General features: G+C 41.1%; 5 protein-coding genes across 7 annotated transcripts in view; 3 read left to right on the top strand and 2 right to left on the bottom strand.

Annotated features, from left to right (window-relative positions):
- The first annotated feature begins 232 nt into the window (after window positions 1-232).
- Window positions 233-35330, top strand: tmem131 (transmembrane protein 131). 2 transcript variants are annotated; one of them, XM_079574843.1, is made up of 41 exons: window positions 233-513; window positions 3483-3544; window positions 3623-3663; window positions 7844-7912; window positions 9025-9145; window positions 12791-12907; window positions 13045-13167; window positions 13244-13324; window positions 13673-13823; window positions 14723-14779; window positions 14888-14949; window positions 15038-15146; window positions 15353-15461; window positions 15664-15817; window positions 16585-16755; window positions 17211-17321; window positions 17802-17936; window positions 18591-18695; window positions 18774-18860; window positions 19752-19904; window positions 19987-20062; window positions 21246-21360; window positions 21489-21627; window positions 21732-21841; window positions 22087-22159; window positions 22328-22479; window positions 22588-22730; window positions 23871-24057; window positions 25554-25739; window positions 26049-26201; window positions 27633-27937; window positions 28604-28785; window positions 28861-28991; window positions 29067-29179; window positions 30401-30547; window positions 30622-30751; window positions 30837-30952; window positions 31505-31568; window positions 31651-31748; window positions 31872-32026; window positions 34708-35330. In XM_079574843.1, exons 1-41 carry the CDS (start codon window positions 390-392, stop codon window positions 34993-34995), a joined length of 5205 nt encoding a protein of 1734 aa, XP_079430969.1. In that variant the 5' UTR covers window positions 233-389; the 3' UTR covers window positions 34996-35330. The 2 variants fall into 2 exon arrangements, with proteins under 2 accessions (XP_079430969.1, XP_079430968.1); XM_079574842.1 differs by having other exon boundaries at window positions 234-513; window positions 27615-27937.
- Window positions 35331-37880: 2550 nt separating this feature from the next.
- LOC306976865 (inosine-uridine preferring nucleoside hydrolase) overlaps window positions 37881-60948 on the bottom strand; it is a 194459-nt gene continuing 171391 nt past the window's right edge. The window contains exons 1-6 of one of the 2 annotated variants that reach the window (XM_079574979.1): window positions 41613-41629; window positions 40521-40707; window positions 39995-40177; window positions 39804-39915; window positions 39560-39696; window positions 37881-38408 (exon numbers count right to left, since the gene is read on the bottom strand). In XM_079574979.1, coding sequence (XP_079431105.1) covers window positions 38055-38408; window positions 39560-39696; window positions 39804-39915; window positions 39995-40177; window positions 40521-40703 — 969 coding nt within the window. In that variant the 5' untranslated portion in view covers window positions 40704-40707; window positions 41613-41629 and the 3' untranslated portion in view covers window positions 37881-38054. Of the gene's footprint in view, window positions 38409-39559; window positions 39697-39803; window positions 39916-39994; window positions 40178-40520; window positions 40708-41612; window positions 41630-60948 lie in introns of those variants that run through there. The other variant, XM_079574980.1, reaches the window with a different exon arrangement.
- Window positions 43876-50096, top strand: LOC306976845 (basic immunoglobulin-like variable motif-containing protein). Its single transcript, XM_079574951.1, has 10 exons — window positions 43876-44258; window positions 45682-45820; window positions 47764-47893; window positions 47966-48061; window positions 48132-48236; window positions 48310-48404; window positions 48562-48694; window positions 48775-48858; window positions 49467-49563; window positions 49643-50096. Exons 1-10 carry the CDS (start codon window positions 43935-43937, stop codon window positions 49922-49924), a joined length of 1485 nt encoding a protein of 494 aa, XP_079431077.1. The 5' UTR covers window positions 43876-43934; the 3' UTR covers window positions 49925-50096.
- Window positions 53388-57286, bottom strand: LOC306977270 (homocysteine S-methyltransferase; the record flags this gene model as incomplete). Its single annotated transcript, XM_079575480.1, has 8 exons — window positions 57109-57286; window positions 56864-56931; window positions 56620-56789; window positions 56444-56547; window positions 55578-55739; window positions 54907-55112; window positions 53536-53615; window positions 53388-53458 (listed from the first exon to the last, which is right to left on the bottom strand). The coding sequence occupies exons 1-8, from the start codon at window positions 57211-57213 to the stop codon at window positions 53388-53390; spliced, it is 966 nt and encodes a 321-aa protein (XP_079431606.1). The 5' UTR covers window positions 57214-57286.
- nme7 (NME/NM23 family member 7) overlaps window positions 57825-60948 on the top strand; it is a 39327-nt gene continuing 36203 nt past the window's right edge. The window contains exons 1-2 of the mRNA XM_079574971.1: window positions 57825-57941; window positions 60343-60444. Coding sequence (XP_079431097.1) covers window positions 57939-57941; window positions 60343-60444 — 105 coding nt within the window. The 5' untranslated portion in view covers window positions 57825-57938. The remainder of the gene's footprint in view (window positions 57942-60342; window positions 60445-60948) is intronic.

The following is a 60948-nucleotide window of genomic DNA, read 5'->3' as shown; positions in this document are numbered from 1 at the left end:
AAGCTTTTAGATCTGGATCTGGATCTGGAGAAAATGCACTCAGTTTTCTGTTTTTTTTTTCTTCTTTCTTTAAAGTTGTTTTTATTTCTTATTCACACTACCAGCTGTATCTTCATCCTCCATTTATGAATGAATAAACTACCTGTACCTGTGCGCAGATCCCCCCCCTCTGCCAGCAGGGGGCGTTGTGTGCTGCGCGTGTGCGTGCGGCGGAAGTGGCCCTGTGTGGTTTCCTGCAGCAGTAGCTTCTCTCTCGCTGCTGTAGTCGGCGGTGGAGGAGTTTTTTCCCCTATGATTGACAGAGGCAGCAGAGGTTTACGCGGAGGTTTACACGGGCATGTCCTCAACACTCGCTCCGCGCTTATCGTAACTGAGGAGTATCTGCAGAAATGGCGAGCGAAGAGAGAGCCCGCTGCTTTCGCCATTCACAAACAACAACGAGAACATCATTTATCGCTTTGCTGCGGATATTATTTATTGCTTTTATTCACGCGACGCGGGCAAATCAGCAAGGTTTGTAAACTTAGCTTTCTACGTTAGCCCGAGAGCTAACTTCCGTAGACATTTGTGGTCGGTGAAGTGTGGCTCGGGGCTAGCCTTCCCTTTAACGGGCTACTTTTAAGCTTCTTGCTAACATCACCATCACTAGAAACGCCTTTAAATGTGTTTATTTTCACTGTTGTTAGCAATAGCTCATCAAAATAAATCAGGTAACCGTTACGCCTGGTTGTTGATTTTTAAACACATACCGTTAGTTAGCTTTATCTCATCCCAATCTATATAGCTTGTTGTCATTTTATCTACTATTTCTTTTAAAGTCCGTCTTCTGACAACTTCCCACATGTGTAATCTTACTCATTAGCTTCATGACAGCTAGTAGCATGAGTTTGCATGAGTTTACTGTATGATTTCAACACTCAGGAATGAAAAGTAGTCACAACCAGGAATCAAAAAGTGACTCGTTGCAGTCAGCTTCTTCATAAAAGTCTAAACCAAACGGCTTGATGTAAACGTGGCTGTTTTTTTTTCTTCTTCCCACCGAGTCCTGCGCCTGGTTTTGATTGGCCAAAAATGGGCAAAGTGACAGGAACGTGTTGTTTATCCACGACAGACCGGGAAATTGATCGTGCCAGGTCACCGCGATCAGCCGGCAGCCTTTAGTTTAGTTGGTTAGGAGGCAGCTGTCCTTCACTGCCATTGCCACGATGAGCTCTTGCCAACTGTGAAAACGTGTCCCCGTGTCTTGACGTTGTTTACATTCGTGCTCAGGTGGTACAGCTCGTCCCAGGCTCTTATCAACCTTAGATAGGCTTCATAGAACCAATTGGTACCTAACACTGCATCAGCACATTGAGAGATTTAGGAAAGAAAGACAGGGGAAAAAAACTAAATGCAGTGCTCTGTGTGCTTTTGTGGTTCAAAGTACATATTATATAAAGCAACTTGAATATCAGCTGCTTAAGAAAGATATTTTACTGTTTTCAAATGACCTACGTGATTGGAGTCTTTGTGATTTGGCAATTGCAGCCCTTCGATTGGGCTAAATTGTCCACCAAACTAATAACCGGTCAGCAATTTACAAGAAGTCTCTCTGAATCTGTGCGAAGTTAAAAGTTCCTCCTTCTGTATTTTTGGCAGGCAGATCGCCCACGTCTACTTAACCAACAGAGTCTTCCTTTTATTAAGATCATTCAAATGGCCAGCAGTTGCTTTCCTTAACTAGTTTGTTGATACTTTTACTCTTTCATCAGCAAAACGTCCAAGTTGTATATCAGCAGTGCAGGACTCTTAAAGGAACAGGCCAGCGTTTTCACATACAACAACATCTTTGGTCTTTTTGCGTGACTCAGGGCGCACAGTTCTTCTATGCTGTGATATGTTCTTACCTGAGCTTAGATGAGTTGATACATACCTGTCTGGTCTTTGTGTGCGCCCGTGGAAGAGCGTGGTATGCTAACAACATCTTTGGTCGTTTTGCGTGACTGAGGGCAAGACAGACCAGGCAGGTACGTGTAAACTCGTTTAAGCTCAGGCAAGAACATATCTCAGTATGGAAAAAAGGGTGGCCTGTTCCTTTTAAATAAAAATAAACAGGGAATGTTCTATACTTTGGTGCTTTTCTGTCCTGTTTGACATTGCATTGCGAGATAATGAGGGTGTTGTCTATGTTAAGTGTGAAAACATGCTGGACATAAACTTCATCTGCAGAGCATTTATTTCCTTCTTGAACCAAGGGCCGGTGTGAGTGCAGCCCTGGAAGACATCAACCTGGGTTCAGTTCGAGTTCAGGGATGCCACATTGAAGAGGATCATGTATATCTGGGGATTACAGCCGCTCTCAGTCACACGTCTATTCTCACAGGCACTGGATAATTCACTGCAGCGTTTAATTTGTCTCTGCACGTCCAGGGTAATTGTTGGTTTAACGGTGGAGTTGTTTTACAAACTGTGGGGCTCAGAACATTAATAAGGGGCTTTCTGTGGCTGGTGTAAAGTGAAGGCGTCCGTCTTTAGTGAAAGCAAAAGTAATTATATATTTAGTTCTGTTTAGAAGGAAGTTAATGTTGCAGAGCATGACGTTTGTCCACACACAGTAGAGCAACGTCAGTCATTTTCTATATAGAGGATTGAATGCAGTCTGCTGTGTCTAATATACAGCATCTCTAAGCATTCTGATTACGGTGTCCACTTGTCGTGTTGTACTTGTCTGCAGAGGAAGTACTTAAGATTAAAGTTCAACGTGCCCTTATCTTTGCTGATGTCATAGAGAACACTGAATACTAGCAATACTGTTCAATCAGTAATTTATAATCTAATACAGCGTTTCTCATTTCTGTTCTAGTGTTTTTTCTGGTTTAGACATTATTTTTACTCCAATGTACTTATATATTAGGCACTTTTTAGACCTGGTTTAGTCCTGATTTGATCTTGTTCAAAGCCTGTGTAGAACTTGGTCTGAAAATGTTTAAAACCTCTGATCTCATCTATTGTGATGATTTACAGGCATTTTAATTTGTGGTAGATGAGTGTATTATCTCACCTGATTTGACCACATTTGATTTAATATTTGAAAGGATATTTTTGAAAGTCTCAACTCTCTATATAGGTCTTACTACTTTTCCGTATCCTGAAGAAGTTACTGTAATATTAGAGGTTGCTTTATTCATACTGTTTGAAGCCACAATGTTACATCACAAAATCACTGAGGTCCAGCGTCTGACAGTTGGTGACGACTTTGCTTTAGTTAAATAATAACAAAACGTTTCTGAAGTTCAGTTTGAGGCATGTTTTGCTTAACCAGGACCAAAACGAGGCTATGATGTAAATACGTTTAGTATTATTTAGCAATTAAAATATTGCAATTATCGCAATATGGGGGAAATGGTCGTCTGCAAAGGGACAAACTGTTTTGTGGATTTTTTGTGCTGTAGCAGATGCAATCGCGACAATGGCACTGAAACCTCTTTTTTTTGTCTCCACAGCTTTCATACAATCAGATACAATCTTAGAAGTTCTACATTTTGGTGAAGGGAGTCTATTACAGGTAATTACTTTGACTGTTAACACGCCATGACTTACTTTACCCACAGCATTTTCTAACTGGCCTCCTGTTTCTTCACAGGCGGACTCCGACATTGATTTTAGTTTATTTCATCAACAAAGGTGGGTTTTGCATCACACATCAACTTCTACTCCAAACAAAGCAGCTTTTTATTTTGGCTTTTGGTACACCATCATTATGGTGAAGGAATGTTGTTATTCTGTAGGGAAATTGTATACATTTAGATGGCACTGCTTCTCTTCTCTCCTTTGTTCTACTGCCTAGTTACGGTTTTAAAGCCACATGCTTGAAAGTTCTTCTGTTGTGGCTCTTTGGCTAATACCATAAGGTAATATGACGTCCTGCTTTTAGTCCTGGTTGGGACATTCTTTGGTCTTGGTCAAATCTGGAATTATTGTTTTGACAGAATTTATTTCCTGGTTCAGTCTCCAAATTCACTGTAAATATGAAACTTTAGTTGCAGCTCTTTCCGGGAATCCCCGTATTTCAGACTGAGGCAGGTTGACAGGTCTGGAAAAAGTAGGCAAAAAATAAAAAGCTAGACGACAAGTACAAAAATCAAGTATTTCCCCAAAGCTCCAACTTTTCTCTGATGCCGATGACAGAACATTGTGAAAACGGCAGCAGTTCATCAGATAAAAAACACACTACCAGCATTTCTTCCCCGGCATTCCTAACCTTCTGAGCCTAGAACGCTGTTTCACGTCAAACGCTCCTTTCACCTCTTCAGCGACAGAGAGTTGTCAAGAAACCTGTTGACGTCTTGGCACACTCCTGTCTGAGGAGCTGTAAAAAGTCTGTAGCGGTCGCCACGTCAAAATTACTCACAATATAGTGTCTGAACTGTTCTTTATAATAGGCTTCACCTGCAGCTTTTAGTACAGCACTGAGCTAGGTGTACTCAGCTGGAGATTACATCATCTTGGTTTTTCTAGCAATAACGTTACTCCACGTGAGGCTGCAAGTTGGAGAAGTTACCTTGAATTGCTTTAGCGCTTCAGGCTTTTGTTCTCAATTATTCTGTCTGTAATATCGTTGGTCTGCGTCACAGAAAACACGCAAGAATGCAAGTAATAACGCTTTGTGCTGTGCTTCTCAATGTTTACCCACAAGTAACAACTCAGAAAGTGCTTGGCTTTAAAAGTAACATCTTCAAATCGAATCAGGACTAGTTGCCTGCCCCTATTGAACACCGAGCTGGACCTTGTTTCTGGCATTTCTGTTTCTTCTCACTTGTTTTTGTGCTCGCAGCATAGCATGTCTAATGTATGCTCTCACTTGTCCTTAAAGGGTTATCTTGCACAGACATACCAAGACCACTCCCTGCTCTTTTTGCTTTCATATTATGGGAAGGCTATATTTAAAATGTTTTTTCATGTTTTGCTTCGCACACAACTTTAAGAGAATCACAAATTACGGATAGACCGAAATATAAACTGCTAAACTGATACAAGGGTCAGCATGGCTTTGTAAACAGAAAACCCTCACATGAGAACAAGGGTTTAGTTTGCTTTGAACTAGTTTTGATTCAAACAGTGATTTTGATTTTATTACTATTAATCTTGCAGCGCACATCCTTTTCCTCAAATCTGGCTCAAGTAAAAAGTACAATTTTGTTTAGAGAGGTTTAACACGCTGGTTAAATCTAAGGGGGATTTGAACACATTTTATTGGCTGCTGGCGTGGTGTCCCATGTTATGCTCAGCCTGACACTGGACATATGCTGCGGGAGAGGCCAAGAAGCAGTATGATCTTCACCTACTCCAATTACAAGCCCAAAGCATTAGCTCCTGAGCGCTAACCGAGCTAAGACGGCACAGATTTGCAGTGTTGCTGCTCTACTAATGTGCCAAAGTCTAAACGGGTTTAGAAGACAAAGGAACAAAGGATAGTGTATCGATGTAAAAATGTAGAGAGGTGGAGACGTGTTGGTGCTTTGATAACTAGATCTGCTTTACTATTTACTACCAGAATGATAGTATTTTATACCTGCACTGCGTGAATCATTATCTAGAATCATAAAACATAATTACAATGTTCATGGATTAAACATAAAAGTATTGCTTTGAACAATATAAGATTAAAGTTGTTAACACATTTTAAAACAAAGCAGTTTTAAAGCACTGCAAAAGGAAAAGCAAACAAATAAATGCTTCATTGAAATAAAACCAGTAATACAGTATTTATATAACAATAAAACCAATTCTTCATGATAATAACATAGTTGAAACGGTTGTTTGATGTTATCTGTGCTTGGCCTAGAACTGCCAAGTGACTTTCTATAGCACTGTCTCAGAATACCAGTATTTACTATTGAAGCCCTATGGATATCATTTAATGGCACCCAGCCCGGTGTTGTAGTCGCACACTACACACTGTATACAGATGTGGCTCTCAACCTCTTTTAGTCGCGACCCCATTGCAGGTTTTCCATTCAAACTAAATTGAAAATATGGTTTGAATGGAAACCATATTTCCTTCCCACATGATGTCGCCTCCTGTGTGGTTCCCCAAACGCTTTTACAGTTTGCAGATAAACCACTAACCACTTGGTATGCCATTAAAACTATTAGTTTGTTATTTTACTCTGTGTCTCAAATGAAATCCCTCAAAGTTTATCTGAGCGACCTATTTCACCAGGACATGGTTATAACACATTTGAACTGCTGTGCATTCATACTATACTTAAGGATCATGACTTAAGTCCCAGCAGTATTTAAATATGGAGTTATTGTCACTTATCTTTTAACATAAAATTCAGCCCCCTCCTAATTCTTCTCTGTAAAATTGCCTTTTCAGTGGCCTGAAACTATAATTAATAACACAGGCATTACCAATCAAGCCAAGTAATTAGAAAAACATGAAGCATGCATTTGCTCTCAAAGTATTCTACCATTGGCCCTGTACTGACCTTCCCATTATTAAAGCACCCCCCATTTTCACATCTCACTCTGAACTTATGCTTGGCCAAGTACATCTTTAATCCCCAAAGAATGTGGCCCGTAGTTGTCATATTGAGATGCAGCGAGGTGGCAGAGGCGTGTGGCGGGGTTAGACAGTGTAGTGCCTCTCGGGGGAGAAATCTATCCCCGTCTGCTCTGCGCTCAGCCAATGGAGCGGCGGCTGTGGCCATTGTGTGCCCGGAACATGCAGACTCTGTAGTAAATAGGTGAAATAGATCTGAGCTCAACAGTTGACTCCGGGGGAAAGTTGGAATCATTATTTTCAGTGTGATAGATGAGTGTCCACGGGGCTATTGGCTGCTTTACTTCATGGCAAAGACCAAGATGACTTTGCTCTACATTTACACTGTTATTCACTTGAGTGGATTCTCCCATATTTATTCATTATTTTTTACTAAATATTTGTTTTATTATCAATGACATATCACCACTTGTGAATATAGAGTGATTTTCTTTTTATTGCTTTTTTATCATCACACTTTTAGGTTTGGCTCTGTTCAGAATTAATGTTTTCTATGACCATAACACTTTTAACAACACCACTGAGTAGAAGCTCTTTATGATTGATTGACTGGTAATTTGCATATTGAATGTTGCGCTGGCTGCTGTCCCAGTTATAATAACAGTTTTCTTTTTCATTTTTACCTTTCTCCATCATATCCTTACTAGCTTGGGGACCTTTGCATATTTTTATGGATCTTTTGAATGATCCCCTTTTTATTCAAGCTTGGGACTGGCACGGGGCTTTGGATTCCTAGTCTCTAAATTGCTGTAGTTGTTATCTTGGCGCAACATTACAAAGGAAGTTATATAGATGTGCACACAATTTAAAAGTGAAGTGAATAAATAGTCACTCTGTCCTGTGCCGCACTTTTTTGTCCTTTGATGAACTTTTTCCATAAGATTTGCATGATCTCATTACACTGCGTCTGTGCTAAGACTCACTCCTCCTCGGGACAGCCTATTGTTGCGTTCCACCTGTTGCTGAACAGGTTTGGCGGGTTGTGTCGCCGTGCGGTGAGGCGGGTGCAGCCGATGCTCACTTGTGCGCCGCTTTGCCGCGAGAGCACTTCACGCAGACAGAGTCCGCTCGCTGTTTCGTGTTCCCTTTGCCTCCGCGATGGACACCTGGGCAGATTTTACATATGGAAATGGCGTTCCATGGAAGGGAGTGGTCCATGGTTGTCATCGACACTTATAAGAGAAAGAGAAAGTTGAGGACGCCGCGTTAGTTGCTCTTTCCGATGAGCGGGTCCAACATGGGGGCGAGTTTCCCGAGCTTTCTCTTCCTCCTGACGTACCTGTTTCTGTCCCGCAGCACATCCCCGCATCGTGGGAACTGTCGACCGATACGGTTTGAACCTCCGATGCTGGACTTCCACGAACAGTAAGGGCTCTATTTATCAATTGTCTTTAAAACATGACTCTGGGCTCTGTTTACTTTTTATTTGGCCACACCTGATGAGCCAATGAGGTGATGGCATACCTAAAGCATTAACAAGATCTGTGGTATTCATCGAACCAAACCCATGTCATGCCACGTCTAATCAGGGGACTTAATGCTGTCAGCTCCACCCTGACAGCTCTGTGCACAGCGTGGATCCTGTAGTTCAACTTTTATTGCCATTTTTCCTAAAGTGATGCACAATACATTTTAGAGTTGAAAAGCCGAATTACTAAATTGAAATTCTTTGGACAAATATTGCCTTTGAAAAAAATGAATGTCAAGTTCATGAGTGCACATTTGAAAGGAGTCCTCATTTTTGCTAATTGCATTCAAATTGCCATTTTGAGGAGCACCAGTAGCATTTGAAACCCCGCTTGCACAATGAAAAGCAACTTTAACACATTTTCATCACCGCCAGCGCCTGCAAATGGCCCCCGTGTGGGTGATGTACTGTTCAGATATGAGCGTAAAAATAGGAAGTCGTAGAGATGGTGGCACGGCCCGAAGGGCAGCCATGCAAAGTGTTGTGAGTGGAGTCGGCATGAGGGTGGAGTATGCAAAGGCGCTGTTAAAACTCCACAAATGAAGAATCAAACCCGCTTAGACAAATTGGCCAACGAGTGTGGATTTGTGCCCCCTCTAGAAAACCAACGCAAATGTCTTCTGAATGTTGGGATGATATTATTGCAAGATAAGCCACTAAACACAAAAAAACAAGGCTAAAATTGAGCTTTTGCACTTCTCAGTTGCATTTTTGTAGGCTGTGCATGCAAAAAAGTAGGTCAAGCTCAGTCGGGTTGAAGACCTTGGTAAAGACTAAATATGCAGCAGCCATATGTAAAGGAGTCTGTGGCCAAGTGATGTAGTCGTTACTTTGCGTAGTGGTCTGCCTGTGGGCCTATGTTTATTTATAATGTCATAAACACTATTCTCATAATTGCTTCCGCCATTGGCCATCTGTCAATTAGAAACGCCTTTTCCTCGACAGTTCGGATCGCCGGGGTCGTCAGTCCCTTACAGCTTGTTTTAACCGATTCCCTCTCTGTTTTCAGGCCCGTGGGGATGCCCAAAATGGAGAAAGTTTATTTACATAACCCAAGCTCAGAAGAAATAAGCTTGATATCAATATCAGCAACAACAGCACATTTTCACGCGTCCTTTTTCCAAAATAGGGTAAGTCTATTCTCACTCTGAATGGAGGCTTTTGTCGGAGCGGGTCCGGGAAGATCGCCGTGAGACAAATTGCCTCTAAATCAAATCTCGTCCTCTTTTAAGAACATCCAGTTTGTTTTCTTGTTGCTCGCAAAGTCATGTGTTCTTTCATAATCACACATGATCATCTCACACTGCATTTGCATTTGTTTTGCTTATTTCTGCACAACTTTGAACAGCAGCCCCTCCCCCCCGTCCTGTGCACTACTTCTGTCTTTGTTATTTATGTTCAGTAAAAGGCTCGAGGATGGGGAAAGTCCACTATTATCTATAGATGCTAATTATTGTTGTGTATTCTTGAATTTGGTTTGTCAGCACTAACCAAGATAAGAGTAGAGAGAAGCAAAGACTTGTTACAGCAGAGCAGATGGATGGATGATAAATACTTTATTAATCCCCCGCAGGAGAACTTCAAGTATCCAGTACCAACACATCCATACATAGCCATACAAAAGCACAGAGTTATTACCGATAGCAATAAAGAAAGTGCACATGTTCAGACTGAGCTGCTAAACAGCTGAGTATGGTGCTAGCAGCTAAAACTACTAGTAATATTTAAAACAAAAATCAGATCTTACAAAAGTTTGAAAGAAAAATGCAATCTAAATTCAATCATTTAGGTATTCAGTTGAACACAATATGCATTTTCCCATAAACTATTCCCATAAATAGATTTTCATTAGCCAAACAATAATGATGTTTATATTCATTTGTTGTATACTATTAAAAATAGTGAGCATCCATTCTGCATCTGCGCAGCTGTAACTAATTTACTGATCCATCATTTTCACCAAAAGTAGGGATTAAAACTTTGCATTATATTTTTGCATTATTTTTTTGGCCACAAGCCCCACTGCAGGTGTCGTAGCATGTTGCGTTTTTTCTCATTAATTGTCCGTGAGAGTGAATACTACACTGACAGAAAAGACAAAGGCAGAGAGGGATATTGTTCATCTAATTACACAATGAAGATAATTTTTTTCACTCAAACTTGGCTGTAAATAATGTTAGCCCGCGGTTTGCTTTGCCCGTTAGCCTGTTAGCTTCTTCTTCGTGATTCTATTAGTGTGCTTTAGGCCTCCGACCCCTAGGCAGCGAAGTTGCAATTCTGGTTTTCTGGCCAGAGACACCGGGGGAGATGAAAGACCCTCCCAATCACCCCATTAACACTTGTATTACCCCCAGAGGGACTACGAAAAGTATTTATTAAGGTAAACAAGTTACTTAGTACTGTTTAAAGTCCAAAGCCTTTTCTATAAAGTAGAATTAGTTATTTCTCTGTAATGAATGTCTGCATTCAGAGTCACATACTGTTTTACAATGTAATTCCAAAAAACAAAAATAGGAGGATGAATTATAATAATATCTTGTCATTCCGGATTTACAAAATAGCAAATGAATCATTACAAGATTGAGGTGCAGCTTAGTGCTGTGTGCTTTCATTTTCAGGAACTATAGTGATATATTTGGATACTAATAAGAAAACTATTGGCTAAGAAAATATTTGATTTCGGATGCGGTGCCCATAGGGAATTGTTGCATATAAACAGAGACAGGCTAAAAGGCTTTTTCATTTATTTATTTTTTTCCGTGCAAGTTACATTGTGGGCAAGACTGCATTGTTTTCCTCAAAGTGCCAAAGTGTTGCAGAAATCTAGCTACAATCTCTTACCACTGGATCATTCTGTGCAAAAAAAGAGTGCTGGTGCATAACACTGCCTCTCTCTCAACTTTTATCTGGTGCCTCTTTTTGATTGTAGCAAATAAGATTTTCCAAGCGCATACAGCAGTACACTCCTCTCTCAGGAAATACCTGTCCTTTGGCTCCAGGCGCTGCTGCTGCTGCAAACACGATGCACAAACATGAAGAAATGTGAAGAAGTCACACAGTACAGCTCCAAGGCTTATATCCTGTTAACTTAAACTACCTCAGGGCACTGTCAACATCAAGCGGATTGGTGTGGTTTGTTAAGGTCATATATCAGTAGATGGATACTGTATCAAAACACATGTTCAAATGCAAGAAGAAATTTCAATTATGTCATAGCTTAGTGATTCGCTTGCATCATTTCACAAAATATCTGCTTAACTAGGAATGAAGTAAAAAAACAAAAGCTAAAACATGTCAAACTGGCTGAAAACCTCCTAATACCTCCTTCCTGACCTTGAACTTGACTCTGGAGATCCTCCTGACAGATTGCTCCTGCGGCTCTGAGTGACAGTGACGGATGGGTCAGTTTTCCCGACGACAAAGTCCACTTTAAACCTTTCCAGAGAGTGATCAGTTTGTTTCCTTTGATTCAATGCCAGCTCCTCATTAACTAACAGCTACATTAATTTAGTTTGATAGATTTACTCATTGACTCCTGAAGAATAAAGATGGAAATGGCCTGGTAGAGTTTAATAACATTTTAATGATGGTAGTTACATAGAAACGGGACACACACATCATTTATTTCACGGTAGTGTGGCCAGTCCTGACCCAGTATAAAGACTCTCCGTTACCAGGAAACGTTTCTGTTTTTGTGGTGATATGGAAATATAGCTTCAAAATGCCTTATCCTTCATTATCCGTATTGCCCTGTGATTTACATCCTATTAGCATTCGCAGTTACTACGGTGCGACCATGAACTTCAGCCTGTAGCTCTAAAAGTGAGATGTTTCTTCACACCCAGAAAACGAACGCCCTCCAGGTTAGAGCTTTGTTTTGAGGTCTGAAACATCATGAATCCCTTTTGAACCTCGATGCATTGTACTACATCGTTCAATGCCATACTGAAAATCATGGTGACTCATCATCGCCTTTTTACTTCCTCTTTGTTTGAATTTGGTTTGGACGGTTTCTGCTCGTTTGCCGACAGAATTAGGAAGGATGTGACGTGGCGAGGAGCTGAGTAATCCAATCTGAAAAAAAAAAGAGAAAGAGTTGTTTGTTTGTCAATGTTATTTTAGTTGAATGCGGTGGGAAAAAAATATGCATCTGCCTTCTATTTGTGAATTTGTTTTTGCAATAATTAGATTTTGGTTACATCAACCACTGGTAAATGCGTGACAGTGCAAGACATAGTTCTGAACTGGTGGGCCGTGGGGAAAGTAAATAACGTGCTGTTTGTGGCCTTTTATACAGTTGATACAGTAAAGTACTTGCACTATAATTTACTGCAGTAGTTTCTGCAGGGCTTTAAAAGTCATGAATTATGGCGATACCAAGGTCGTATTGTTATTAAGAAGTAAAAATAATGACGTTACTGAACTATTTTTAGTGCATAAGTACAGTTTGAGTTTGGATATCAAAGTTGACTGAAATTGTTCATAAAGAAATGGTAAAATCTTTCAATTTTATGTTGATGCAAAGATGGAAAATTGTTGTGCTGTAACGTGTCACAAATCCATTTTCCGTGCATTAACTGTTGGTACCACAAACCACTGATTTACTCACTACACGACGCCGCCGCAGACTCCCCCACCAAAATGCTAAAGTTAGCGCACAGCTGCGATGTGTTTCTCTGGGCACCTTTAGGGTCAGTCGCCGTCTGGGGCTGTGGCGCAGTGGTGTGGAGGTCTGTGAACGCTAACAAAAAGCCCTTTTTCTTTTCTCTCGGCAGATAATTCCCCCGGGAGGAAACACGTCATTCGATGTGGTGTTTCTCGCTCGGGTCGTTGGGAATGTAGAAAACACTTTATTTATTAATACTTCACATCATGGAGTCTTCACATACCAGGTACGGATGATTGGAAAGGGTGTGTCCGCTGTCACTGATGTAGTGGCAATAAGTGAATCACAAGAGACTAAAAAAAACTTTGAAATGTTGGTGTTTTTTAAATACAATTGCTGCATTGTTTTTTTTTGTCTGTGTAGGTTTTTGGTGTGGGGATCCCAAACCCATACAGGCTGCGCCCGTTCATAGGGGCCCGAGTCCCAGTGAACAGCAGCTTCTCGCCGCTCATCAACATCCACAACCCGTACAGTGAGCCTCTACAGGTACAGGCTCCTGCTTCATGTTGTTTATGACAGAAGTGACTCATGGTTTGACATGTTTTATTTCGCTGTCCCGCAGGTTGTGGAGATGTATTCCAGTGGGGGGGACCTGCACCTCGAGCTCCCCACGGGGCAGCAAGGAGGCACAGGGAAACTATGGGTTAGTCCCAGGTTTTTAGATGGACATTATTGCAGTGTTTTGTAAACGTTATAGTTAGTGTATGATATTAGTTATTGCAAAGACAAATACATTACCAGTTTAGAAGTTTAGAGAAGCAAACAGGAGATTAACATTTCATATTGTTACCGCTCACATTTCTCACATTAATCATGTCGTAGTAGTAGTACAAGAATATTACATCAGTACTCTCAAAAGTAAATGGGTCATTTAGTTATTTATCAAATTCTTTTCTGTTGATGAAACACATTTTTGTCATTGCTGCTTGATACTCAAAGAGTAGTTAATTTTTTATTTGTTGACTCAATGATTTCTCTGTTATTTCTGTAGGAGATCCCTCCATTTGAAACAAAGGGAGTGATGAGAGCCAGTTTCTCGTCCAGAGACGTGGACAACCACACGGCGTTCATTCGGATCAAAACCAACGCCGCCAACGAAGACCGCTTCATCATCCTCCCGGTGGAGGTGGAGGTCACCTCAGGTCTGTCCCTGTGCAGCCCTCTCACGACTTAGGAGGAAACTATCTCGTGTCATTTGGAGATGGAATGTTATAAATTCTGGTGCAAGTCAACACTGTCCATAAACATTAGCTAAAAACAGTCTGAAAAGAGGAGAAAAGAGCTGTGGAACAACTGAGTGATCTGCTGAGTCACTTCTGGAAAATACATCGAACACACTCTACTGTTTTACTATTTACAGTTTCAAGAGTAATTTAACGAAGAACGTAAAATACTTCTCGTTAGCACTACTGTCCTTTGGTGAAGTGATACTAAATTGTCAAACTGTGTGTAATATCACTCACATTCCCCCTGACAATAGATCTAGGATTTTTACTGAATAGCAATTATAATAGCTCATTTCCAATATTATGACGGCAACAGAAATGGAGCAGTTAGCAAATGTAAACCATTGAAGAAGTTTCCTGAACGTTTTTCTTTGTTGAAGCTTTTGCCAAGAATCATTTGTGTTGTGTGACTCATCAGCTCGTCCAGCGAATTTCTTAAGAACATATTATTAATTTCGCCTTGTTCCACCCATCCAAACTTTAGCTTTTATGTGTCACTGTGTGTTGTGCATTTATGCTTATTATGTTGTATGTCTCCAACTGGGTGACATCAGGTGGTTCTCTGTAGATCCGGTCTTTGTACAATGTGGGGCCCATGTTGCGCTTGCTTTTACTTCTCTTAAGTTAGTCCTTCCTCAGAACACTCAGTTATTGCCCCATTTTCAACCTGGTTTAGGCCAAGTTGACCTGAAATAATAACGTCGTGGCCCGGGTTTAGAACTTGGAGTTCTCAATTTAATCTCAGGTGGTGCTTGTTGTACTTTGCAGAGGCTAGAAGGTTAATCTTTTGTGTGTTTTTATTTTGTGTTCCACAGCACCTGGTATATACTCCTCCACAGAAATGCTTGACTTCGGCACGCTGCGGTCGCAAGGTACGACCACCCACGACAAGTGTGAAACTCGCCGTGTTAAAAAAGTGCAAAACCGCTCGCCTTAAACATTTTCTCATTCTGTGGTTTCTTTTACTTCCTCTTAAACAGATCGGCCCAAACTGCTGAATCTACACCTTTTAAATTCAGGAACCAAAGATGTTCCGATAACAGTATGTGGCACTTAGGTCAACTTTTGAATATTCATGGCCATTTTTTTTAATTTACTAAACTGATATACCTTCTTGCTTAATTCTTTAGAGTGTACGCACAACACCGTCAAATGAAGCCATCACTGTAGACTTCAAAGCAGTCACACTCAAAGCAGGAGAAAGCAGATATACCAAAGTAGCCAGTATCAGTTTTGATGGTGAGTTTGTTTTATTTTTCTGCATGATAACACACATCTCTGTTTCCATGTCTCGTAGTCATTTGTACAGCAGCCTGACACAGTACCACTTTGTGCCCCGGCTTGCATGTAAACTTGCACCACTTCCTTTTGTGCGGTGGTTTGCATAAACGTGTGCTCATCTCCTGCGTGATCTGGAATTTAATGTTTTGCTCTTGTCATTGCAGCATCTAAAGCAAGAAGACCGTATCAATTTTCTGGTAAAATAACTGTAAAAGCGAAAGAAAAGAGCTACTCCAAGCTTGAAATCCCATACCAAGCTGAAGTGTTAGAAGGGTGAGTCCCTTTTTCCGGGTAGGCATGCACAGTTATGGTTCAACAGCACGTTACTCAATCAATCACTAGTCAGGATAATACACTGCTGGGCCAAATTTAAAAAAGTCACCACCTGGATTCTTGCTGTAAACTTATTTTTATTGATACCTTCAGAAAAATGTTAATCCAGACATGAATGTAATGGTTGCCCTTCTTTTCGCAGGTACCTGGGGTTTGACCACACAGCGACACTGTTCCACATCCGGGACAGTCCAGTCGACCCGGTGGACAGGCCCATATATCTAACAAATGCCTTCCACTTCGCTATCAGGGTCCACAATGTGTCACTACCAGAGGAGGCAAAGACGATGTTTACTGTGAGTTACTTTCCCTCTGAGCGCTAGGATCAGGTGTTGCTTTTTACAGTTTAAATGCTCATCGTGTGTTCATATAAAGCTATTGTAACTAATCTAATTGCAAATCAAGTTTTTTTAATAAGAAAAAAGTTGTGGTGCGCATGCAAATGATATCATCTACAGCAGTATGAAAATATTACACCAGTGTCCAAAAGTGATGCCAGTATAACCGTGCAGAATATGATATGGCCCAGCCCTAGAGTACACTGTTACATGTTTTCGAAAAGATGTGCACCTCTAGTATTTTATAGCATTCAACCATTGTCACAAATTAAATCACAATTTCTGACTTAATCTTCTGAAAGCAATAAAAGCGTGTCACGAGAGACGAGTGAAGGAACAAGTTTAGCCAGTGGCAAAGTGACCCAAAATATCTGCTTTTGTTGGACTCAAAAACGACTTGTGCATTGCTCTTTTTACATCATGTGATTAAAATTAGCTGTTTTCTGCTTCAAGTTCAACCCTTTAAGTTTGTGTACGCTGTAGTTTATTCAAGGGGTCCCGTTATGTATCTGTTTTTCCAATAAGCAACAACAGGACACTTCTCCTACGTTGTCCTCATAGTAATGTGGTTTACGTCAGGAGCGCAGCCAATGTAATGTTTCACTGTGTCAACCTGATGGAAAGCAGCGTAAATACTTGTTTTTCCTCCTCTTTTCTACTGAGCTTCTCTTTGTGTCATCCTGTAACCACTCATTTGTTTTTTTCCATGTTTTTTTTTTTTTCAGGCGCAGAACTTCAGCGCACCCATCGTGATCCCTCCCCACGAGTCGCGGTACATCTTCTCCCTTTTATTCAGACCAATCCGACCCTCCATTCACATCGACAGCAACCTGCTCCTAATCACCAACGCGTCCAAGTTCCACCTGCCGGTCCGGGCCTACACGGGCTTCCTAGAGGTGCGTTTGGGAATCGCTACATTCAATATTTTCAGATCACAGAGCATTGTGAACTTGTAAAAACGGTTGTTGCCTCCCGTGTCTGTTTGCACTGATCTGTGAAGGTGTGCCGATGTTTGTGCACAAATGTTGAAAACAAGTCATTCCTGTTTAGGCCAAATAAACAGAAGATTATGTTGCATTGTTTGTTAAAAAATTGCATAAGTAAAGTTTATTTACAAACTGTTTGGATTGTCCCAAACTGCTGTACGAGTTCAGCTAACACTAACAACAAAAGTTATTGTAAATGTATAGCTTAAAAGTAATACAATAATGAATAAAACAAAGCAATCTAAATCTAAACAATGCGTGCAAACTAAAGGTTAAACTTAGTAGCACATGCATTTGTTCTAATTATGAAAGAAGATTTCTATATAAGTGTCTCACGCGTGTCTTTCTTTCTGTGGCCTGAGCAGTCGCTGGTCCTGCCTCCCAGTCTCAAGGAAAACCTGCTGGACTTTGGCGTTCGCAGCGCGACAGACACCAGCAGCATCACGTTTGTTGTGGTTAACAGCAACCCTATAGAGGTATGTGCATGTGTTATATAATGATCAAGCGTCTCATGCTGTAAATTTTTATAATAGCTCCACAGACTTGGTGCTTGTTCATAGGTATTGCAGAAAAAGGTGGAGCACAATAAGAAAAGTCAAATCTAAAAGAGCTTGGAGTGCGAGTGTAGATCTCTGTGCCACTCCTATCTGGCAAATCTATAAAGGAAACACGATGATCTAGTTCTGTGGTAAAAGATTTTCCATTGAGATACAAAGCCCTATTTTGCATTGGTTAAGGATCAACAAAATTGCAAAAGATCTTAAAATTGCACAGATGCTTTTTAAACACTCCAGAATAAAGATAAAGATTGGCAATGAACAAACAAAATAATGCCACAATTAATTGATATTTTGCCTTATGGGCCTTCATAAGTCTTTAGAGCAGTGCAGGCGATTCACAACTGTTTACAGAAATACTTTTTAGTACAGTTTGAAGAGCCTTTTTTTCTCGCGTAGTTGGAGATAAAGTCGTGGCTGGTGACCGGTGACAGCCTCTCGATGGAGCTGCTGAAAACAGAGAAGGGGAACACCACAGTCGCCCTGAGTCGCCTCCGAGACCTGCAGAACACCTCCGCCTCGCCGCACAGAACGGTAACGACTACAAAACCTGTCTTTGCTTGTGGCGAATTTAATGGTTTCACACGGTTTGTGTGAGAGAAGCATTCAGGGCAGATGCTCAAATGTTTTTTTTTATTGATAAATGAACAAGAAAATACAAAACATTACAGCGACAGAAAATGTATGCAGCATATGGCATTATAGTCTAGCTTTAACTTTTGAATGGAACTTCTTGGTGTTTTAGAGTACATTGTCGGTGACTTTGTACATGCCGAAGCAGCCCATAGGTTTTGCAGTCGGCACTTTCTTAATTTTGTACAGGAACTGGGAATTGTGTTTGCTGATGTGTAAAAAGTGACAAAACTGGCTCCTGTCATAATGATTGAGCTTGGCAATGAATAATTTTCACGGTGTAATTACTACTTTCACGCTTTCTTGTGTTACTTGTTGGCACACATTTTATCACTGCTGCCACTCCTAACTTTGGTCACGTTGTTTGGCGTGCTATTAAAAAATCCAGCTCATATTCAAGCCATAAACTAACATAAGCGTAACTAAGGGACCTGCAAAAGTGTGTAATGCTGACCAGGATTATGTAGAGTAGCAGTCTGTTTCTGCTTTCACCACCTCTCAAAGCAGACAGTAATAATGTAGCAAAGACTTAACAGGCACACACTTCTTTTCTAGGCGATTTTGGCATCTGGCTATTATGCTGCGTTTCGAGTGACGCTGGTGGCCAAAGCGCTGGAGGGCACGTACGATGGCGCTGTCCACATAACAACAGACTATGAGGTTGGTGGATTCTCCTAAAAGGCTTGGAAAAAATACTCTAAGCTTTTTTTGGTTAATGTTGATTTCTCTTCCTCTCAGATCCTGACCATCCCAGTGAAGGCTCTCATCGCTGTGGGCACTTTAAGCAGTTCTCCCAAACACATAGTTTTGCCGCCTTCATTTCCGGTAAGTTTGTCAAGATTTGGCTCTAATACATGCGTTTCCAATGACCTCACACATAGTTCCGGCCGCCATTTTGAATACCGAAGTAGCATTATGCGGTACTACAACGTGTAACAATATCCCTACTCAAGATGAAAATGAAAGACAACTGATTCACAGTGGCATTTTTATGTAATCGTAATCATTGCTCAAGAAGATAACAGTTAAAACACAGCCCCGGGGACGCACGTTTATGTGATAAAACCAGCAAATGTGGCACAGACGTAGCAGCTCCGTCCTTCGAGCTACAGCAGGATTTACTAAAGATCCTGCTGAACTTACGAAAGACCTCAGACTAAATTAACAAATCAAAGAGGAAACAGAAAAACTTTCTCTGTGATTTTTACAGTTTGTCATGTCAACAGTGTCTCAGTCTTAGTCAGTGATTAAGTTGACCAAGACGTTAGCTTGCTAACGGTTAGCGACTGTCAACCAACTGTCAATGGCTTCAACACAATCAACACACAATAAGCACTGAGGAAATACTACAGTCGCTCAGCTCTGACCTCTGTCACATGTTGTATCCAAGGCCAGATGTTTGGAGTGTGGTTCAGGGCTTTCTCTTGGAGAGTTCAGAGCTGAGCTGTTGAAGCTAAATGCTAACCGGTAGCATGCTAACATCTTGAGCAGCTTAAACACTGACTCACTGTTTTTTTCACATAAACGTGCGTCTCTGGGAACGTGTTTTTTAATGTTATCTTCTTGAGCAATGATTACGAGTACATAAAAATGCCACATGTCTTTCATTTATATCCTTGATTGATTAGATGTTTCATAGACATCTTTTTTTTTTTTCCTGAAGCGTTCTACCCATAATCTCAAATGGTTTTCAGTGTGTTGCTTTTATTTCCTCAGGGCAAAGTGGTCCACCAAAGCCTGAGCATCCAGAGTTCGTTCACACAGAAAGTGCGTCTGCAGCAGATCCGCTCTCTCACCGAAGACATCCGCTTCTTTTACAAACGCCTCCGAAACAACAAGGACGAGTTGGAGCCCAGGCGAAAATCAAAGGTCTGTTCCTCCCCGGCGGACCGTGAACGCCACATCTGTCCCTCTGCACAGACTTATTTGCTTTCCGCTCCATCTTTTCCAGGTGGCAAATATTTATTTTGACGCCAGCTTGCAGTGTGGTGATCACTGTTATGTGGGGCTGCCATTTGTGCTTAAATGTAAGTGTTGTTGGACCTGGTTGTATGAGGTTGTATTAGGGCTGCACTGTATTGTAAAAATGACTGTGTTGAACTTGTTTCAAAATTCTTGTGGTGAAGATTTGATTTGAAATTTATTGAGCCAAATATTACACTAAGAATGACAGCACGTTAGCTACTGCCAGGATACGCTCAAATCTTTAATCACGCTCCAGCACTGAACAGTGGTAAACTGTCTTGGTTAAAGCGAAAGCCAATTATGGTGATATTTTACTACTTTTAACACGGTACAATCCATTAACAAGCTAAATTACAAGCCTTATTTTGGCAGCAAATTGTGTCAAATCGAGACTTTAAATAATAAAAAAATACAAAATCAAGATTATGACAGTGAATTAGGACATTTATGACCAAAACTAAACTTTTCCACACTTTAAACTTCCCCTACGCTTTTTAAAAATGTGTAAATCTCGGTCAGCTGGAAGACGTCAGTGATTTTGCAATTTAATGTGGCTTCCTGTGATATTGCTTCAACGATGAGGGGGCGAATATTGTTCAGCCCTTTCATTTATCTTTACTTGACTTTGGCGAACTATTAAAGGTGCATTACGCAACTTTGAATGCGAAAAGTAAAGTTGACATTTGTGTGTAATTGACCTTGTAGTGACCCAGCGGCTGTATGAGCGGTGAGTATGGCGCCTTTACTTTCGAGCACAGTGGTCTCTTCAACGTTCCAGGATCAATTGTTTTGTAGGTTTTCTGGTGTGAGGGTCTGTCAGCAGTAAAAACCCTCCAAACAAGTGATCCTAGAGACACTCTGGAAAAACTGTGATGGAAAGTAAAGTTGCCATGCTGACAACTCGTACAGCCGCTGGGTCACTACCAGGTCAACTACGCACAAATGTCAACTTTTTTTGCAGAGAGCAGGTTGCATGACGCACCTTTAAAGACAGATAATATATTTTATATGACCAAACAAGTGCTTCAAATCTTCTCACTTGGCTGCTCTGTGGCTTATCACGGACTAAAAGTGCATTCTGTAGGAAGTCTAAATATATTGTCCTATTCATTTTATTTAGCACTCCGACTACATAGTTATTTTCAGATGCTCACCACAATCCTACTTCATCCGATTTTTTTGTAACATATTGTGCAGCCCTAACTCGTTTCTAAATATAGCGTTAAATGAACTATGTTTCCGCAGCCGAGTCCAAGCCTCACGGACTGGCTTTACAAGAGGATATCTGGGACGCGGATGTCGACCTCCATCAGAAGCTGCTGCGTCGATGGAAGGAGCTGAAAGAGCGCTTGGGCCACAAGTAAGAAACGGCGCGTTCTCGGGTTTGGCCCAGTGATTGAATTTCACTGTTAAATCGGCTACACCACGCCACACGCCTCTGGAACTTATTATTTCACTTTGTTGCTTTTTTTCTTTTCTTTTTCAAAGGATCGAAGCCGTGTTTGAAGTTAACACAGATCTGCAGAAGAACGTTCAGGCCAAAATTACAGCTCATCTGACATGGCCTTCGCTGGTCAACTCCTCACAGAAAATCACCTTCCCCCTCACCAACACAAACTCCTCCTCTGTGAGTGGGCTGTTCTGAAGCTTGATATCTTTTTTTAATTCCTTACAGACTTTATTTACCCATCGGAGCAGTTTTTTTTTAAAGATTCGGGTTCTGTTTTACAGGACGAGGAGGTGATTCTCCAAAACCCGGCTGATGTCCCGGTGTATGTCCAAGTCCTGCCTCTGGCCCTGTTGCCAAATCCTTCAGTGTTCTCTGGGAAACTGGCCGACAGGTGCGGTCTCTAGTACATTTTAATGCCATTACTTATTTTAATTTAAACTAAATGCTTTATAGTATCAGCATATGAGCCGATAAAGATTCTAGTAAAGTTCTTTGTGTATTTCAGCAACACATTTTAAGTATTTTATTATCACTGGTCAAAACATTTTTATTGTGTGTGCATATTTCTCATACCAAACCTTTACCTGACTATCTTAACCGTTACATTTCTACAAATCTTTCCATTTTCTCCTCCAGACTCCCTTTAGGAAACTTGTCAAACATCAACATTGATCTAAAAACACTGGAGTTCCAAGTTCACAGAAACCAAGTGAGTAGTTCAACGGATGAGTCAAAAGACGGTTTTGTTGCAATTGAATTTGACTTAATGCCACTTACTTTAATCGCATTAAAACGCGCAGTCCCAGTTATGTCAATTTCCGAGCCAAAGCCATGTGAGAAGTATTGACTGTTAACTGTGCCTCTCTGTGTTCGTCAGACCCCGGTGATTAAAGGCGTCACTGGGTTCATAGAAGGATCGACCAAACCGTTTGTGTTCAACCTGCTGCTTCTGCCCGGAGAAATCAAATCCTTCAACGTCAGATTCACCCCCATCAGCAACCACAGCGTCTCCTCCCTCCTCATCGTCAGGTACAACAAATGCTTAGGCAAAGAGTCTGAATAATGTACTTTAACATCAGCGTTTTGGCCAATACGATTCTCTCCATGTGACTTTCTCCCTTGCCTCTGTCTGTTCAGGAATAACTTGACAGTGATCGACACCATTGTGCTGCACGGACGCGGGACGACAGAGAGCCTGAAAGTGGCAGGAAAGGCGCCGGGACAGGGCAGTTCTCTGAGGTTTAAAATGACAGAGGGGCTGCTCAAAGACTGCACAGAGAGTGAGTGTGGGGAGGACTATAACAATTACTGACCCTGATCTGAACATAATCCAGCGTTTTGGCAGCATCACAAAAAGTAAGAAATACTGTAGCCCTCCAGGGACAGGTAGGTTTTCGTCAAAGAAAGCAATAGAAATAGGTCAGATAGTAAGATTACATTAATCATCTGTGAACAAAAATGCTTTGGATCAAAATATTCCCTAATGCAGGTTTATTCAAGGATAACAGTGAAGGTGCATCATTACATCGAGGCCAGGCACCTTCAGAAACCTCATATGTTACGTTAGAGTACAGAGAGGCTCGAATTCAATGAAAATGCCTACATAATGAAATGTAAGTATATTGTACTATAGTAATGTGATGCTGGTACTCAGATGTAATAATGTAATGTTAACTACTTGTACTCAAAGCAAATATTCTCATTGCAGAGATTCATGGTTTTGCTTGTATTTTATTCTATTTACTGGATAAATGTTCTTAAGCCCTCAGTTATTCCGGCCCGAAATCGTTCCATTCCCACATTGCATCACTAGATGCGACATCTTCGCATTTTCCTGCAGAAACAGAGACGAGCCACACACCCCTCACCTGCCCCCGCACCAAACATGTGCAGAGGTCGCAAATATTTAAAGCAGCAGACGCAGCAAGAGTTTAGCATTGTGACAAGTTTACAAAAGCTAGTGAACTGATCTGACCAGCCTGTTCTGATGCAAATGTCCATGAACGACAAAACATCTGCACTGTAAACTTAGTTCTAATTGGAAATATTATGTTCTGAATGCCTAAAACACAGACTCACATGAACGACCGTGGCAGTTCAGCAAATAAATAAGTCTCAAAATGTTTAATTCTGCTGATAAATGTGTGTTGATCATAAGATAATTGAAACAGTGAATCCATCATTAGGGCAGCGTGTGCAGGGGGAGGGAAGGGGCGAGGTTTAGGGGGAATCCTGGTGAGGGAGGGGGGCAGAGCAGGGTTCACTACCGGCGCCTACTGACAATAAAAAGGTCAAAAGAATGGCTGAGGGCAGCTTTAAACTATGAACAATCATTTGACAGTCCAGTTTGGCATGATTTGCTGCTCTCTGCTAATAAAGTAAATCCGAGCTTCATCAATTGTTTGTTTTGTTCATTTCAGAGACCAAAGTGCGGGAGCCAAACTTCACCCTGAAGCGAACGTTCAGAGTGGAGAACACAGGGCTGCTTCCCATCACGCTGCGGCCCGCCGAGATCAACGGGCAGGTGTGTGAGGGCTACGGCTTCAAAGTCCTCAACTGTCATGAGTTCACCCTCAGACCCAACACCTCCAAAGACCTCACCATTCTGTAAGTACATGTGAGGAGAGAACGCGTGACAGTAGATAGACCATGATCCTTTCAAATGCAGCCAACATGATGAGATTCAACAAAGATTGCACTAATGGCACCGTAGGACCATTTTACTATAGAAATATGTCTTGTGAGTCTGATTGTCCTTCAAATTAAAAGCTTGCTTAGTGCGACAGTTTGGCTTTGTTGTGCCACCTCTTTTCTCCATAAAGGTCTAATACAAATTTATCTTTAAGCTTCAGCAAAGGCATGACTAGGTTCTCTGTCCCTTTGTGGCCCATTTGATTAACTTCATGTTGAATTTTGAATAGTTTCAAAGCATTCATTGTAAGGAGTTAGTTTCTATACCTTTTTAGGAACAGTTTGTCTTTCTAAAACCGCACATCACACGGTGTCACTGTTGCTTCCTCATTTTATCAGAAGTGCGAGTTCGGCTAACTTCCTGTAAAAGTGAGTCGTGTCGCTTAAAAAAGTGCTTAAACCCTTATGTCATCCTTTTTACATTTCTTCATTTGGGGAAAATGTTTGCCGAGAATCAACAAATGATCAAATATATTCGTTATTGTCATTAAGCTTTGTCATCTAGGATTTTCATGAAGGAGTTTTGCAATAAGGTTTTCAGGAAGTGGACAAATCTATTGAGTTGCCTTGTTTACGAAATGTGCCTTGCATATTTGAAACCTCCATAAAGATGAGTTGAACGGAAGGTGTTTCTTTAGTTATAACAATCTAATTTGCTAACTACTTTTGTTCTTTATTCTGACTGGAAAAAAATACAATATACTCGTACTTTTCTCATATGCTCATGTTACACGTTTTGCACCAGCCTTGAGCCTTGGGACAGACTGCTCAAAGATGTTTTCCTCTCTGTCTTGTTTGATAACATTCAGCTTTTTGGGAGAAAATCCACTGGCTTGAGGAGACACCGTTGTTTTAGTGAGCGCAAACATAAGTCCTTTGGTCTTTTTACTGAGTGATGCTGTGGAGTGCATCTTCTCTTCTAGCGGGGAGTGACAGCCATTTCTTTTAAGTAGACCGCCATCTCCATTCGGTTAGATAATGGCTATTTGGGAAACTGGTACCTTTTTGGTTTTGTGTCTGAGTTTCTGTGCAGAAACTACCAAATTTGATTAAAGTGCGAGTCTAATTCTAGAGATAATATAATACACTGAATGTCCAGACTTTTCTAACAATTCAGTCTTATCTTGTTCGCTAAAGATCATGAAACTTGTTCAAAGGGTTTAGTTTCCTTCATGTCAGATGCACCTCTGTGGCTCTTCTACTGGTGCCTTTTGAAAATGATCTGTAGAAGATTGAGGATGAAGTTAGTTCAAAACACCCACAAAAATACTTTGTCCTAACGGTAAGCTTCCACCTACAGCAGTTGTCGACTCACGCCTTACACTTTATAAATGTAGAAAATAGAGCACAATGTGGTCACAGCTGCGTCTTTTGATCATTTCAAACTAACTTGTTTCTTCCTGTTGTTTTAGGTTTACACCCGACTTCACCAGTTCTCGTGTGATCCGGGAGCTGAAGCTGGTCACGTTTGGAGGCTCAGAGTTCGTTTTTGTTTTGAATGCGTCGCTGCCGTACCACATGTTGGCTACATGCGCCGAGACGCTGCCACGGCCGAGCTGGGAGCTAGAGCTGTACATCATTGTGTCTCTCATAATGAGGTGAGGGCACAGTAACACGCTGTAGAATTAAAAACATACAGGCTTGTCACAACTACTCAGTCAAGCTAAGATAAATTGTCTTTAGCCGTTAAAACAGCACTAACTGTGTGCCCTGAAAATCATTACTAGTGTTTGCTCTTTCCTCATCAAAAGAAATGGGTCACTCAGATTTGCATGCAGTTGCTTTGCCTACAGCGCCCATGCAAAGGAGTGGAGCAATGTCAAACTATTACGTGATGATGAAGATGCTCAAATTGACCTAATACATGTGAAGAAATCAGAACTGACATTTTGTGCTTGTGTTCGCAGCTCCATGTTCCTGCTGGTGATCGCCACAGCCTGGATCGAGGCCAAAAGCATTTGGGAACCTTTCAAAAGACGAGTGTCTGTGGAGTCCAATAATCTGGAGACCGGGAGGCCGTTTAATCTCAGGGAAATTGTGCAGAACCACAGCGATTCACAGTAAGTCCACTCCCAATGAGCCTCTACAGCCAAAGTACTATAGTAATGTTAACAAATATTTAGTTACGCTACAGTACTATATCGACAATCAGGTTAAACATTAACCAACAACTTGTCCTCATGATGTATTTCTAGGTCCTCTACTCTCTGCATGACTTGTACAAATTTACTCCTTTGTTTACAGTGGGAGGCATGTTATTAAGGGGGTGTGAAGCTCTCGGCCAGTCACAGCTCACATAGAGAAAGGCAAATAAAGAAAAACAATGCAATTATATAATATAAGTCACTGCTGGGCAAACCTGTATTTGATGGTTAAAGATAAGCTGATGTGTTCAGGGCTGGTCTGTTCAAATATTTGACTAAAATCTTGCATCATCGGCTTCAAAGCATTGTCCTGTGTTTGAAGAGTTTGTCACTTTTTTTGGCACCACACTGTACTTTGTTAAACCACTCATTCGACATTAAGATATTGTCCAGGAATGATTAAACAGTGTTATATTTTATTCGTCAAAGATGTTCTTATGCCTGGTGTTCACAGTGTTGCGTGAAAGGGGGTAAAGAGGGAGGGGAGTTCAGCAAAATGTCAGGGCCAGAACTCCTCTTCAGCCAGATTTAACACAATTTCAAAGAGTTCATTTAGATGTTATTTGCTCCTCACTTTGGCATACAATATGTTAAATGTGTGTTGAGCAGTATGTTTGGTTGTGCGTTCTTGCAAAGTTGTCCAGATTCCACTCATAGTTTACAGACTTGCAAGTGAGTTTGTGAACAGATGATGGGTCTGAATGGCTTCTTTTGAATTATGGTGAGAATGTGTAAGCGAGTTGTAATGAGTTGTCTTTCAGCGCGTGTTTCTGTGTTAAACAAGGATTCAGTGAGACACATAGTAAAGAGACTAAAAATACATGTATTGCTTCAGTTTAATCCTTAATGCGTCTTTTTCCATAACTACTGTCATTTTTTTCATTTTTATAATACAAAAAAAGTGTCATTTGATACGCTAATTTACTATGGGGCTTGTTTAGAGAGAGCTATGGAGAAAGTGCACTAATTTATGAACTTTAAAAGGAGACATTCACTTTTTAAGCTTTGAGAAACCCTTATGTTGTTTCTTAACTTGTCACAGGCAAAGTGCTTATCAATGAACAGCTGATATGTTAGTTGCCGTTGGCTTAAAATGGGGGCATGCATTTCGTTTTTTGCCATGTTCACTTCCCCCTGCGGCCAGTGGAGGGCACTCACACAAGTCACATGATGCTTTTTGGAGCAGTCCATAGTGTTATTTCCAGGTACATTAAATGTTGTTTAGACTGTAAGACGTGAACGATAACGCAATGGTCCTCAAAGCCACATTTATGCATTATTTTCACTTTGAGCCCTGTCAGTTGAATCCCTTTTGTGAAATGTTTACAGTGACTTGCCTCCAAACAGAGCGTACTTCGCCAACGGCGCAGCACGGATCGGCGGGCGACAGAACAGCGACCAGAGGAGCAGACTGGTCCCAAACCGCTCTTCTATGCAAAACTCCTCCGCTCAGAGCGCCAAAGGGACCCCTGCTGGCGGTGACTGTCAGCTCAACAACCGAAAAGTTCGGCCCAACAAACAGACAGAGGGCGCCAGAGGGGTTTGTCCCGACGAGGAATACGCCAGTCTGGTCGGAGCCATGGACAACGACCTGGACCGGCCAGATATGCAGAGCTCAGAGGCGCTGCAGGAGCAGAACACACAGAGCAAAGGTAACTATTAGGCTGAACCATTTTAGCATCAACAAGACTTAAGTGCGAACTGGTAAATTAATAGATTTCCAATGTCTATAGAGGCCTAAACTGTAGGATTTGAGATTATAGTAACAATTTCACCCATGGAGATTTGTCAAATCACTGTCGCCTTAGTAACCGTAGATGAAAGTGGTTTCCACCATTTTTGCTGAAGACATTAATGAGTGAAGAACCATGGTCACAAAGTAAAAGAAACCTTAACAGTTGCACATAATAATAATAATAATAACACTGGATAACTATATATTGCAGTATATTGGGTTTGCAGACATTTGTGGGGAAAAAAAAAAAAGAGTCCACTGCGTGACATGAGCAATGAAGTATAAGTGATCACAAACCAGGAAGTAGCACTGATGCTAAAAACGATTGGCCTGTAGAGCCATTACCTGGTGACTCTACTCTCTGAAAGCTACGTTTGATAGCCTTCCTTTGAACTTATCAACACAAAGAATTGTGAGATTAATAGTATTATATTTGACTGCAAATAACAATTTAAAATGAACAGGCTCTGGTTTTGAGGTTATAAAATGTACAGGGCCTTTAACATGCTGAGACTATTTGAGTTGGAAATTAGTTTTTCTTTACAATTACTGCATGGGATTTGTGTTTTGTTTTTTTCTTCAGCATTGGAGTCTAAAGGGAAGGTCAGAAAAAACAAATCCCAAAAGAAGAAAGAAGAGAAAGAGAAAAAGACTGCTTTAAAAACTCAGGGAGACGAGCTCAAAGATAATCTGGCCGATAACGACGACAGCTCCTCCACAACGACAGAGACGTCCAACCCCGACGTGGAGACCAACATAAAAGAGGTACAACAGGAGTCACATTACTGCAGCACCAATACACAGCGTGACTCTAAGTAATCTAATGTGAATTTGTTTTAGGAACCAGTGAAAAAGAAAGGACGTTCCGTAACCACCATAAAAGAAAAAGACGAATCTTCAAATTTTATTCTTAAACCCAAGCCCAAAAAACAAGGAAACTCAAAGAAAGAAAACCAGCCAGAGAAGTCGAGGTGAGACGTCTGTTCAATGTGGTTTGCAACTTTATACGATTTTTTCTTTCTGATATTAATCCATGTTCCTCTCAGTTCTCTGGAGCTGCCGTACACCACTCCTCTGGAAAAACGCAAGAACTTTCAGTCCAAAGCTCTACACCCTCTCTCCAACCTCACCAAGACCAGACCCCTCCAGAAAAACAGACGTGAGTGTTTTACAAAAAAACTCGATTTATACATAGTGGCTTATCTCACTGCAGACAAGGGTGATTTTCTGCAAAATTTTATGAATTACCTTTTTTAACAACATTACCGTCTTTTCCGGAGTATAAGTCGCACCAGCCGCGGCATCTTCCTGGGCACGGAGGCCTAACTGCACTGTTTACAAGCCTCTCCCGGCAGCACAATGTTCAAGCACCCATTTGCAAACTCGTTCCTCTAGCTGTGGCCATTTAGCTTTTAGCCCGCGGTTAGCTTACTTTGTTTTCTTCATTGCCGTAACAGTGACCTCTGCTTTCCGCCAGTCCCTCACAAGTTTCTCGCTAACTTTCTGCTGCTCGATTACTGTTTTTTATCTTCTATGGTACTGTCAGTGGGAAATTATATATTCTGATATACAAGTCTCAACTGAGTATAAGTCGCACCCCCAGCCAATCTATGAAAAAAAAGGAAAATACGGTTTTACTTATTGCAATGACGCTTGTGGCCACAGTGGTTGTGTTTCAAAAGATGAACCATACTAGTTATATTTTATTGCAGTGAGTTGGAGCAAAGCATTGTGGTTAATGTTGCAGGTTTTTAAACTTTTTTTTTTTTTTTTTTTAATACCAAATACCACCTCATAAAATATTTGACCTTCAAAGTACTTCCAGCCCAAGATCAAGGGTTAAAATAGACATAAACCTGGCAAAATGATGTCTAAGCTGGATGTAAACCTCGCCAAAAACAAAACAAAGCAATGATCATCTTTACAGAGGGGCTGTTATGTTTTTTACAGGTATTTGATTGTAATGTCAAATACATCTTTATCACTTTCTTACACTTTACTCCACGTGGAGTAAAGTGAGGATTAAGCTTAGCAAGAGATCGAGATGTGAGGAAAGCATTTTTTCGATACGTAGGACCTCATGGAGAAGCTTTTTGCGCTTCTGTTAAAGAATAGCCACCTGTGAAGGGTCAAAGATTACTCAAAGATACGCTAGCGGCTCAAAACAAGACTCCTGGAATATTTTTGATGAGAGAAACCCTTGTAACATGGTAAAAAGATAAAAATAATGATAATAATTTTGCATATTGCCCGCCCTTTTTATTAAAACAAATAAAGATTGCAGATGAACCTGAGTACCACCAGAACAGAAACGGTGCATTTGAAAGTTTCTCTTGGCCTGACTGTCCTCTGAGTGTGTGTTTGCCTTGTGCCCGTGCAGTAGATGGGAAGTCCGAGGAAGGGCGCCCCTCTCTTTTGGCCAAAATGTTGTCGAGCGGCTCAGTGCCAGAGCTGGGCCACAGCAGCAGCTCCGAGGGGGAGAAGGAGTTCGCCTCTCCGGAGTGGGACATCCCAGAAAACAATATCCGTAAGTTCTCATCTGAAACCACAATGTGAAAGTTTGAAATGTCACTAATTCCTTAAATGTGTGTTTCCCAAAAGCTGGTAGCCTTCAGCAGATCTCTCTTCAGACAATCAACGCAGACCCTTTTCTCAAAAGGGCCAACTGCTCCCCTCCCCCCACTTCCCCCAGTCTGCTGTCCCGGGGCACCTACAGCAGCGTCCTCAACAGGTGCGCCCTCTAAACGCATATACGACACAACTAGAGCGTTTCAAGTAAAAAGCAAAAAGTTAATAAGACTATGTGACGTTTTCAGTGACGTGAGCCAAAAGAAGGCTCCGGGCTGCAAACTCCCGGTCGCCCCTCCGCTCCCGGGGAAGAACGGAAACCCCACTTTTGCTGCCGTTGCCGCGGGTTACGACAAGAGTCCGGGTAAGCGCCCTCTCCGTAATATTGGGAAGGATGCGTTTAACATAATGGCTGTGGATCAGGACTTCTGCTTTTCTTGCGTGACTTGAGGAAATGCAGACTAAAGCGCCAGTGTTTGATTTCTGCCTCGCTGCTTAAACAAATGAGCGTCAGGTGGAAGAATGAGGAAGCTCAATGTATACTTTGAATCAACCTCAGACACTTGATCACCACATGCAAGTACTGTGACTGAAAAAGCAAAGTGAATTCGGAATACTTTGATTTTGAATAGGCTTACAAGTCCTGAAAAGAGTTCTAGTTTATTTATCTTTGATTCTTTGTGGAAGTGCGGAGTGTTATGGTGCTCTTCCACACAACTGCGATTATTGAAGACTAAGTGTTATTCTGGACTTTTAACTGTGTGGAAGTCCAACCAACACCGGCAGAAAGAGAACAGAGCGAGAGAGGTAGAGGAGCTTGTCTAGACTGATGTGGTTTTCTTTGTCGTGTTGTTTTAAGCGCCGTGCAATAATGAACTGCTCAAGCTAATCTGGTGCTTTTATTGTGTCCCGTCAGGAGGCTCCGGTCCAGGCAAAAGTCTGAACCACATGACTTCAGTGGAGAGTGACAGCTCAGACAGGTAACACCCGCCGCTGTTTTGTTTTTGTCCCGGGACAGTACAGCACAGTTTATGACGTGTGAGTCCTCTCTGCTCCCCCTAGCTCGGGGCTGTGGAGTCCCATCGACGCAGTGAGTCCCGGCATCCACTCCAACTCGTTCTCTGCCTTTGGGCCCAACAATAACTTCAACCTGACAGGAGGTAGGTGCACAGGCCTGCGCCAATAAAACAGGAATGTGCAGGGATTCTTGCCTGCACTACTGTCTGCTGCTCTCCTGGGTTCATCATGTCAAACCTAAATGTATCGCATGTGCATGATTGCAGTTTTCAGCGGGATGAACCTCCCAAAGAGCGCGGATCCGCAGCCGCAGACCTGGCCTGACTTCACCCCGGTGTCCTCCTCCATCTGGGACGTCCCGAGCAGCGACCCCCTGCACTCCTGGCCCAGCAGCTCCGGCTCGCCCACCGCCCCCACTGCAGTAAGAGCACAACACACTGGACCTCATAACATTATTCATTGTTTACGTGAAGGTGAAATATGCACAACACGGTGTAGTTGATGAGGTCACGTTAAAAGTCTTACTTCCCGCCCCCTCTGCCCCGTCAGAGTTTGTTCAAGTTCAAAAACAACCAATCTCATCATCCACTAAGACCAAATATGACCTGTTACCCTTAAACTGCCAGAAACTTAAGCCGCAACTGTTTGAGCGCGACCTTTCGAGTGGACGACTTCGTAAACATCCTCTTAACACCTGATCTTAAAGCGCCTCTTTGAACATGAGCTGAAAGGCACTTGTTGTTTTGCTTTTGCCTGTTTGACCTCTGACCCACGGAGTATGTGGTGATGTCATGTGTTTTGTATCTTTGCTCAAGCAGTGACCAAAGTATCTCTTGTTTTTGACTCGGGGGCTTAGTCTCTCGAGTCATTTGCCAGACACTTTGAACTGTGACCTTCAGAGCAAATGAGACGTCAATTAAAGGGGTTTTGGTACTTGAAGTAAAACAAGGCAATAATTATGATAGCAGGGATTCCACGCGTATGTAAACGTTTTGTCCATATAGACGGTTGTCAATCACAGCAGAGACATGAAGACGATAAAACTAAAACACTTTTGAACACTCCATGGCTTATTAAGAGGTTTTACTTTTGAGAGCAGATGAGGAATATCTAAAACAGAAATGACAATGTTTAAATAAAGGGTTATGTTTTCTTAATGGGCCTAATTGTAGCTACATTATGAAATATTAATGAGAAGACTCTGAGCAGTTTCCTTCATATGAAAGATCAGGAGACTTTTTAAAGTTTATTTCAAATAAAATCGATTAAAATCATAATCGTCCAAACAAAAACAAAACATTTTTGGTCATATCGCCCAGCCCTACTCTGAATAATGTTTCAATGAGTCCGGAAAACAACCCCGCCCTGTGTGTCGTAAACATAGTCCAGGCTGGAATGCAAATAGTGAACGTCTGTGCTCCACATTTCTCTGTACGGTTAAGGAATGTGCGAGATGAGGGGCATTTAGTTGCATTAAAATTCCTAGTTTGTGAACCTGTTTCCAAACAATGGCAATAAAAGCTATTCTGATTCTGATTGTTGAGCAAATGTAACAAATAGAGATGAATGAACTTCAAGGTTCAGGGGCTGCTGTAAAAATAGGGAGGTGCCTGAAAGAAGCTGTAGGAGCTGCAGGAGCATAACTCTGCTCCTGAACCTCAGTCAATACATTAACACAAGTCGTGTTGTCGCGCTTTCCAGGAACTTTACTCATTTCATCAATTCGCTCAGTGTGAAATGTCGCCACACTTTTGTCATCCATCACTTCTCTCACTCTCCTTGCAGCAAGTCATGCGCTTCTCGCTTGTTCATATGCAAAACACTGAAGCGCCACACACTTTTTAACATGAGAGCAGGAGAACAGCGTCCTTCAGGATCCCTTTTTTTAACCTTATTTTAAGACAAGACGGTAAAGGCGGGGATTAAGAGGTTTTAAACATGGTCCAGGCTGGAATGGAAATTGTGAGCTTTTGTGCTTCACATTTCTCTCCGTGAGGTTAAGGATTTAGTTGTATTATTGAGCAAATGTAACAAATCCAAATGAATGAACTTCCTGGTTCAGGGGCTGCTGTAAAAATAGGGAGGTTTCCCTGAAAGAAGCTGTAAGGAGCTGCAGTTGCCACACTTTTAATTGTCATCCATCACTTCTCTCACTCTCCCTGCAGCAAACTCAGGCACTCCTCGCTTGTTATATGCAAAACACTGAAGCGCCACAGACTTTTTGACATGTGTGTGCTACTTAGAGCAGGAGAACAGCTCCAGTCTTCCACAATTTAACACTACCCAAATCCAAAAGCAGGAAAGGGGAAAAAGAGCAACAAAAATGTGCTGGAAAAGCAATAATAACACAACGAAAAAAGTGAGTGATGAAAAAGCAACACAAAATCAACAAAGGAAGAGCGACGAAAAGTGATGAAAAAGCCAACAAAAAAGCGGCGTCAGTGCAACAAAACAGTCATGATCAGTTTTGTAGGTCTTAGCTTTCTAATGAGGCTTTTCACTGTAGGCTGTAAACTCCAGTCGAGAAGCTTTTAGATTTAGGTAAAGCCGAAGTGGAGAGAACGCGCTCGATAAGAGGTTAAATGAACACCACAAGTGCTGAAGGATGGGACGATTGGAATTGAATACTAATTGTGAAGTTAAAGCAGTACTAAGTAACTCTTGCCCCTAGAGGCCATCAGCGCCACTGCAGGTGTCGTAGCATGTTGCGATTTTTTTTACTTAATAATTGTCCGTGAGAGTAAATACTACACTGACAGAAAAGGCGAAGGGAGAGAGGGATATTGTACATCCAATTACACCATGGAAATATTTTTTTCACTCAAACTTGGCTGTAAATACTGTTTAAGTGACGCTAGCCCACAGTTAGCTTTGCCCGTTAGCCTGTTAGCTTCTTCTTCGTGATTCTATTAGTGTGTATTGGTGGCTCCGGTCCGGTCGCAGTCAAGTTGCAAGTGCAGGTTTCTGGCCAGAGACACCAGGGGGAGATGAAAGACCCCCCAATCATCCCATTAACACTTGTATTACCCCCAGAGGGACTACGGAAAGAATTTAAGGTAAACAACACACTCGACACTCACAATAAAGTCTCTCTCGCCTCAGTCACTCCTGGGCAGCGGCCGTAACCCCTGGTCCAGCACCACTCCCGTCTTCGGCAGCTCCATCTGGTCGACCGGCGCAGACTCAGCCCTCAACTCGTTCCCCTCCCCGACCCCCGGCTCCCCCCTGACCACCGACCTGGCCCCCGGCCCCGCCCCGTCGAGCCCCGCCTCCCCGAACGAGCTGAGCCGCACCTACAACCCCTGGAGCATCTGGAGACCCACCCTGAGCCGCCGCAGCTCCGAGCCCTGGCCCACCTCCCCGTCCAACTCCACGGAAAACAACAACTGAACAGACGAGGCGTTTGAATCAGGGCCGAACGACAATGTGATATCAAACCCGAAGAGCAATGTTTACCACAGCTGGTTTAAATCAAAGATGGCGTATTTTTAGACAGATATTATATTTGCAGAGTATATCGGCCCATTGTGCTACATTTCTGGCCTCCACAGTCTGATAAATAGTCTCAGTTTTTATTCATATAACGCTTTTACGCCTCCTTTTGGACCTCGAGGGGCTTTCCCAGTATCATTCTTAATTATTTTTATAAAGATTAAACATTTTTAATTGTAAGTATTTGGTTGCGATCTATCCTAGTAAACAATGGTCCATAAAAATATCATTCATTTCATTTAACTATACATGGAAATATATCTTTAACTGTTGGATTTGGTGAGAGGTTTCGGCTCTTTGTGATTAAACCAGGACTAAAGACAATCATTTAAAAACTTTATTTATTTGGCCTCTGTGTAAAGACATTGCATTTCTTGTTGATATCACAATAATGGCGGCCCGGATTTAAACCTTTCGAAGTCCCCGCCCCCACAGCAGCGTTACCTCAAGTGTAACTTATTGGGTCGCCAACCAACTGACCCACCGTTCTTTGGTTTTGTCTAGTTTCCACGGCTTTTTTTTATTTATACAGGGCGATTCATGACGGCTTTTATTTCCAATTCGTTTTAACTGTTCGCCCCCCACGTCGTTACCAATAACATCCGCCAAAAACAGATCATGAAGGTTTCGTTTCTCTCCATGGCCTCGGTGCTTAGCCATGTGTCTTTGTTTTTCATTGAGAAATTTTGGGTTTTTTATCGGTTTGTGGTTTCAAAATGAAGGCCCGGAAAAAGGATCATTTAAACGTTATTTTAACTCGGGCTTGGACAGATGTGGTTTCTAAAGCGAAGGCCCAGAGCATTACACCTATTTAAATGCAGTCGGTTCAATATTGGCCTCAACAGTCTGGGGCCTGTATGTACGTCGCCTCTATTTGTTGGCAAAGTTTAAATAAAAGATTTCAGCAAGCATTATCTGTTGAAGTGGTTATTTGTTCCAGCACATAAAGGTAGACTTTAAGTTTGCATAGGGAAACGTATCCTCAATGCCTCTGGACAAACTCTGCGCTCAGACTCTTCTCCATAACATTTTATAACAGATTTTAATTAACTACATTGTTAAAGGATGCCATTAGTAAATCCCTTAGGTCTTAAACACACAACCACCAACTTGTAGTTCAGAAGTACAAGCTGCCCTGCTTCAGAACAGAAATGTGTGTTAGTGTTACAAAGGGAACATTATCTTATACAGAGGCTGAAGGGCTGTGCTTCAAAGGGGAATATTTATCATTAGCTCATTATGGGCTCCAAAAGGAGTGAAGGTTGATGGGAGTATACGCTGCTGGAACGCTGTGACCCTGACCCTGCTCTCGGGCACAACCGAGACAATTGCCTGTTTGTGTTCTTGAAGCGGTCTCTGTACTTTACAAAAAATGCTTCGTTTCAATTTATATATTAAGGGACAATACAGAGTTTTAAAATGTTAAAATTAAGGCGAGACACTGGCACAGATGTGAGAATAAAGATATATTGCAGGTTTTCAGTCATTTCATGTTTGAAGTTTCCCGTCTTTTCGGCGACAAAAAAACAGATTGAGCTACAATCAAATTTATGGTTTGATTTTACTGATAAGTTACCAAGACTTTTTCAGAGCCAGGAGCTGTGCACAGGCAATGAAGATGAGTGGACCAACATTTTCCTTTCCACAAACGACCTGATCAACTCTGTGAAGATGTGCTGCAGTGTGTGAGGCAAATTGTTTATCAGAGTCCTTTTATTGTAGACAGCCTAACACACACCTGTGCAATAATCTGATCAGCATCTTGATATACCACACCTGTGAGGGGGTGGATTCTCTTGACAAAGAGACAGATTTAGACAGATTTGTGAGCAATATTTGAGAGAAATGGGTCTATTGTGTTTTGTCTTTGAGTTCAGCAAAAACAAAAGTGTTAAATGTTAGTAAAGTGTATGTTTGTGAATGAAACAATCCCCATCACCTTGTGTGAAGTGCTTTGTCTGAATTCTGTCATGTCAACATCGCTACATGCTCTACAGGAGCTCGTCATATAATTAGAATATCATGAAAAAGAGCATTTACATCTGTCATTCAACTTAAAATGTGTAACTAATATATGACAGAGTCATAACATGCAAAGTGACAAATGTCACCTTTGTTTATCATTTTAATTATTATGGCTCACTGCCTGTAAAAACCCCAAATGAATTTCAATATTTAAAAAATGGACTGTCGGCCAAAATCATCAAAATGATAACAAAGGCTTGACATATGTCACTTCGCATGTAAATGAGTCTATATCATGAATACTTTCCTTCCATTCCCACGTATGTGAAGTGATTCTGCAGGACACTGGCGACATCTAGTGGTGGAGTTTATTATTACAATCCTCTTTGCTGTCGCGTCAATGAAGTTTGTACATCCATTACTTTTTCAACCAAACTTCAGAAAACTGAAAAACAAATTATTGTTCAGATTAGTTAAAAGTAAAGATTGTTTGGAGGCTCATCAAGTATCAATCAATCAAAGTTTATTTATATAACACTGTACAACACCAGGAGGAGTAAAGTGCTTCACAGAAAGATAAAAACATTTTAAGAAGACAAAATGATTGCATCCTAAACATAATTCAGTGCTAAAATTTACAAAACCGTAACTATAAGCTTACATGAAGGCCATGTTCTTTATATAGGCATCAAAAATGCTTGAGAGGCAATTTTCCATCTTTCTTTATGTATTAATCTGATTTTTACTGCAGTTGATAATGAGGATAATAAACTCTAAATCAGCTGTTCCTTCCCCCTGCTGTCAGCACAGTGTTCAACACAAACTTTGAGATGTAAAACCACCACAGCCCCCGGTGATCAAAGGTCCTTTACAAAAGTCAAAGAGCACAGTCGAAAGCAATGAAATTTTAGGACGTGCATAAAAAGTAATGTTTCCCTTTTTGATTGTAAAATAAAGTGACTATGTTCAAACTTCACAATAGTTACGTCAGTTTACAACCTCAGCGACATCATCAGTAACTGTCCAAACTTCTCCACATCACACTGATCAAAAACAAAAACTTTATGTGTCTTTTTGAGTTGGTTTGTTCGATCTAGCGCCATCATCCCTCTGGCGATGGAGCCCTGCAGTTCGACGCGGACCGGGCAGTGGATGCTCGCCGTGACCACGCTGCTGTCGATAAACGCCGCCATGGCATAAGCATCGTACGACACAAAACCAGGTCCGAAGTACACGTCTCGCTTGTTCTTCATGGCGTCCCTGGAGTAGGCCCAGCACTGAGAGGTGATGGTCTTCATGAAGCGAGCAGCGGGGAAGTCCTGGTTTATCAGCTCTTCAAAAAACTCCTGTAAAAGGGGAAGAGGGAGGTTTATTTCTTATTACAAAGAGTGAGGGAATGCACGCTGTCATTGTGTCCTTGGGCAAAACACTTTACTTTCTTGGTCTCTTGTGCATATTCTATTCTTATTCTTGCTTCCTGTACATTTGACTAAATCTCCTTGATAGTTCTCGCAGTTAATAATCTCTTAACCCGTTTTAACCCTCTGAACCGAGCACATTTTCTCCAGTTCAACTGTGACCAAATCTAAAAGCTTCTTGAAAAAAGTCTCAACATAGCGACAAAGACAAGGATGAAAAAGTTACAAAAACGCGTTGAAAATGCAACAAAAGAGCCACAAAAGAGCAACAGAAAAGTGCCAAAAAAATTACAAAAATGCGACAAAAAAGTGACAAAATTATGATGAAAAAGTGAGCAAAAAGGTGATGGAAAAAGTGACAGAAAAGTGACACAAATGTGATGAAAGAGTGACAAAAAAGTGACAAAAAAGTGACAAAATGATGATGAAAAAGTGACAGAAATGCGACTTAAAAGTGACAAATTGCAACAACAAAAAATCGAGAAATAGGTGATGAAAAAATGACAAAACTATGATGGAAAAAGTGACAGAAAAGTGACACAAATGTGATGAAAAAGTGACACAAAAGTGACAAAATTATGATGAAAAAGTGAGAAAAAGGTGATGAAAAAAGTGACAGAAATGCGACTAAAAAGTGACAAAATGCGACAAAAAAAAATCGAGAAATAGGTGATGAAAAAATGGCAAAACTATGATGGAAAAAGTGACAGAAAAGTGACAAAAAATTGACAAAAAGGTGATGAAAAATATGATGAAAAAGTGACAAAAACGCAATGAAACCAAATGTCAAAAAAGTGACAACATGGCAACAATGCGAGGAAAAAGATCCTTCTAGATCAGTTTTGTAGGTCTGAGCTTTCAAATGAGGCGTTACTCATTACGTAACCTTTTAGAATTGGGTAAAGCTGAACTGGAGAAAATGCACTTGGTTAAGGGTTAAGTGTCGGGATGGTGAAGACCTCAGAAGCACGGCTCACTCACTCAAGTCCAAAAACTTCCACTTCATAAGATCAATGCCTGAAATTAAATCTTCCTGACTAAACTGCACATACTGTATATGCAACCAACATTAATCTGACCCAGGGGAGTTTGTTTCGGCAGGAGTACTCCCAGGTGGCCATGTACGTGGTGCAGAGAAACTCCTCCAAAACGACATAAGCCGATTCTACGTCCATCACGAAGTTAAACTCCGCACACAGCGTCACGTTTCCTTTTCCTGAAACAAGAAATAGCACAGGATTCCAAAAGCATATAATTGCATTTAAATCGTTTCCTGTCCAGATCGTAAATATCAAATCAAGAAAGTTGTAGCTTTCTTCTCACCCTCCATGTTGCCTCCCATGATGTACAAATCCTTCAGCTTCTTTGGAAACTCTGGATCCAGCCGAATGGCCATGGCCAGATTAGTGAGCGGACCCAGAGCCACTAATGACACCTGCAGAGACAGCCAGTGTTAAATGTTCTTCCATAACGGATTAACTTCTCTAGTAACTCTTTAACTGAGGTTGATTTACCTGGTTTTGGTGTTCAGATACCAGCCTGATCATTGCATTGACCGCGTGTTCCCTCTGTATTTTCTGCTCCCACTGCGGGTCTTTGTCTTTTAACACGTCTCCCAAACCATCCGTCCCAAAGTGGTCACTGAAGGGTTTGTTGGCTCCGACCAGAGGCCCGTCGCAGCCACGAAACACTGGGATCTGTGGAAAAGAAACCTCTGCTGAGAGCACTAAAGATTTAAACAGACTTCACTGAGCCACAAAGGAAATATTTTTGGAGGCGGTGTAAAAACTGCATACAGACAGTTGGTAGGACGGTGATTCAGTAGGTTAAGCATTTGCTGGAGATTTGTGGTTCAAGTTTGTGTGGTTTACATCATGATACAATGTTTATCTTTTACAGAGCGTTCCAAATATTTCCTCCTCCTTTGGGTCCAAGCTCCAAAGTTAATCCATTCACTGAACCGCACTAATTCGTCCCTCCGGCTTGAAAGGCGATGTACAAGAGCAAGAGGCGCTGAACGAAGAAGCAAAACTCCCTTACTTCCTCTCGTCCGCAGACAGACAGCACCCTCAGCACATTCTGACACACATTGTTGACGTCTGCGTTCCCAAACACACAGGACATTCCCAGGACCTGGACGTGAGGAGCCGCCAGCGCCATAAAAAGCGCCTGAGCATCATCTATGCCGCAGTCTGTGTCGATGATCACCAACTTCTTAGACATGGCTCTGAAACGAGAGGAAAGTTTCAGAAAGTTTGTACATAACAACACATGGATGCTGTGAGAGAGCGAGAGAGAAAGGGCAGTGGTCAAAGTTTTGCTTACTTTTTTTTCACACAAGGGAATTTCCATGAGTGAGGGAGGCTTAGCAACTGAATATCTGAGCATTAGACACCTTCAAGGTACGGCAGGGGTGTCCAAAGTGCGGCCCGGGGGCCAAATGCGGCCCTCAGACCAATTTATGGTGGCCCTCGGCCTCTTGCTGTATCAGTACACATCACCAGAGATGGACCTCTTTATTTGAAATGTAATAATTCTATACAATTCTAACTGAACAACTAACATTTTATTGTGAGACAGAGCTGGCATGAAGGTTTTAAGCTTAAATAGAGGTGTGGGGCACAATTTAAACCTCTGCTAGTCGAAGGTTTTGCGGCACTAACTACTGATCTACGGCCCTTCACCCCGTGTACACTTCAATATGCGCCCCCCCCATGAAAAAGGTTTGGACACCCCTGAGGTAAGGTTTACCCATGTCAGTCAATAACAGAGGCTGAAACCTTCTTGAGAAACCTGTAGCATTTGACTCTCGGAATGTAAATCTCAGCAAACTGCTTCAAAACTCGAAAGTATATACAGTAGAACATTTGACACTGTAAAACCTTAGCCTGTCAAGCCGGCCTGGCTTACTCTGTGTGTGAGATGCATATATCTCATACATAGAGGAAGTCTTGGCTGACTTGACAGGCTAGTGAAACCTAAAAAAAAAAAACGAAAACACAAACAGCAACAAAAACACAAAAGAAGCTAGAGAAATAGCTAGGAACAATGGGTTAATAATTGATAAACACACACAAAAATGCAGATAACTTTGTGGTTGGGGGAAAAAAAATATGTGACCCATTAACTTACAGGTATTGAATGCTCACTTTTTGGCCATTTACAAAAACAAAAAGAAGAGAGAGACATATTGAAATGCATGCATTTGATACTACAGGAAAACCATTTGCCACTGTGTTTCTGCAGCAACAATATATTACTTTCCCTGTCCTCCAAGAGTTAAAAGTTTACTACACTTTGCCCCAAGTTGAAGCACAAGTCCAAATAATCCTCATAAAATATTCAAAGCGACAATACAAACACTTGGTTAGGGCATAGCTTTGTTGTTAACTAAAGCGACTGTTGTTGATTTTAAAAGGTATTGTATCTGAAAGTAAGTCAAGAAAACTTACACAAACCTTGAACCATTGAAGACCATCGGAGAGAGTGATTCTCCGCTGTGATTGGTCAGAGTTTATTCAACACTTCCGGGTTTCTACCAACTGACGACTAAACGAGGTTGTAATGTTTATTTCTGTTTCCCAAGCTTCGGTTTAAACCACTGACGTACATATCTCAAAGAATATGATATTATATGAGTGAAAATGTTAAATTATGCCTCTTTACCAATGTTTGATATAATTTCATTTAATTTTTATTCGTTGCGACCCCCCGTTTTCACACGTAGTGGTTCGCTCCGTGAAACTGCACTGGATACAGGTCAATGCGATTCGCAGTTATCGCTGTCTATGTTTATCACGTTTCAGAGGTTAATAGCTTGCTAAGTTTATTGTTATGTGGTTGGCTTATCCGCCTGTCGTCTGGTCCGAAGAGGCTGCACCAGGTTTGTAAAATAAGGCTATTATTAAAGGCGTCCGTTGATGGGCGTGTTGAGCGAGAGCATCCCTGTTGTATCGCTATGGGCTCAGCTGTCATCGCACACAGACTCGGTGTAATGCAGGTGTAATAGGTCATTTATAAAGATTACGCGGTTTGATTTTTAACTTCAGGTTTAGGCTTAGTAAACAATAATTTGTAGGGTATAATCCTGCGAAATGTGAGCGTAAATGCGCACAGGAAAAGAGAATAGCACATCGATGTGTTAACCTGTTCACGTGTCTCGGATTGATTTGCGACTATCTCTGCATAATTTAAGTGCAATGTTTATTATTTAACCTGGAAAGTCTCATCGTGTTTTCCCAGTCAAAATGGTCGCTCGTGATACTGTAATAACAAACAATGCCTGCGTTGCTAGTGTCGAATATAGACATTTTAAGGACTGTGTTCACAAACCTAAGAAGATTGAGTTACTATTGCTTAAAAGCACTTCATAAAACATCCAGGCGCTGAAACGATTAAGCCCGAAAGCAAAACAACAACAAATAGCTGGATTTAAGATGACGTTTCGCCCCAAACTATGCAGCATCTTTTTTCTATCATCATCTATTCTGTGAGCCTCACAGAGCCACAGTCTGTCCAGTCCTGAGGAAGCTTCATGGTTTGGTGAAATGTTGGCTTTAAATAAAGTAAATCTACTAGTTTTTACATCACTAGTAAGTGACGAGTTACAAAAATATATGACATTTTCCAGTCATTACTATATAAAGGGACAACACAGTGTTTAAAAATGTTAAAATTATGTATTTTCCTCCCCCTACATGTTCCATCAATGTCCTAATGTGTAGAATGAGCTCAGACCTGTTCACCACAACTGCCTCTAAAATCCTGCACCGTCACTGAAAAAGTTGTTGCTTTGGTCCGAAGTGGCGTCATGCACAAGCTTAATATAGAAGGTGCAGTTACACGTATGACCTGAGGTGGCAGTAGTGAGCATAGCATGGCCAACTTGCATTTAGCCCCTTTAAGTAACTCGAGTTACAAGAGCATTTAATGGTTTGTCTTGAAATTCCAAACCCCCCTAACAAAATGCACCAAATCAAGTTGGTGAATAAGATCCACAGTCAGTAGCGAACTTTGTTAAAATAAAACAGGAGAGAATGGGGGAAAGTGAAGGAAAAGGAAGCTTTGACTGCACTTTTGCTCAGTTTATGACTTATTTTCAGTTATATTTTGCCAAAAGTAACTCAGAAGTAACTCAAAGTAGTGTAACTCAGCTACATTTTTGAAACAGGAATATGTAATACAACTACATTTTGAAAGCTGTAACTACTAATATACAGTAGAATATATTACAATTTTAAAGTAACTTGCCCAACACTGGTTGTATCACAGTTAAATTATTATTTTTCTAACAATCTACTTCCACAAATAAAATAAATACGCTTAAGAAAGTTGCAATACACAACGTTTTTCATGTAGTATGCCTTCGTTATTTGATATTTTCCAGTTGGCCTCATCCCTGTGTCCTGTTCTGGCCAGTTCACTTCTGCTCTCTGAATTGCGAGTATCTCTCCAATGCCAAACATGTCAGACCCTCCATCAATCTCTGGGCCCTTAGACCAGACCCCCCTCCAGAGGAACCCTCACGTGGGGCAGGACCACGCTCTCCTCAGCCCTCTGTCCCGGGACGCCTCCAGAGCCAGAAGAGCCTCCAGCGCAGAGCTCCACCTGCCATGGACCTGCCCCGTCACCCACTCCAGAGAGAAGTTCTACACCGTCTGTTCGGATTACGCCTTTTTAAACCAGGCGGCCTCAGTCTACCCCAATATCAGCAGCAGGACGGGGGCTGCGCTCAAGCCGGACAGTGAGCCGCCGCTGGTCAAGCCCAAAGCCTCACAGGTGTGTAACAGCTTTGCCCACTGAGATTGTTAATCAATTTTTCTTCAACCAAAGAACAATTGCAAAAATATTATCTTTTGTATTATGCTGTATGTACAGTGCCTCTCGAAAGTATTCATACACCTTGAACTTTTGCACATTTTGTCATGTTTACAACCCTAAACATAAAGATTTTATTTTGATTTTTTTACTGAACGTTCACACACAAGTAACAGACAACTGTGAAGTGAAAGCGAAATGATACATGATTCTGATAAGTCGTATCTTCACAAATCTGGCCTTCATGGACAAGTGGAAGAAGAAAGCCATTATTGAAAGGAGGCCATAAGAAATCCTGTTTGAAGTTTGCTAGAAGTCATCTGGAGGACACAGCTCCATGTGGAAGAAGGTGCTTTGGTCAGATGAGACAAAAATTTAACTTTTTGGCCCAAATGTAAAAAGTTATGTATGGCGCAAACCTAACACTGCTCATGGTCCTGAGTGCACCATCCCCAGTGTCAAATATACGGGGGGGGGGCATCATGCTGTGGGGCTGCTTTTCCTCAGCGGGGACTGGGAAGATTGTGAGAATAGTTGGGAACATGGATGGAGCCAAACACAGGGACATTTTGGAAGAAAACCTGCTGGAGTCAGCAAGAGAACTGAGGCTGGGACGGAGATTCAGCTTCTAGCAGGACAATGACCCTAAACACAAAGCTAAATCTACAATGGAATGGTTCAATTAAAACATATTAAGAAGAGAATGACCCAGTCAAAGTCCTGACCTAAATTCTATTGAAAATCTGTGGAAAGAATTGAAAACTGCTGTTCACAAACGCTCTCCTTCAAATCTGACAGAGCTTGGGTTGTTTTGTAAAGAGGAATGGGCTAAAATTTCAGTTTCTAGATGTGCAAATCTTGTAGAGTCAGACCCCAAGAGACTTGCTGCTGTTATTGCAGTAAAAGGGGGTTCCACAAAATTTTCATTCATGCTGTATGAATACTTATGCAAGCCCCACTTTTTTTGAAAATTAACAGTCAAAACATGTGCAAAAGTTCAAGGTGTATGAATACTTTCGAGAGGCACTGTATCTCCCACTCTCATGTTAGATATATCGAAGGGTAATGTGTTTGTTTGAAGTTATTTTGTAGATTTCTGTATCCTCTGCAAACAACAAAATATTATGTCTTATTACTACTAACATGTTCTGAAATGCTTGTGAGCTTTGTATTACCATATAGTTTTCTTCAAATGTGACTCTAAATGTGCACAGTGAACTGAAATGGGATTTTAAAGCAGGAAATGCAAATATGATCATAATCTTATAACTTGTCAAAATGATGCTAAAACTTGTCAGGACATTTTTAGGACCCGTGTAATCCTGCGTGCCGCCACTCCACATCACTGTAAACAATGCACAATGTTTTCCGCTGTTCCTCACAGGAGTTCAGTCAGAGCCGAGCTGTGGAGTCGGACGAGGAGTGCGACCTGGAGGAAGTGTCGACCAGCACAAAACCCATTCTGGCCTGGGAGATCGACACCGCCGACTTCAGAGCGGTGCCCACCAGGAAACTCAGAACAAGTGAGGAAGTAACGTGTGTAGGCAATGGGTTTCACAGAATGAAGGTCCAGAGTTTGATTCCCAGATCAGTTACGGGCTTTCTGTGTGATGTTTGCAGGTTCTCCTCTTGCCATACTTTTCCCTGTCCATTTCACGCAGGGGAGTTAGTTTGGTAACGGAGCAATTGGAGCAGTTTGAACGGGCGGGTCTAATGCGCACAGATTGTCAGTGAAATAAAAAACAATCAGCAATTAGCGGATGTGACGACAGCTGTACAGCTGTGTCCAACTCACAAAAGATACTGAATATAAAGTGACGAGAACATGGAGGTAAAATCCTTGACTACTTCATCCATGATTAGTTTTGGCTTTTTGTCACTGTTGATTGAACTACAACATAGCGAGTGACGTAACCTTGTCAATTCTCTGTGATGGTTGTGATTGGTTCAGCATCAGCCACCAATCAGTCACTTGTTTACCGTGTATGTCCAGACCGACCTTCTTTCGCACAGTAAAGAAGTGGGTGTGGTTTACCAGGCTAGTTCTCCTTTGGTTTCCTTTATCACTACAAACATGCTTTAACAAAAGTGAAAAAGAAACTGAAACTCTGCGTGACTATCTTGCTTAAAGGAATAGGCCACCGTTTTTACATACTGAGATATGTTCTTACCTTAGCTTTGACGAGTTCTTTAGGACCTGTCTGATCTTCCCCTTTGCCTTCAGTCACGTAAACACAGCACAGACGGCGTTAGCATTTAGCCTCTCCCCCTCTCCACTATAGCTCCAAAACTGGTCAAGATAGAAGCTACCAAGCTCTTCCACGTTTTCCTTATTTAAATATGGTTACGTGAAGTGTTCCACTACAAAGTATAATTACACACAATTAAACAATGTGGATTTTCTAAGCGGATAAAAGGGGGAACTATATTGTAAGGCGTAATAATACCAGGAGTAGTTCGAAATCCGCGCAGTAATCTTTACTTTACTGTGCGGATGCCAAACGTGGAAGAGCTTGGTAGCTTCTATCCTGACCTGTTTTGGAACTATAGTGGAGAGGGGGAGAGGCTAAATGCTAACGCCGTCTGTGCTGTGTTTACGTGATAGAAGGCACGGGTGAAGATCAGACAGGTCCTAAAGAACTCGTCAAAGCTAAGGTAAGAACATATCTCAGTATGTAAAAACGGTGGCCTATTCCTTTAAAGGGGCTAGATGCAAGTTGGCCATTTTATGCTCACTACTGCCATCTCAGGTCAGACGTGTAACTGCACCTTCTATATTAAGATCGTGCATGACGGCAATTCGGACCAGAAATAACATCTTTTTGAGTGACAGTGCATGATTTTAGAGGCAGTTGTGATGAATATGTCTGGGCTCATTCTACACGTTAGGACATGGCTGGAACACGTAGGGGGAGGAAAATACATAATTTTAACATTTTTAAACTCCTCATAGTCCCTTTAAATGATGGCCGTTTTTTTAAAAAGGAAATATAAAATGAATGTCTATTAGTGCCTCTTTGTCTAGGGTTCCCACTGCCCAACGTGGGGCCGCGGGAGAAATCTGTCCCCAATGGGTTTGATACGCCCCTCGAGATGGTGCTTGGATGTGTTTATGCTTTTTAAGTTTATTCTTATAATAATCTGTGCGCTGAAATTACAGTCAATACTTTCTACAGACACTAAAACTGTACTTGCTTCTAAACATCATAAAAGTTAAAGTGTGTTTAATCATATACTGTGTCTGTGTGCGTTGATCTTCCTGCATACAAAACGCCGTTGCATTTGGCCCTTTGCTTGCTAACGAGTTTCCATTTCTGCCCTCTAGGGAAATAACCCCAGCTCTATGCAATAAGTAGTATGAGCTGACTCAGGCATGTTATATCAGCACCACAACAAACACACACCCACACTTTATCCGTAGTGCTGGCGACTGACTAATGCTGCGTGTTTCATTACAAACTTTCAGGCAACGTGAAAAAGTCCAGCACAAAGAAGATGAAGTCGTCGGTTCGATCGATCAGAAACCTGCAGGAGATCGCCCCTCACGCCTCACTGGACGATATCAAACAGAGGAAAGTCCTGGACCTCAGGAGATGGTACTGCTTTGTTTAACCCACCCTTTTTGAATTTAAACATCAGCGTGAGTACATTTCGTTGTTGTATTTCAGGTACTGCATCAGTCGGCCCCAGTACAAAACGTCCTGTGGGATCTCGTCTCTTGTCTCCTGCTGGAACTTCCTGTACAGCACTTTGGGCGCCGGCAGGTCAGCTCAGGCAGACGGGGAGTGTAGTGTCTCAACATTAAATCTATACTCATTACATTTTCTTTAACAGTTTACCACCAATATCACAAGAAGAGGCGCTGCACATTTTGGGATTTCAACCTCCCTTTGAAGAGATCAAGTTTGGGCCTTTCACTGGGAACGCTACTTTAATGCGGTACAGCGAGTTGTCTATATGCGTTACATGTTATCTGTTCACATTATAACACGCTACTTTTGTTCTCTTTCAGCTGGTTCAGACAAATTAATGATAACTTCAGACTCAGGGGATGCTCCTACATTATGTACAAGCCTCACGGGAAACACAAGACAGCAGGAGAAACTGGTGAGTCACAATGAAACTTAGTAGGAGCATTTGAGGTGCTATAATCCTCATAGTCTATTCTTTGTGGTGCTCAGACCCCTTTTTATTTCCTTTACAAACTCTGAACATGATCAAGCTACAACTTTGTTTGAGTGTGAGGATCTTTTGCCTGTTTTAGCCGAGGGAGCCCTGAATAAGCTGACCCAGGGGCTGAAGGACGAGTCCATGGCCTTCATCTATCACTGCCAGAACCACTACTTCTGCCCCGTCGGGTTTGAAGCCACCCCGTTCAAAGCTACCAAGGCCTACAGGTCCGTCTCCCCACTCTCTGAATATAACCATACAATACTTCAGACTTCAATGTAGTGTCATAAAGAATGTTTTCAAAAAGGGGGCCCTTGCCGACCGCTGAGATGGAGCACTGGATTCTGATCGGGGAACCCAGCAGGAAACACCCAGCGATTCACTGTAAACGGTAACGCTCTCTAACGTTCTGGACTTTAAAAATGTGGAGGACACTGGCAGAACTAAGTAACTTGTTTACCTTAATAGATCCTTTCCATAGTTCCTCTGGGGGTAATACAAGTGTTAATGGGATGATTGGGGGGTCTTTCATCTCCCCCTGGTGTCTCTGGCCAGGAAACTTCCCTGCCTCCTGTTTAGAGCGCAATACACAATAATAGAATCACAAAGAAGAAGCTAACAGGCTAACGGGTAAAGCTAACTGTGGGCTAGCACCACTTAAACAGTATTTACGACCAAGTTTGAGAGAAAAAAAAAGATCTCCATTGTGTAATTGGATGTACAATATCCCTCTCTCTCCCTTTGTCTTTTCTGTCAGACAATCTCACAGACAATAAATGAGTAAAAAACCGCAACTTGCTACGACACCTGCAGTGGCGCATATGGCCTCTAGGGGCATGAGTTACTTAGTTCTGCTTCAAGGAAGAAAATCCATCAATCAAAGCGCTTCATCAGTAGAAAACAAGAGTACTGATCCTGATTACAAACCTGGAAACAACATATTTCACTCCTCATTAATTTATTGAGCAATATTTAACTGTTATGTTTTACTCTCTGTAGGTGGGTGGACATTGTCACCGACCTGAACACACAAAACCCAGAGTTCCTGGACATTCGTCACACAGAGAGAGGGATCCAGCGCCGGAAAACTAAAAAGGTTTGTCACATTTGACATTGCTACTTTAAGGTTATCAGCTGTTCAGTGCAAAAACGTCTGACCGCCCCATGTCCGACAGATGGGGGGCAACCTTCACTGCATCATCGCCTTCCAGAAGGTGAACTGGCAGAAAATGGGCCCCTGGGCTTTGAACCTGGAGAGTCTGCGGCACGACTTCCACGCACAGACCTCAGAAGGGGCCCCGGGCAGTGGCGAAGACGAGGAGCGGTCCAACAAGCGCTTGTCTCACCTGGGACGCTCGCACAGCACGGGCTGCCAGCAGGAGCAGAGCTGGAGACTGTCCCACAACACGGAGTACAGGCCGCGCTCCCCCGACCTGGTGGAGGACATGATGACCTGAACAGGCACAATTGCAACACAAAAACACTCTTTCTCTGGTAAAAAGCCTTTTTCTATGAAAGGCTGCATATATAAGCTTCTGCTCACTGCAGGTTTTAGACGTATCTCTGGCCCTGTTTCACACAGCGGGGGGTCAGGCCAGTAACGTGCAGTTTACTGTGGTAGGTCAACTCCAGAACGAATTGCATTTACACTGTAGGGGATTTATCTGCAGTTGAAATAATGAGGAGCCTGAGTACCACCTGAAGCAGTCCTTATACCACAGTTTGAGAAACACTGAATTAGACAATGCTCTAATTTCCAAAGATAGCTTTCAATGGCCTATGGACTTGCTTTATTAAAGGAATAGGCCACTGTTTCTACATACTGAGATATGTTCTTACCTTAGCTTAGACGTGTTCTTTAGTACCTGTCTGGTCTTCCGTAATAATACCAGGAGTAGTTCGAAATCCGCACAATAATATCTTCACTTAACTGTGCGGACGCCGAACTACTCCTGGTATTATTACGTCTTACAATATAGTTCCCCCTTTTATCCGCTTTATTGTTTAATTTTGTGTAATTATTCTTTGTAGTGCAACACTTAACGTAACCATATTTAAATAGGGAAACCGCGGAAGAGCTTGGTAGCTTCTATCTTTACCTGTTTTGGAGCTATAGTTGAGAGCAGGAGAGGCTAAATGCTAACGCCGTCTGCGCTGTGTTTATCAGACAGGTCCTAAAGAACTCGTCAAAGCTAAGGTAAGAACATATCTCAGTATGTAAAAACGGTGGCTTATTCCTTTAAAGGAAAAAGTGTTTCTCACTTATACACTCATATATTACCAGTTGACAGCCGTTCTGGCCTGATCCGTCCCACTTCTGTGAAAATAAGGCGTGTTTCTGTCCAGACGATGTATTTCTGTTCATTTAGTTTTTTTTTGAGTCCACTTAAGTTTTTCGCTTTTTGTTCTTGTGATTATTAGTGTGATAAGCGTTTGGTCAGTGACACGTTTGTCTGGCGATCAGCTTTGAACCAGCACATTTCAAGGCACAGTTCTGCTTTTATTCTGAATTCAGTGCCATCTTAACCAGCCTGTTATACCCCTATGTACCTGTAGAGGGAGTAGAGAGCTGAACTGAACTGGAAACATTACAGATGCATTTATGTTTGTTTTGTGATAACGGGAAAAGTTAGTCACTGTAGAAAAAAAAAGAGGCTAGGATAGAATCAGCATGCCAAGTATAAAGTGTGTGTAAAAAGCCAATGGGAGTAGCCATCTTTGTTCTGTTTCTGAGAAGTGCTTCAGTTCCTGTTTCAAGACATAATCCTTGCATAAGTGATTAAGCATTTATAAACTATTGTAAATTGTAATATGAGAGAGAAATAAGTCTAGTTATTTTATCTCTGTTTCATGAAGTAGACCTATCATGAGCTAACAACATAAATTGCGAGTTAAGCCTCTTATGCTTCACAGCAGCAAGATCCTGGGTTTTACTGGTTTTCCCCACCACTAAAAACATGTATAATAGAGTCCGCTTTTGGCTTTTTTTTTTGTGGTGGCTGATGTTGATTATCGATTTACCAGCAGGACTGTTTTATTATACATTTCGTTAGCCACATAGCATGATTGCCTAAGTCATTTTGTATTGTGACAATGGCAATAAGAGAAAACCAATGTGTTTTTTTTCCAAAAACAGTGAAAATTGAGTTAGGTAATTATGCTATGTGGCTAACGATTGGAGGAACTGAAACTAAATTGTGTCGTGCTGTGTGTAAAGAAGTAATTTACCTTGAAGAAAACCACAAAACATCAATAATGGAAGTTGACCCTTAAGCGGCTTCACTTCCTCAATTAAATGACCAAAGGAAACGTTAAAGTCTGATTCAAACAGGCCATATTTTTTTCTTTCTCTTGTGTCATCACGAGATTCCTGACCCAGCATTTCCTTTCATATTGTAACGTGTCAGTGTAGGCTCTCAGTCTTTCAGACCTGTTTATACTTTCATTTCTGGCGTTACTATAGGCATCAAAATAGTATGTTCTCCTAAGTACCAGACATTTGAAACATATATCGACATATCACATGTTTGCACTGATCTTTCTGGATATAATCATTACCTTTGACTCTTTGCAGAGCCGTGGGGAGATGTTTTAGTTAGGGGGTGCTGAGGGACAAAATTTACCCCCAAAATACTTTTTCTGTGCATAAATCCTATTTATTAAGTGCTTAACTCCCGCCTAAACCGAGATTATTTTCTCCAGTTCAGCTTTACCCAAATCCTGTAGGCCAGTGTAACACCTCATTTGAAAGACCTACAAAACTAGATTGATCTTTTTCCTCACATCAGATTTTTTTTGTCACTTTTTTTGTTGGGCAGTCATCTCATTTTTGTCAAATTTTTGTGACTTTTTTTGTCACTTTTTTGTCAAATTATTCACATTTTTTTGTCAAATTCGTATAACTTTTTCGTCGATTTTTTCTCAATTTTTCGTCAATTTTTTCCTCACTTTTTTGTCAAATTTATGTCCATTTTTGTCATTTTTTGTTAATTTTTTGTCACTTTTTCGTAAATTTTTTCTCACTTTTTTGTCAAATTTATGTCCATTTTTGTCATTTTTTGTTAATTTTTTGTCACTTTTTCATCAATGTTTTCTCACTTTTTTCACATTTTCATCCTTGTTTTCGTCTCAGTTTTGTCGCTATTTTCACACCTTTTTTCCAGAAGCTTTTGGACTGGGGTAAAGCTGGAGAAAATGTGCTCGGTTCAGGTGGGAGTTAAGGGGTTAATATTGCCTGCAGTTCACAAACTTATCCACCAGGGGGTGCTGCAGCGCCCTCAGCACCCTGGCTTCCCACGGCCTTGACTCTTTGACCACTTCATGTACATTTTGTCCTTCCATGAAAACAACTTTGGGCTCCCCTGACCTCGTCCTCGTGACCGTTTCTTCACTATATTGTAACAACATTTTCAGGAAATATTCTCAACGGGCTAAAGATGATTTGTTGTACTATAGTGTGATGCGAACCTCGGGCCACAAGGGGTCAGTAAAGGACGATGATACAGTTTTGTGGCTCGATGGAAAGAGCATTCACCCCCTGACTGTGTTGTCCCTGGTTTGAGGCAGATCCATTACTGTAGGAATAACGTGTCATTTCCTGCTTTAGTGACATGTGCAGTGGTTTTCTCCCGTCAAGTGGTGCGTTCAAAGTGCTGTGAACGTGTCGTGCAAGGCGTTTTTTTACCTTGTGTTTTGTGTAATTTTATTCCCAACTCGACAAAAAAACTGGGAAAATTGTATCAAAACGTCATAAAGGGATCACTTTGAAACTTGAAAATGTGAAGAGCAGGTGAAAAACTGCATGTGTTTTTGCTCATTAATCCTTCTTCAGACCAGCTTTGTTATTATTGTTTGTTATTTTTAAATAAATTGAGATTTTCATAAACAGATAAAAAGCAAGTTTTCTTTCTTTCAATAGTTTTATTGTGTGGAGCCTTTACAGACTTGGCGTAACTCTGTGATTTGAGCAGGGCCGATTCGACAGCAGCCTCCTGTGAAATTAAAAAGAGAAAAATAACAGAATTGAGACATAAAATGGCTAAATAGAATTGTCACAAAAAATGTTTACCTATAAAGGCTGCCCCCTGTTTCCTCCAGGTCTCACAGTATTGAGAAAGTGATCCACTTGTTTTCTCTGGAGACAGCCACCTAAAAAACACATACAGTAGCACATGAATTAAGATAAGATAAGATGGTACATTTACATGGTCTATTGAGTCACATTAGACACATTTTTTGCTAAAACATAGTTATCACAATTGTACCCAGCTTTCTATAATTTGGCCATTTATGTGATGTTATAGTTTCACTTCCTTATTAGGCACTGACCGGAAGTGACATTGAAGAAGATAAACAATTTTAAGTCAATGGGAAATGAGTCAAACTGCTACAGAAAGTTGCCTTCTTCTATGTCACTTCCGGTCAGCAGCTTAAACATAAAAAATAAAAAAAAATTCTTCTTTAAATTGCTGCTTTACTGAAATCAATGATAACTATACAACTGATGAACTTGCAACTGATGTTATCCATCTAAATAATTCACATTTTCAAAAGAATTAAGACCTGCCATTATGCAGGGTGTTTATACTCACTACTGCCACCTCAGGTCATACATGTAACTGCACCTTCTATATTAAGCCCGTGCATGACGGCAATTCGGACCCGAAGTAACAACGTTTTCAGTGACAGTGCAGGATTTTAGAGGCAGTTGTGGTGAACAGGTCTGGGCTCATTCTACACCATAGGACATTGCTGGAAAATGTAGGGGGAGGAAGATACATAATTTTAACATTTTTAAATTCTGTATAGTCCCTTTAAAGGCACACTGCGTAACATTTTGGACTATACTGTTGCCATCACTACAAAACATGCTCCTAATGACCAGCTCGACACAGAATATGCTATTTTTGTAGTGGGTAATCAAAGAATAGATTTGGATTAGAACCTATTTAAATCTCAAATCTGCTGACTTTAGTCGACATCTCCATGGAGACGAGCTGGAGACGTACCCACTCCGGGTAAAGGAGGAGAGCTGAGCCGCTCACAGCAAAAGCAGATGTTTGTTTGAACATTTATGAGGTATTTTCCAATGAGGAAAGTATCTGCGATAAATTAAACGCTTGTATTTAGATTTTATTTATTGGGTAAAATTCTATACGGTGTGGCTTTAAACAAAACAGAAAAATGTGTCTAACATTTTTAATAATAATGTGTGGGGGGTGAGGGGTTCCCAAACTTTTCACGTCACAACACCCAAAATATCGATGTACAGTAAACAACTGACAACTATGCAAAAAGAACAATACTGTTAAATTGTAAAACATATTTTAAAAATATCTTGAAATAATCTCCAGCTCAGTGCCTCGCGATTCCTTTTTAAGAACCTTGGATCTATTGAAGCATTAACCTAGTTAGTTTTTTATTTAATTTTGTGTTTTACCCCTTATGTGTGTCCCACCCCTCTCCACTGTTGGGATACACCACCCAGCGCAGGTCCGGGTTCAGCAGAGATTTGGCCGAGTCCAGGATTGGCTCCACTAGATCCGGAGAACAACAGTTCAGTCCCACAGCCACGAGCTGAGGCGACTTTAGAGCCACCTGTACCACGTCTGAAAACAGGCTGCCGTCTGAGATGCACCGCTCATCCTGGGAGATAGACCACACAAAATAACAAATTAGACACCGTTTAAAAGTAAATTCAGTGCAATGTTCTTTTTCAGACCAATCTCTAGTTTAAAGGGACTATAGGGGTTTAAAAATGTTAAAATTAAGTATTTTCCTCCCTGTACATGTTCAAGCATGTCCTAATGTGTAGAATGAGCCCAGACCTGTTCACCACAACTGCCTCTAAAATCCTGCACTGTCACTCAAAAAGGTGTTACTTCAGGTCAAAGGCTGCCCCCTGTGTGTCATGCACGAGCTTAATATAGAGACTGCAGTTACACGTATGACCTGAGGTGGCAGTAGTGAGTACAAAATGGCCAACTTGCATCTAGCCCCTTTAAACAATATTGAACCGAAATTAAGAATGGAAATAATGGAAAGACAAGTAACATAGTGAAAGAAAGAAAAGCAGATACAGTGACACTCAAATGTGCAATAGACCTTTACCTTACAGGAGAAGGAGAGCCAGGCCTCAGTGTTGGGAAACTCTCTGAGCAGCTGAATCAGAGCCTCTCCCTCTTTGATACTGGGGATCGTCTCAAACGCAATAACATCTGCTCCAGCTGCCGTTAAACACTCCATCTGAGGGCGGTGCCAGCACTTTAGATCCTAAAAGAAAGGAAAAGAAGTGGGCTGAAGCAAGAAATGTATACCCGCCTACCCCGAAAAATCCATATAAGATAACAATGAATTGAAGATTAATAATAATAATAATAATACATTTTATTTGTCGGCGCCTTTCAAAACACCCAAGGTCACCTTACATGAGCTACAATGATAAAAGCATAAAAAATAAAACACATCAAAGTAAGTAGCTAACTTTAAATAGGTGGGTTTTGAGACGCGATTTAAAAAGGGGCAGTGAGGTCATTTGTCGGAGTTCAGCGGGGAGTGAGTTCCAGAGGTTTGGGGCTGAGCGGCTAAAAGCTCGAGCACCCATGGTGGCTAAGTGGGCAGTGGGTACAGACAGCTGAGGGGCAGAGGAGGACCGGAGGGTGCGGGAGGGAGGAGGCACATGACGGAGCTCAGTGAGATAAGGAGGGGCCAGGTTATTGAGAGATTTGAAGGTGAGGAGAAGGATCTTGTATTGAATGCGAGATTATGTTTTCAAAGACTAAATACTGCACTAGTTAATCTCTATTCCAGTGTTTCTCAGGCTACAGATACAGGAATCATTTCATTTAGATTGTTTTGTCCTTTGTGTTCACCTTCAATCCAACCAAATTCCTTGTCATGTCATTTTGGAATAATCTATATTTAAAACAAAGTTCTGCGCACTGTGCTCCACTGACACAGAAAGAATCTTCCCTGACCTCGACACTCATTTCTGTGGCATAAGTCCCCGTGTACTCGGATCCATCGTGAAGAAATGCTCCGTAAGGCCCAATGGAACCAGCCACTAAAGCCTGCGTTCGACCTACAAAGACAAAATAGACAAAGGATAATTATACACTGTGCTGCTTCTTAATATAGGGCAGTGAGTGGACACCTGTTTTATTGTCAGTGATGAATTTCTGGACTGCGTCTTTGGCCAGGCAGACACCAGACATCAGTAGCTCTCTCGCATGTTCACAAGTCACCCCTAAATGTTGGACGAATCCTTCAACACTGGCCTGGTATGTGGCTGTGGTAACAACATCGCTGCCACTGAGGAGAAATCTGCAAAAAAGTCATATCATAAACTTAATGAGCTAAAACTGTTATTCATTATGTTAATTATGCAACAACTCAACCTGTGATGAGCATCTTTTATGGCTTCAGGATTTGTGTGCAGAAGTCTGGCACTCCACAATGGATCACCCTGAGGAATAAATGTCCATTATCTACAAATAAATGCAATGTTTCTTGGTATAATGCCATGCAAGAAGATTAATCATACAACATGTATGCAATTCTAAACAAATATGTTAAAGAACTATAATAAAGTAGAATGTATGAATTAAGAGTTTTAAGCATTTGAGTAAATATTATACTTCACCCCAAGTGCAAAGCCTTGTGCTTCTAGTTGAGTTGCGAGACCACCGTCCAAAATTACAGGTTTATTTTGATTAATAAAATCTCTCAGAATGACAGACGAACTCATTGATAACGGATACAAACAGCCTACTCTATGTTCAAGTAAATGACAGCTCAGAAAAGGCTCATGCACATGTAATAAGTGGTTTCTTCACGTGAGACAGACTATTGTTATTGTTCCGGGTCAGTACATGTGGTGCGTTCAACATGACTCAGAAATGCTGCCTTCTTTCGGCTGGGTTACATTGACTTACCAGTAGATGGCGCAAGACGGACACAATTCGCGCGCATCATGTGTGTATCAGATTATCAGACTGCTGCCCCGCTCATGGCACCGGTGTTTCCAGAAAGAGAGGACTATTTTGTACTGTACAAAAGTTATGTAATTTTCAATGAAATGACATTTATTAGCACACACATTCAGCGCGTATGCAAATTTGTATCGTGTGAAAATGGGCATTTGCATTCATTTCATTAAATACAGAAGTTCGTATGTTGTGTTTTCTCATTCTGCACTTCGCCATTAAAAAAAAAAAGTATCTGTAATATGTGTAAAGTAAAGTAAATCAATTTGATGAAAATTTTTTGATGAAATTTTGTTGAAAATTGACAGGATTTGGTAAGTTTCTTGTCGATTTTCATATCTGACAAGGTTCCGTGAACGCCCCTCGGCTTGTCTGCGCCGTTGCCATAGAAATGAAGCGCGGAAGATGAAGGAACGCGGAGTTGAGCAGCTAACAGCTAGTTAGTCTAACTATTACATCAATAAATAGGGTTTATTCGTTCTCAAATATGGTGAGTGAGTACAACCAACAATGATGTCACGTGACTAGTGTCTCTTGAGTTACTTGGGAAAGGCGCAACTGAACGAACGTGTGCATGTGTTTGCTAATGTTAGCTTAGCATTGCACTAGAACAGATGATGTGTTTGTTAGGCTAGAAAGAAACTGGACTACTTCTTCGCACTAGCACAAGCATATACATTACCATTCTTTTCATGTATCATCTGATATGTAGTTTCTGAAGTTCAGATAGAGCTAAACTGCCTTTGTTTACAAACTCCAACTGAATGACGCTTTCTGCTGTAAAAATGAGAGAAAGACAGTTTAGACTACTCACAAGATTTATCTAGTTTTCCCTGATTTATTTATTATTTTATTTATATAATCCATTTACTCTTTATATGGTGATACTATAGGTACACATTTCATAACTGTGACTGTGTGTCCATATCGTCCATATCCAGGTCTATCCTTGGAATATGGAAGTTGCACGTTTAGTTTAGTTTATTTGAGCAATTCCAAATTCCAAATTATTAGACAAAAAAGAAAGAAACACAATAATGCCCAAAAAGGAGTAGGCTGAAGCAAACAATGCTTATTTATGCCTACCCCATCCAACTTATTTACAAACTTTACAGCTGCCGTTTGTTTACAGTCTGGTTTATTCTATGAAACCAACTCATTATGGTACAATTAAGATATAGATACATAGCCATGATCAACACATAGTTTAAGATATAGATACATAGCCATAATCAACACATAGTTTAAGATATAGATACACAGCCATGATCAACATATAGTTTAAGATATAGATACATAGCCATGATCAACACATAGTTTAAGATATAGATACATAGCCATGATCAACACATAGTTTAAGATATAGATACATAGCCATAATCAACACATAGTTTAAGATATAGATACATAGCCATGATCAACACATAGTTTAAGATATAGATACATAGCCATGATCAACACATAGTTTAAGATATAGATACATAGCCATGATCAACACATAGTTTAAGATATAGATACATAGCCATGAACAACACATAGTTTAAGATATAGATACATAGCCATAATCAACACATAGTTTAAGATATAGATACATAGCCATGATCAACACATAGTTTAAGATATAGATACATAGCCATGATCAACACATAGTTTACGATATAGATACATAACAAAAAACATTGGAAATCAGTTTACATAGTCATCTGATGTATAGAATCAAAGTTTTCAAGAATGTTGTTCTACAATACATTGTACTGTATATTCTTAAGCTTCCAATAGCACTTGGTTATCACTGCCATCTGAGACTGCCACATATCACACCATCATTACCATTTATATATGCATATTATACACGGACAGTACATGTATATAAACACACAGTTGTAGATGTCACTTATATTTAATTTTTACTTATATATTCATAAAATTGCCACTTAACTGATGTAAAGCTACTGGCAATGCTCACCACGACTGACATCCCTACCATTTAATGATTGGAATATTGACTTTGTCTATGTAATAGTAGTCAAATGTTCTCATAGAAATGCAGTTCTAAGCCCTGACCAAGCCACTGCTATCAGCAAACATTAACGTCACTGAATGTGTGACAGCATTAGCCCGTTTAGTGTCACTGAGGCGACAAGGACAATATTGCTCAAGTCAGATTGCTCTTACAGATAAACCAGCTGCACTCTGACGCTAATTTAGGCGGACAATAATGGGCAATGAGCATAAAGTGAGCCAGTAAACGCTGTAAACTGTGACTGTTGCAAACCCTGTTACAATGATTATATCTTCTGGCAAGTCTTTCAATTGCCATTTTAGCTTTTGTAAACTACTAGACAATTGAAAACACTTGTGTCATCATCATTGCGGTGTTGCCAGATAAATACCACTGGCCAGAGTCATCCATTGCCTGGCGTTGAGTAATGACACAGGCATGCATGAAGAGGAAACCCTTCTGCCATTGTTCTCACCAGATTAAATGCTTTAGTGTGCGATGAGCATCTGTCACTCAACCCGGGTCTGCATTACGTAGAACCAGACAACAACAAGGTTTAATTACATGTTTTTTTCCTTCTTGTTGGCCCTAAGTAAACATAACAAGCCTGTGCTGTTTTGAATAATATTATAAAAAATTAATCTGCATTAAGAAAATGGAATGATGTTCAGATAAATCCAATTTGTCGTAATTATAATCCAGTGTTACGCCACTCTTGCTTTTTGGCCTTGTTTTAAAGCCCAATTAGATTTAGATCATTGTATTTTGAGAACTATTTATTTTATTGTAACATTGGTGGTCACACTTAATAACATTTGCAGACATTTGATTGAAGAAAAGGCTTTTCTTTTCATAATGTCTTCTCATTGTTGTGTGACTTGTTTTTCAGGAGGAACGGTTTGCATTTTTGGCCGAGTGGTACGACCCGGTGGCTGCTCTCCTGCGGAGGTACCAACTGTTCTTCTACCCCAGAGATGGATCTGTGGAAATGGTGAGCTGCACTTTACTTGCATTTGATTGTTAGTCCTTTGTTTCTCAACAAAAATCAGCTGTAAAAAAGCAAAAACAAAACAACATTTAAATCTTACACTTTCAGTTATATTAAGATTTAAAAAAAAGATTAAGTTATATCTAATTTTTCTTTCATATTTTTTCCTTAGCAGCAGCATGTGTTCATTTACTAAAAACAGGCCTACAAACAGAACTTAATTACATGTCAACATTTACATTTTTAGATATGATTAGATTTACACTTAATGTAATCCTTGTGTTAGGCACCAGTAAACTTAAGGGGGGGTATTATTCAAAATCGACTTTTTAAAGCTTTACATCATGTTATTATGTCATTCCCTCATTAAAAACATGCCTGAAGTGTTGCCTTGGCACATTCACGTATTTTTGAGTAATCTGTAAAAACTCTGATGGCGGCCATTTTAGGGATAGGTTTGCCTGAGTCCTCCTAGGAACGCCCCCACCTCCTGGAGACGCCTCCGAG

Source organism: Gobius niger (genome assembly GCF_951799975.1).
Source record: "Gobius niger genome assembly, chromosome: 17".
NCBI lineage: Eukaryota > Metazoa > Chordata > Actinopteri > Gobiiformes > Gobiidae > Gobius > Gobius niger.
Note: the sequence above shows the minus strand (reverse complement) of the source record. Positions and strands in the feature narration are given on the sequence as shown.

Coding starts and splice junctions, on each gene's coding strand:
- tmem131 (XM_079574842.1), top strand. CDS start 390: ATGGCGAGCGAAGAGAGAGCCCGCTGCTTTCGCCATTCACAAACAACA. Junction 13,168..13,243: donor CGTACAGTGAGCCTCTACAG/GTACAGGCTCCT, acceptor GCTGTCCCGCAG/GTTGTGGAGATGTATTCCAG. Junction 17,937..18,590: donor CCGCCTCGCCGCACAGAACG/GTAACGACTACA, acceptor CTTCTTTTCTAG/GCGATTTTGGCATCTGGCTA.
- LOC306976845 (XM_079574951.1), top strand. CDS start 43,935: ATGCCAAACATGTCAGACCCTCCATCAATCTCTGGGCCCTTAGACCAG. Junction 44,259..45,681: donor TCAAGCCCAAAGCCTCACAG/GTGTGTAACAGC, acceptor TGTTCCTCACAG/GAGTTCAGTCAGAGCCGAGC. Junction 48,237..48,309: donor GGGAACGCTACTTTAATGCG/GTACAGCGAGTT, acceptor GTTCTCTTTCAG/CTGGTTCAGACAAATTAATG.